Below are 65,361 nucleotides of genomic sequence, written 5' to 3'. Positions count from 1 at the left end.
CTTAGCTCAATCTCCCTGCTCAGAACCTTATCTCGAACAAAATGGATATCTATCTCAATGTGCTTAGTTCTTGCATGTAAGACAAGATTAGAAGCCAATGCAATTGCACTCAAGTTGTCCACCCAAATCACTGGACTCCTTTTCTTCTTAATCTTCAATTCACTAAGCATAGAAGACAACCAACTCACTTCAGCAGCTGCTTGAGCTAAGCTCCTATACTCAGTTTTTGTGCTGGATCTAGCAACCACAGTTTGCTTTTTAACACACCATGAGACAAGGTTCCTTCCATGATAGGCACACACTCCTGTGGTGGATCTCCTGTCGTCTAGGTCTGCTGCCCAATCCGAGTCAGAGAACGCACAAACCTCACCAGTAGACTTTCTAATTTGAATTCCATAATCTAAAGTCCCTGAAAGATATCTTAAGATCCTCTTCACAGCCCTCCAATGTGTGTCTAATGGTTCAGCCATGTACTGACTCACCTTGTTCACAACAAAATTGATATCTGGTCTGGTAATAGAAGCATATTGCAGAGCTCCTACAATGCTTCTGCAGAGTTTTGCATCAGAAACTGGTTCTCCAGAGTTTTTGCTCAATTCCATGATAGGCACACACTCCTGTGGTGGATCTCCTGTCGTCTAGGTCTGCTGCCCAATCCGAGTCAGAGAACGCACAAACCTCACCAGTAGACTTTCTAATTTGAATTCCATAATCTAAAGTCCCTGAAAGATATCTTAAGATCCTCTTCACAGCCCTCCAATGTGTGTCTAATGGTTCAGCCATGTACTGACTCACCTTGTTGACAACAAAATTGATATCTGGTCTGGTAATAGAAGCATATTGCAGAGCTCCTACAATGCTTCTGCAGAGTTTTGCATCAGAAACTGGTTCTCCAGAGTTTTTGCTCAATTCCGAGTTGGAGATCATTGGAGTTGGACAACCCTTAGCTCCTGTCATGTTAGCTTTCTTTAAAAGATCTTTGATGTAGTTGGATTGGCAAAGATGTAGACCTCCATCAGTAGTCTTAAAAACTTCAACTCCCAAGAACAGACTCACCTCCCCAAGATCTTTTAATGAAAAACAAGAGTTAAGCTGAGATATCACCCTCTGAATGGAGTCTTGAGAAGTCCCTGTGATGAGCATATCATCTACATATATAAGCAAGTAGATAACATCCCCACATCTCTGTCTGATGAACATGGAAGCATCAGATTTGCTCTGGGAGAACCCAAGCTTGATCAAGACAGAATGAACAGTGAAGAACCATGCTCTAGAAGCTTGTTTTAGTCCATAGATTGTTTTGTTGAGTTTGCATACCAAGTGAGGACCCCCTTGTTCAAAACCAAATCAACTGGTTGTTTCATGTAGATGTCCTCCTTAAGCTCACCATTAAGGAAGGCATTATTTACATCAAGGTGAGTCACTGTCCATCCAAGAGACACAATAAGACTAAGGATAATTCTGATTGTAGTAGGCTTCACCACAGGGCTGAAAGTCTCATTAAAATCGAAACCAGGCTGTTGAGAGAAGCCTTGAGCCACTAATCTCGCTTTGTATCTAGCAATAACACCAAACAAGTGAAGCTTAATCTTGAAAACCCAAGTGCAGCCTATAAGATTCTTGCATGGAGGAAGTGTTGTTAATATCCAAGTTTTATTGTTAAGAAGTGCATTAAATTCACTCAACATAGCAGATTTCCAGCAGGGAATAAGTAAGGCTTCTAGAGCTGATTTAGGAAGACGAGATGACACAGAAAGAGTGAAGACTCTGGGCTTAAAGATCCCAGATTTTGATCTGGTTGTCATTGAGTGAGTTGCCTGAGTGACTGCTAGAATGATAGGAGGGACATCATGAGGTGAGGAATCAGGCTGATAGAATCTGTACCAGATGGGTGATCTGGTGCAATATTTTCTCTATGAGGAAAAACAATAGGTGCAAGGATTGAAGGCAAGGAAGAATGATCACATGATGATGGTGGTGGAGCAACAGTGGCACTAGGAGATGGAGAATTTTGAAATGGAAAAACAATTTCATCAAAGATGACATCTTTAGTCACCATGACCTTCCCTTCAGGCAGAAGAACTTTGTATCCTTTGTGAGAGGAGCTATATCCTAGGAAAATCCCTTTAACAGACCTAAATTGAAGTTTGTGGTTGTTATAGGGTCTAGTATAAGGAAAACATAAACAGCCAAAAATTTTGAGTGCTGAGTAGTCAGGTTCGGAGTGAAAAAGAGCCTCATATGGGGAAATGTTATTGATGATTTCGGATGGCATAAATATTAATGAGATAAACAACTGTGACAAAGGAATCATCCCAGAATCTCTGTGGAAGATAAGACTGAGCTAACAAGGCTAGACCAGTTTCCACAATGTGTCTATGTTTTCTCTCAGCCAACCATTTTGCTGTGGTGTGTATGGACATGATACTCTATGAACTACCCCACTCTCTTTCAGAAAAGGAACTAATCCCTGATACTCACCTCCCCAGTCTGATTGAAGTATCTTAATTCTTGATCCTAGGAGGTTTTCACTCATAAGCTTGAACTGTTTAAAAACAACAGTGAGATCATTTTTTTTGAGTAAGTAAATCCAGGCGAATCTAGAAAAGTGGTCAACAAACGAGACATAGTAAGAATATCCATTTCTAGATTTAACAGGAGAAGACCCCCAAAGATCACTATGAACAAGTTCCAGAGGTGCATTGTGTTGTGAGACAGAATGTGGATATGGTAATCTATGAGCTTTAGACACACAACAAGGATAGCAAAGAGAAAAGTTTCCATTGAATTATAAGGAATATTACACCTGTTGAGAGCAAGTTTAAAAACATCTAGAGTAGGATGTCCTAGTCTACTATGCCATAAAGACAAGACTGAACTAGAAACTTGACTGGAACTACTGCTGGATTGCTTGCTCAAGCTCAGGGAATGCACAGCTGGACTCTCTGGAGTGGAGGAAGAGAAGGGGACAGGGCCACGCTTGATTGGAGTATGATCTACTAGGAAATGATAAAGGCCTTTTTCCTTTGAGCACTATTTCACTGGTGCTCAGGTCCTTGACAAAACAGAAACTTGGATGAAATTCAAAAAAGACAGAATTGTCTTGAGCAAATTTGGAAACACTGAGTAGATTCGTAGTGATATTAGGTACATGCAAAAGATTTTTGAGATGAAGCTTTCTAGAGAATTTAGTTGAGTGAGATTTAAAAACACTTTCACCAATATTTGCAATATTAACAGCAGTTCCATTACCAAGCAAGAGATTCTTACCTCCTGTGTATTCAGTGCTTATGTTGAGATTGCTCAAGTCATTGGACACATGGTGTGTTGCCCCTGAGTCTGGATACCAGCTGGACGATGCATTTGATCCATAGCTGAACTCTGATGGAGTCCCAACAGAGAATGATGTTGAAGGAGACCTAGGCACTGACTGCACAAGATTAACTGAAGGATTGAAGAATCCTTGATTGTGTTGTTGTGGAGAACTTCCTCTGAACTGGATTTGAGGTGGTGTAAAGTTTTGCTCGAACCTATGCCAACATTTTGCTGCTGAATGGCCAGGTTTCTCACATAACTGACAGACAATCTTTTATTTTCTCGGCCAAAACCTCTGCCACCTCTTCCTCCTCTCTGAAATCCTCCTCCAAAACCTCTTCCATGTGCTGCTTCAAATCTGTTGTTGTTGAAATTTGGAGACTCCCTTTTCTGCCCAGACTGCTGCTGGACAAGATTCAATGATGGTTGTGTTCCATCTGAGCTAACAAAATTTGCTCTAGTTGACTCCATTCTTGACTCAAAGCTGAGCAGAAATGCACTAACGTCTCCAAGGCTCCAAGGATATGATCTGGAAGTCACTGCACATACAGCAGGATCATAATTGGCGGGCTCGGAAATGCGCGGATTAAGATTGGATCAAGTTATATGGAGGATAACTGAATCGGTTGGACCAGTTAGAAAATTGTCGTTGCCACTTAATCGAATCAATCCTCGAACCGAAACGCGCCAAAGATAATATTTATAACTCCCGATTTCGCACTACTTTAACATTAAAGCGGCAAGTTCGAGGTCGATCCCAAAGAGAAGTTGGTGTGTCGAGTGTGTGAGTAGTGAACAGAGGGGGTTGGCTGCTGCCACGCTTTAACTTGGGAGTTTTAACTATGGTTTTTATCTAGGCAGAATTCAAACTAGCTAGCTTGATCAACGGAAATTTAAACACTGGGTCAAGTAAATTACAGGTAATACAGAAAAGTAAATGCGCGATTTAAAAGAGAGAATAACTTCGATTAAACTAAGATACGATTACAGCGTGAAAATAAACTAAGCTAACACTTCGAAAATAAAGAAAGCAGTAAACTGAGAAGAATCTCAGCGGGATACTTAAGTTACGCCGACAGAAATGGTTATTCTGCTGCGCTCCCTTCGGTCGCCCTTTTAACTACGCTATCTAAGCTAAACTAGAGATCTGAACTAAACTAAGCTAAGAGAGCAGAACTAAGCTTAACTAAGCTAGAGAGCTGAACTAAGCTAAACTAAGCTAAACTAGGCGGAAAGTAAAGTCTCGGATACTTTCTTGTGGTGGCGCAGCCTCTATTTATAAGCTCGATTCGGCCTCCAGCTGGATAACGATCTTGACAGGGAATATTCACTCATGCTAAGGATGAGCGACTCATTGATTGCTACGTGCTCTTTCTTCTAGAATAACGACGCTTTTGGATAACAAATTTCTGATCGGTTCGTCCTGGCGTCTTCACAAGCTGGCATGTGTCCCCTTCTAGAACATCGTCCTGGGTAACAGAATGGTGCGCCACATCCAGCTCATTTCCTCACGTTTTCCTTCTAGAAACCAGCGGTCCCCACTTTAACTGCTTGACCTCGCCCCTTGATCAACTCCCCCGATTTTTGGCCTTTTTCGCCTTTTGTACGTGCTTGATCAGTTCGGCCTTGCTGCCTTGGACAAGTAGCATTTCTGCACATTTTAACACTTGTTTGTGCGATAAACCGATCAAGTAGTATATGTTTTACCCCCAAAACCGATGCATGAAATGAGCCTTATCAAACTGCTCACACTTAAAACATACTTGTCCTCAAGTATAAAGAGAAAGAAAAAGAAAGAGAAAAAGATAAGGCAAATTTCAGGCATGGTTTACTTATTTCACAAGCAAAAGAAAGAAGAACAAGAACTAAAAACACGTATTCACATGTATGCATTGGACCGGATAATTTTCCAATAATCATACCCGAGGTCGAGGTCATACCATTAACCAGTAGCTTATATTTTTGCTTTTTCGCTTCTGCTTGATCAAGGGGTCAGCTTGTCAAGATTGCTCAATTTAAAACCACTGTTGGATTCACTCAGTCACTCATTTCTCACCAGAGATGTTAGGACTGTTCACTTGGTGTTGCTACAAATTTAATACTTTGAATCGGACTGCACAAGATAGTTCCTTAAGGTCTTTGTTTAGGGTTGTAACAGGGCTCAGGGGTAGTAACTTGTTAGGGTAGGGTCCTAGGGGTTCTAAGTTTAAAAGAGAAAATCACATGAGTCAAAAAGCCAAAGATTTGACTAAACTTGCTGGATCAAATTTGGGGTGTTTATTTCTTCTTCCACTTGATGCTCCTTCTCGGTCAATGTTGACCCTTAGCCTTATAACTTTCGGCTTTATTTTATTTTTTTCCTGGGTCAGGTTGCAACTATTTCCTGCCCCTTTCTTTTCTTAAACCTTTTCTCAATTTTTTTTATATGATCAACCTGATTGTCTAACTTGATCGACCCGGCCACCTTTTAATTTTTTTTATTCTATTGCTATCCCCTTTTGTTCCCCTTGATAAATTTCATCTCCTTGACCCTCTTCCCTCATGTGATACGAAAATTTTTGGTTTTAAGGTTTCAAAGAATGGGTAAGAGTGTATGGGCTCAAAGTGGCTAACTAAGGGGTGCCTATAGTAATGAGGCGGGTTCGTGGAACGAAGGAAGAAAAACGGCTCAACTGGTTAAATCCTAATGCCTTTAGTCCTCACTACTTGTGCAATTTTCATCTCAATATTAAAAGTTAGCCTCTCGTAATTTTTCTTTTGTAAAGAGTAGTAGAAAGTGTTCTACTTTTGGCTTATAACTCACATATAGAGAGGCTTCACAGTAGGTTTAGAAATTGAGCCATTCCATCATACTTGCGTCATTCAAATTGATCAAGTTTTTGCAATCAAGTTTTACATGTGAGCATACTGAATCCTTTCTCTAACTCTTCCACGAAGTAATCAAGTCTTTCATTTATCCGATTTCATGCATATTTCCTATCTTATTGCTATCTAAAATTTGTTATTTTTGAAAAATTTTAGCATGTATGAATTTTCTGTAACTAACCCGTCCCCCCTCCCCACTGCATATGAGCTCGTCCTCGAGGGACTGGATGCAGTGGAAAGAAGGGTTAGGTACAGGCTATTTGCACAAAAACAAACAAGGGAAACTTCTCACACTTAGACCAAGCATTGGGCTAAGTGTGAGGCGGTGCCAATAATCAAAACATGCTAAGAAACACAAAACACTTAAGCAAAACTAAAAACAATTTTCCATAAACTTCTCACACTTAGTCTCGACTTAGAACTAAGTGTGAGAGTGGAGTCAAAACGCAATTTGCACAAAGAAATATAGTTGAGGGTGATATTGTTGCCTTCTGGATGGTTGGATCAGGGGATGTTGCACGCCTTCCTTATAGCCTCCATTTCACAGGCCTTCCTTATTGCCTCCATGGTACTTACGTTTATTGGAGCTCCTCCTCTTTGGAATTTTTATTCTTTTTCTCCTTGGGAGGGGAAGACTTATGCTGGCGGCGTTAGTGGACTTTCACACCTTGATTGGTATGGTGGTCCTTCTTTGGAGGAGGAAGAACACTTCCTTCCTCTGCTCTAATTTGGCTGCCTCCTACAGTCTTGCTTGCTTCTGCGGCTGGCATGGTCCCTCGGTCTACTTGTCTCTTCTCATCCACCTGCTGCCTTGAACCCTCAGCTTCAAGAAGAAGTTGGTTCGGAGTCTGGTGAAGCGTCCTTTTCGGGATGGAGTAAACCTCTATAGTCAAAGAAAGGTTACATTCTGTCTCCTTCCGTTGCCATAGGGGATTACTAGGAAGAGGCACCCCTTCGTGAAGGTGCATAAGGTCCTTGCCACTGGGTTGTGACTTGGTGTTCTGAGCAAGCATACCCTCCGTCGGTGGCGGCGTAGAGAAGTCCTTTGGTCGAGAAATTGTTTGGCGAACCTTGACGGCGATGTGTCTTTCCACGGGGTCAGCGCCGGCGGGGAAACTTCTGAGTAAGAAACCCACTCGCCTTATGTCAGTCGGGCTCATAACTGGGAGTGGGCCGATGACCCTAGGAGGTAATGAAGGGGTTCTGGTTGTTGGTGGGTTGGGCGGTAACAAGGATCTCTGATTATCACTGTTGATGCCGGCTCCTGAAGAAAACGAGGAGGTACTGGAAACTTCGAGTTGATTGTCCTTCATCTCTTCTGATTATGTTTGCAGGTGATTTGCATTGGAGAGAATTAGATAAGGATAGCAAAGAGGTAGCTGATGGAAAGTGAGATCCGAAAGATCCCTTTTATGCTTGAGCTCCGACTGTTGAGATTCCTTCCTATCGAAGTCTCTGCGACCTTTCGCATACCGATGCGCCTTTTTAGAATGCCAGGTGGCAAAGCTTTCCCGACACGCTTCGTTCCTCTCTCTTCAGGGTGTCCTTTCATTTCAACAGTCGGCACCGCCTGATACTCCTCTAATCACTGCACACTTCTTATTATCTCCTGTTTTTAATCAACTCAATCCTTGCACCACTAATTGAACTCAACTTGCACTGATCAAGTGGGCCATGACATCTCACATAATCCTACTTGATGAGTTTCTTGCTTTTACTTCCGACTTTTGATTTAAATAAAACTAAACCTACTAAAGACTATTTACACTAACAAGGGGTTGACCGAGTTTTCTTGGAATGTCACTTGATCAGATTAAGAAATTTAGACATTATCGATTGATCAAGCAGACTATCCATGAATACTCGATTACTCCTTTTACCTGTTTTCTAGCGCGAGCTAGGTGTTGGTAGTGGCATGTAGTCCACTACAAACGTCTCCCTTTTGTCCTTTCCGGGTAACCCTTCTTCATTCAATCCGTTGCTCCTTGCGAGCCTTGCCTTCTTGGATTCAAGTCGTTCCCAGCTATTCTGTCTTCCTTGATCAGTCATCCCTTTTTGGTAGACCCGCTATTTCTCAGACTTGGACTTGATCAAATACAAGTGCTTTTCAGGGATTCTGTCTGAAAGGCCTCCATTTCTTTCTTCCTGCAGAGCTCGGCGCTGGTGATTCGCCTCTGTATTTTCACATTTGTTCCTATCAACTGCCTCCCACTCAAATTCCTGTAGGAAGAGTAACCATCTGATCAATTGCGGGTTTGACTTCTCCCTTGACGGTAGGTACTTGATGGCCGCACGGTTAGTATACACCAGCACCTTCAAACCAAGAAGGTGTTGTCTGAACTTCTCAAATGCAAAAACTACTGCCAGCATTTCTTTTTTGGTCGCATCATAGTTTCTTTGCACCTGACCCAATGTTTTTGACGCGTAGAGGACCACATGACTCTTCCCTCGGATTCTCTGACTCAGTACTGCTCTGATTGCATAGACACCAGCTTCACACATCACTTCAAAAGAGTGATTCCAGTCAGGACCCCGTATCATAGAATAACTCCTGAATCAATCTCTTAGAAACGGGAACGCAGTCTCGCAGACATCAGGGTATTTAATGTTGCTCCGGGGTGACTTCGTCAGGACCTGTGCTCTTTCGGCAAAATCCTTTATGAGTCTTCTATGGGCTCCAGCGCGTCTTAACGATGCTCTGACCTCCTCTTGGTCAATGGGGTATGGAAGTTTTGCCGTGACTGCTCGAAGGTCCGACCAAGTTGAACTTCGCTTCTTAGGCATCAGCTGGGAGTGATGTTGGGGGAGTAGTTGCCTTGTAAGTGAGAGATCCCTTTTCAGCATTCCTTTTAGTGGGGCGGTTCGGTCTGGAGGTTTTTTGACCCTTCACGATTGGGTACCCTCTCCTGCCTCGGTGGGTCGCGATGGCTGGCAAAATTCCATAATTGCGCCCCCAACGGCTTGATCATCCCTTGCTCCAGTCATTGTCGCTTCAAGCCAATCTTCTGCCTCTCTCCTGATCAGTTTACTCTTAGTGGAGACAGATGGTGGCTCCTTGAAGGACTCCTCCATCGGATGCTTCTGTCTCCGAGGGCCAATGGCGTCTACAGTTTGTATGCTTTCTCCGTCCTGCAACCGTTTTGCAGCTTTATTAATTTCGACTGTAAGCCGCTCTCCTTTAAACTCCAAATTAATTGTTCCCTGGCGAACGTCAATGACCGTGTTGGCGGTGGATAAGAAAGGTCTCCCCAAGAGGATTCCAATAGACTCCTCCACTCCTGGTTCCGTCATCTTTATAACAAAGAAATCCGCGGGATACATGAATCTGTTTACCTTGACGACCTCATCTTCCAGAACTCCATCGGGGTAAATGCAAGATCCGTCTGCTAACTGTATTTCCATATTAGTTTCGACGAGATTGGCATTCCCCAGCTTCTTGAATATAGAGTATGGCATAATATTGATGGAGGCCCCTAGGTCGCGCATTGCGTGCTCTATTTGGACGTTTCTGACGGAGATTGGGAGCGTAAATACCCCTGGGTCAGTTCTCTTGGGGGGAAGATCACCAGGTAGGACCATATGGTCACTTCTTCTGCTTCGATCCTCCTTCTCTTTTCAGCAACCTGTTTTCGGATGTCAGATTCTTCCTCCGCTGTGACTTGATCAGAGGTGACGAATTTAGAGTTTGCATTATGACTGATCCTGGGTGTCGGAAAACTTGTAGTTGAGCTTTGATAAACTCCTTCTAATTTCAGGGACACTGTGTTGACATTTTCCCGCCCTGCTGGTGGTTGCACTATAACCGGAATCTTTCCTTCATTACCTCTCAGCTCGCCAGCGATATGGCGACTTGAGATAGCTGCTTGGTAAGCATCTCTAATGCAGCCCTCTGTTCCCTCTGGGTTTCATGTATTTCACGCACCGCATCATTAGGCTGATGTGGAATCGTCATATCCCCTGTATTTTCATTTTGCTGCCTGTTATTTCTCTGATTAAATCGGCCTCCTCCATAACCTTGCTGATAGAAACCGGACGATCCATACTGCTCTGGTTGGCTCTGGAACTGGTGGTTTTGTTGGTTCCCTTGGAAGTACTGTGGAACATAACTCACCATTTGGTTGCTTGACTGCCTTCTCTAGTTGCTATACTGGGGGATTTGGTGTTGGTATCCTCCCCAGTCTCATTCCTTTTGTTGGCTTGACCAATTGGATTGTCCTCCGCTTGACCAGTTCCCTTGAGGGGCACTTGACCAACCTGCCTGACCCCCTTGCACTCTATTTCCTCCAGTGTTTGGTCTATCCATGATTCGGGACGGCCAGTTGGACTGCCCGTTAGAGGAGTGCGTCTGCTGTGGAGGGGGTAGTTGTGGTTGGTTCTGATTTTGATCGGTCCATCTGAAGTTTGGGTGATCCCTCCATGGAGCATCTCTCTGCTTCCCCTGGATCCAGTTGCCATTTGCATTCCAGTGGCCTGCGGCATTCACTTGCTCAACCTCAGGGGGAAACTCGCAGTAGTAGTAATGATGTTCCTCTGGCGGCGGTGGTTGCGGCACATACTGCGTTTCTTTGGGTGCAGTTGGTGGTGGTGGTCTGGCTTTCTCCACTGCCTCCAGCAGCCTTTTCTCCATTTGCTCAAATCGAGCTTCTAGCTTTTCATCATTGGCGCCTCTGCTGCGTGCACTGCCCCTCGTCTGTACTGCCCTCGGGTTGTCTCATATGACCGCTTGGCCTCGATCAGCCTCTCCAGAATATTCGTAGCTTGGCTAAAAGGGGTTTTTGAGAAATCCCCTTGAGCTGCGAGGTTGAGGTCGTTCTTACTGTCCACCGTGAGTCCGCCGTAAAAGATCGAGTAGATCTCCTTTTCTCCCAGCTTGTGGTTGGGGCATGCTTGAAGCAGCCCTTGAAATCTGTCCCAGTACTGGCCGAGGGGCTCGTTGTACTCTTGTCTGGCCTCTGTAATCTCCCTTTTCAGGGCACTTGTCTTTGATGCTGGGAAGAAACGGTCGAGGAATATCATGCGGAATTCCGCCCAAGTCTTGATGGATCCCTCTGGTAGCCTTGACAGCCGTACTCCTGCGTCCCCTTTCAAAACGAAGGGGATAGCCTTGAGCCTGTAATCTTCAGACGTGGATCCAGCCGTTATGGGCTGAATATCGCAGTATCGGCAGAACTCCTCCAGAAAGGCGTACGGACATTCCTTCGAGAGACCGTAGAAGTGGGTCAAGATGGCCAACACTCCTGATTTGATAGCGATGGTCCGCATCCCAGGAGTGGCGGCAATGGCATGTGTGGGCTCCTTCTCATCATGAGCGTGCAAAGAGCCGATTCCCGAGTCGTCGATGACAACGGCCATCTCTGCTTCTGTTTGCTTTGGTGGTGGTGGTAGTGGGTTTTGCTCAGCTGCTGCTGCTGCCTCTAAAGCTGCTCTGTAACGAGTGGTAACTACGCCGGCTTCCTGGACTCTCCAACGATTGTTAGTTCTTCTATATATCAAAGGATGATTCTAGTAATCGCCTTGGTGGTACTTTCTCATCAACAGCAGGAAAAATAAATAAGAAAAGAAAGAAATAAACTATTTACTCCTACACACTACACACAAACATAAAGTAACACCATGCTTCCTCGGCAACAGCGCCATTTTGGCGGGCTCGAAAACGCGCGGATTAAGATTGGATCAAGTTATATGGAGGATAACTGAATCGGTTGGACCAGTTAGCAAATTGTCATTGCCACTTAATCGAATCAATCCTCGAACCGAAACACGCCAAAGATAATATTTATAACTCCCGATTTCGCACTACTTTAACAGTAAAGCGGCAAGTTCGGGGTCGATCCCACAGAGAAGTTGGTGTGTCGAGTGTGTGAGTAGTGAACAGGGGGGTTGGCTGCTGCCACGCTTTAACTTGGGAGTTTTAACTACGGTTTTTATCTAGGCATAATTTAAACTAGCTAGCTTGATCAACGGAAATTTAAACACTGGGTCAAGTAAATTGCAGGTAATAACAGAAAAGTAAATGCGCGATTTAAAAGAGAGAATAACTTCGATTAAACTAAGATACGATTACAGCGTGAAAATAAACTAAGCTAACACTTCGAAAATAAAGAAAGCGGTAAACTGAGAAGAATCTCAGCAGGAAACTTAAGTTACGCCGACAGAAATGGTTATTCTGCAGCGCTCCCTTCGGTCGCCCTTTTAACTACACTATCTAAGCTAAACTAGAGATCTGAACTAAACTAAGCTAAGAGAGCAGAACTAAGATAAACTAAGCTAGAGAGCTGAACTAAGCTAAACTAAGCTAAACTAGGCGGAAAGTAAAGTCTCGGATACTTTCTTGTGGTGGCGCAGCCTCTATTTATAAGCTCGATTCGGCCTCCAGCTGGATAACGATCTTGACAGGGAATATTCACTCATACAGAGGATGAACGACTCATTGATTGCTATGTGCTCTTTCTTCTAGAATAACGACGCTTTTGGATAACAAATTTCTGATCGGTTCGTCCTGGCGTCTTCACAAGCTGGAATGTGTCCCCTTCTAGAACGTCGTCCTGGGTAACAGAATGGTGCGCCACATCCAGCTCATTTCCTCACGTTTTCCTTCTAGAAACCAGCGGTCCCCACTTTAACTGCTTGACCTCGCCCCTTGATCAACTCCCCCCGATTTTTTGCCTTTTTCGCCTTTTGTACGTGCTTGATCAGTTCGGCCTTGCTGCCTTGGACAAGTAGCATTTTTGTACATTTTAACACTTGTTTGCGCGATAAACCGATCAAGTAGTATATGTTTTACCCCCAAAACCGATGCATGAAATGAGCCTTATCAATAATCCTGCCCAAGTCCTCCAAGAATGTGGAGCACTTGTTCGGCTTCCGAGATTCTACAGCCCACTGAACCAAGCTGTAATAATGGAGTGCTCATTTCAGTTGGAAGAAGAAGAGAAGAAGAAGGAAGCTCGGCTTTGAGCTCGGCTTTGAGTTCGGCTTTGAGCCGAGAAGACAGTTGGTCTTGAGCCGAGAAGCAAAGGAGTTCGGTTTGTGTACCGAGAAAGGAGTTCGGTTTGTGAACCGAGAAGGGAGCTCGGTTGTGAGCCGAAGAGAGTGCTCGGTTGTGAGCCGAAAAGAAAGTTCGGTCTTGAGTCAAGAATAGAGTTCGTCTTGAGCCGAAAAAGAAGAAGCAACAGTTCGGTCTTGAACCGAGGAGGAAGTTCGGCCTAGAGAAACTAGCCGTTGGTGCAGCAGTTAGTTAGCCGAGATGTAGCAGTTATTCTTCTTGCTTTCTTGATTCTTCTTGTAGTTAGTTAGTAGCAGTTGCTACTTGATTGTAGAGCTTTAAATAGCTCAAAACCATGTACGTAGTTAGTAGTGAAAATCAATAAAGAGTTTTCAAGTTTTCTCTCCAAGATTACCATCTTCGATACTCTAAGTGTGAGTGTGTGTTCTTCTGCATTGTGAGTTATCATACAACTGTGAGTGTGTGTGTGATTCACCTGAGTGTGTGAAAGTCTTGTGCGTATTGAATCCCAACAAGTGGCGCCGTCTGTGGGAAGGGGATATTGAAGCTGATTTGCAGAGGATCAAACGGTTTCAGAGATGGCAGCAAGGCTTGATGCAGAAAAGTTCACAGGCAAGAATGATTATAGCCTGTGGAAGATGAAGATGAAGGCGGTCTTGATTCAACAAGGCTTGGCCGCAGTTCTTGCAAATACAGAAGAGAAAGGAAAGGCTCCAATGCTTGATGATAAAGCTCAGGCAAAGATGGAGGAGATGCAGCTCAAGGCACATTCTGCAGTGATTCTGTGCCTTGGAGATAAGGTCTTGAGGGAAGTTCAAGAAGCCAAGACTGCGGTGGAGATCTTGAACAGGTTAGATGAAGTTTACCTGGCAAAATCTTTGGCTAACCGGCTGTATCTCAAGAAGAGGCTCTATGCCTATAGTTTTTCTGGTGAAAAATCTATCATAGAGCAGTTGGAGGAGTTCAATAAGATCATTGATGATCTGGGCTCTGTGGATGTTAAAATTTCAGATGAAGACAAGGCCATTCTTACATTGAATGCCTTGCCTAGCTCGTATGACCAGTTGAGTGATGCAATTATCTATGGCAGAGATAAGCCTATCACCTATGCAGAAGTCTACTCGGCCTTGATGGCTAAGGAACTCCAGAAGACTACCAGCAGAAGCTCTGCAAGCTCCAATGTTCAAGCAGCAGAGGCCTTGAATGTGAAGAAGTTCAAAAAGCAGAACTTCAAGAAAAAGTTTGAGGGCTCTAAACCCTCAAGTTCTGATGCTCAGAAGGAAACCAGAGTGATGAATCTGCGAATTTTTGATGTTAGTGAATGCAGGAAAAACGCAGATCACGACACAGAGAATTTACGTGGTTCGATTTACTGAGGTAAATCTACGTCCACGGGAAGAAAAGAAGGCAGAGTTGTATTGCTTGATCTGTTTTCTACAGCTAACAATACAGACTTGCTATTTGCTATTTTCTCTCTAGAGAGCTTAACAGAAGTTAACAGAAGAAAATTATCTATCTGACCTAGGTTCTATTTATACATTGAACCAAGATCGTGGCATGCAGCATTTATTAGGTAGTGGATGTCGTGGAGGTCGTGGCGACCTTGCATGGGTCCACTATCCTGCATGAGTTAATGACTGCTTGACACCACTAAATAGATCGTCGGTGTAGCGGAGGTGGAAACCTTGCATGAGTCCACTATTTCCTAGTTCGGTCGAATACTGAGACCGGACTGCTGAATTATTGCCGAGCAGCTTTTGCCGATCTGAGAGTAGAGCTTGATGCCGACCTGAGAGCAGAGTTTGATTGGTTGGCTTTTACCGAGCTGTAGGATGGGGCCGAACTCTTTGGTTGTGCCGAACTGAACTCTGATACTCTTTAGTCATGCCGAACTGATACTCTTTCTTGGGCTTTAGACTGATGGGCTTTGCTGCTGTTGGGCTTGTTTAGTACATACTCCATCACTACCCCCCCCGAAAAGTGAAGTGAATCACTTCGGCATTCTGGATAAAGGTACGGGGTAAGTTGATGTTTGTCCTCGGTCTGATGAAGTGAACGCTTCTTTGACCGGACTTGGCTTTGGTCTGATGAAATAAACATCTTTGACCGGACTCGTCTTTGGGCTGATGAAATAAACATCTTTGACCGGACTCGTCTTTGGTCCTAATTTGGCGAGTTTTATCGCTCGGATCGGACTTTCCGTTGTCCTAATTTGGGGATCGGACTTTCCCTTGTCCTAATTCGGCGAGTTTTATCGCGTGGATCGGACTTTCCCTTGTCCTAATTCAGGCAAGTTTTATCGCGAGAATCGGACTTTCGTTGCAGTTCGTTTCAGACGAAGTGCTTGATTTTTAAGCCGAATTGTGGTCTTGTATCCTCTTTAGAAGCTTGGACTTCACAATCGTTGGCTTGTTGCAGCTCGTTTCAGACGAACTGCTTGTTTAAGCTGAATTGTGGTCTTGTATCTTCTGTAGAAGCTTTGACTCACAATCGTTGGCTTGTTGCAGCTCGTTTCAGACGAACTGCTTGTTTAAGCTGAATTGTGGTCTTGTATCTTCTGTAGAAGCTTTGACTCACAATCGTGTGCTTGTATATGTTCTAAGAAGGGGATCAGCCTTCGAAGAACAAGATACCTCAGTAACATTTGTAAGAGACGACACGCACATAGACAGACAAAACGCATATAGACAAATAAAAAGCACATAGAGACAGAGACCAAGCAAACCAAATAAAGCACATTGACCGAACAGGACTCAAGACTGACTGACCGGACTGTCTCTTACAAATGGAACTTTTTGAGGTTGGAAATGTGCCATGTTCGGGGTACCTGTTCTCCTGACATGTGAGCCAATTTGTAAGACCCTTTGCCGAGGACTTCTGACACCCGATACGGACCTTCCCATGTGGGTTCGAGTTTGCCCAGCTTTTCTGCTCGGCTTACTTCGTTGTTTCTCAAGATGAGATCTCCCACTTGAAATTGCAGCTTCTTCACCCTTTGGTTGTAATACCGGGCTACTTGCTCCTTGTACTTGGCTGCTTTTATGCATGCCAATTCTCTTCTTTCTTCGGCAAGATCTAGCTCGGCTCTCAGTCCGTCGTCATTCATTTCTGAGGAGAAATTTAGAGTTCGGGGACTGGGTACGCCGATCTCCACCGGAATCACGGCTTCAGTGCCGTATACCAGACTGTACGGAGTTTCACCGTTGGAGGTTGTGGGTGTAGTTCGGTAGGACCATAGGACTTGAGGGAGATTTTCTACCCATTGTCCTTTGGCTTGTTCTAACCGAGCTTTTAACCCTTTCACCAGGATACGATTTGTTACCTCCGTTTGTCCGTTTGCTTGTGGATGAGAGACCGAAGTGAACCGCTGTTGAATATTCAGCTCTTGGCACCAATTCTTGAACATCTTGTCGGTGAACTGAGTCCCGTTATCCGAGATGAGGATGTGGGGTATGCCAAATCGGCACACTATGTTCTTCCAGACGAAATCCAATGCCTTCGAGCTCGTTATCGTAGCTAATGGTTCAGCTTCCACCCACTTCGTAAAGTAGTCCACGGCAACGATTAGGAATTTCATTTGCCGAGGAGCTTGAGGAAGTGGTCCCACTATGTCTATGCCCCATTGCATGAAAGGCCAAGGGCTCTGCATAGTGGATAGATCGGTTTGCGGCATCCTTGGGATATTTGCATGGATTTGGCACTTCGGGCAGGTCTTGACGAGCTGCACTGCTTCTTGTACCAAGGTTGGCCAATAATATCCCCATCTTAGAACTTTTTTAGCTAAAGCTCTAGCTCCGATGTGGCTGCCGCACGATCCTTCATGAACTTCTCTGAGGATGTAGTCCGTCTCTTCTGGTCCTACGCACCGCAATAACGGCTGGAGGTAAGACTTTCTAAAGAGGACTCCTTCATGAAGTTCGTACCGAAGTGCTTGGCACGTGATCTTCCGAGCTTCTCTCTTATCCTCGGGCAATTGTCCTTGATCCAGATACTGCAAGATCGGCGTCATCCAGTTCGGCGAGCTGGATACTGAATGTACCTCGGCTTCATCAATGCTTCGATGCATTAATTCTTCCGCCTTTGAGCTCGGATCTGAGGCCAACTTACTTAAGGTATCTGCTCGGCTATTTTCCGCTCTGGGAACGCGGATTATCCGAAAATAGGAGAAACTTCGGCTGATGCTTTGCGCTTTGTCCAAATACTTCTTCATTCTCTCGTCACGAGCTTCACTTGTACCCAACATGTGATTTACTATGACTTGTGAATCACAATGGACTTTGAGAGATTTGACGAGCAGACTTTGCGCTAACTGGAGTCCGGCCAGGAGGGCTTCGTACTCGGCTTCATTATTAGTAGTGGGGAATAGGAACCGAAGTGAGTAGGTTACCTCGTGTCCGTCGGGAGCGACGAGTAAAATACCAGCTCCACTTCCCATCTTGTTTGAAGCTCCATCTACGAATCCGCTCCAGCAGTCTGGCGGCTCTACTTCGGATTCCAAGGGCTGTGCTAGTTCGGCATTGGCAGACTTTTTCTGTTCGGCAATGACAGGGATTGCTTGATCGAACTTGGCTTCTGTAAGAAAATCTGCCAAGGCTTGTCCCTTGATGGCTTTCCGAGGTAGGTACTCGATTGAGTGTTCTCCCAGCTCTATGGCCCATTTGGCGATTCTGCCTGATGCTTCTGGCTTGGTCAAAACTTGCCGAAGAGGCAGATCGGTTAAGACGCATACCTTGTGAGCATAGAAGTATGGCCGCAGTCTCCTTGCTGCATTTACTAACGCCAGAGCAATTTTTTCCAGAGGTTGATACCTTGTTTCTGGACCTCTTAATGCTCGGCTTGTAAAGTAGATGGGAAACTGCTTTAGGCCTTCTTCTCGTACAAGCACCACGCTGATGGTTTGATCTGATGCCGCTAAGTATAAGAATATTACTTCGGCTTCGGTTGGAGCAGAGAGAATAGGAAGCTCGGCTAGATAACTTTTGAGCTCGTCAAAGGCCTTTTTCTGCTCGGCTCCCCACTCGAACTTTGGTGCCTTTTTCAACACCTTGAAGAACGGCAGTTGCTTTTCGGCTGCTTGGGAAAGGAATCGATTCAGTGCGGCTAGACATCCGGTTAGCCTTTGCACGTCATGTATGGACTTCGGCATTGCCATGTTCTGAACGACTTGAACTTTTGAAGGGTTTGCCTTGAGTCCGTCCTTTGAAACCCAACAACCCAGAAACTTTCCCGAATCTACCAAAAAGGTACACTTTTGGGGATTAAGTTTGAGGTTGGCTTTCTTGAGCACGTTGAGAGTGGACTTGAGGTTGTGCTCGTACTCCGAAGTGCTTTTGCTTTTGACGACTATATCGTCAACATACACTTCGACCTCCTTTCCAATCAGGTGCCGAAAAAGCTTGTCTACCATCCTTTGATAAGTGGCTCCGGCATTCTTTAAACCGAATGGCATCTTTTTATAAGCGAAAATGCCGAAATCGGTAATGAAAGCTATTTTCGGAGCGTCACTCTCATCCATCAATACTTGGTGATATCCTTTGTATAAATCAAGAAAACAGAAAATTTCGAAGCCGATCAAAGCTTCTACTTTTTTATCTATATTCGGAAGGGGATAGCAATCTTTAGGACAGTGCTTGTTTAGATCGGTAAAATCTATGCACATCCGCCATCCTCCTTCTTTTTTCTTGATCATCACAGGATTGGCCACCCAGGAAGGATATTTCACCTCGAATAGTACATCCGCTTTTAGTAATTGGCGGACTTCGTCATGGATGACTTGGCTTCTTTCTGCCGCAAAGAGTCTTTGCTTCTGTTTTACTGGCCGGATTGAAGGATCAATATTTAACCGATGAGTGATTACCTCGGGGGGCACTCCGGTCATGTCCAACGGAGACCATGCAAAGACATCTTTGTACTCCTTGAGGAGCTGAATGGTCTTTTCCCGGAGTAGAGGCGTTCCTGCGAAGCCGATCTTGACCGTTCTGGATGGATCATCTTCGTATAACTGAACGGTCATTGAGTTCGGCTCTGAAGTGACTTCGGTCATCTCGCTTGCCTTTGACTCCGGTTGCTGTGATTGCTACGCTTGATGGTGCCGAACTGATTGCTCGGCACTTTTAAGCGCAATCTGCAGACATTCTTTTGCTCTCTTTTGATCACCTCGGATGACCGCTATCCCGCCTTTAGTGGGGATCTTGATGGTGAGGTGATAAGTAGAGCAAACGGCCCGAACTGTGTTGAGCCAGTCTCTCCCCAGGATGATGTTGTACGGGGACCGAGCTTTCACCACAAAGAACTCGATCATCGTATTGGAGCTTGTAGGCGCTTTTCCCACCGTGATCGGAAGGCTGATAATACCTTCAGGGCGGGTGTCCTCCTGGGCGAAACTTTTCAGAGGAAGTGGAGCCGGACTGAGCCGAGCTGGATCCACTTCCATTTTATCGAAACATTCTTTAAAAAGAATGCTGACTGACGCTCCTGTATCCACAAATACTCTGTGGATCAGTTTGTTTGCCACTCCGGCGTGAATGACAATAGCGTCTTGGTGAGGAGAGATGGCTGGGACGGGATCGGCATCTGAAAATGTAATCACTTCGTCTTTCTTCAGCCTTTTATGTGTTGGCTCCTCTTGATTGGAACCTCTGCGTTCTGCTTTTAGGGACGACTTAGTCTTCCCGGCAGGGAGAGCATCAATAGTCTGGATTACTCCATCATATTGCGGCTCGTCGTCGTCTTCGGAATCCTCATGCTTTTTCGGATCCTGAGGATTGCAGTTCGCACCTCTCTGCCTTTTGTTCTTTTTCGGCTGCTTGCTTTGGTATTTTTTTAACGTTCCTGTTTTCACAAGAACATCAATACCTGCAGCCAAATCTCGGCACTCCTCGGTATCGTGACCGTGGGTTTGATGGAAGGAGCAATATTGATCTTGAGGTCGCCGTGCGGCTGATTTCGTCATCCGCTTTGGTCTTTCGAACATATCGGAATGTAGTTCGAAAATTTCCGCTCTTGACTTGTTCAGCGGTACGAACTGAGCGGGCGGCTTCTCGGGATTGAGACGGGGTCCCAATCTGTCTTGCACCGGAGCCTTTTGAATTCTTTCAAATGGAGTCCGGCGAGGATGCCCCCGATCGCTATGATCGGGCTTCCTTCTGTCTTCTCGGGACGATGAGCTGTCTAACGACCGTTTGCGACGGTCTGCCTCATCGGCCCGGGAGTACTGGTCCGCAATGTCCCACATTTCCTGAGCTGTCTGCGGACCGCACTCAACGAGCTTCCTGTAGAGAGCTCCGGGCAGGATTCCATTTTGGAATGCCGAGATGATAAGCAGATCGTTGAGATCGTCTACTTGCAGGCATTCCTTGTGGAATCTTGTCATAAAGTCGCTGATTTTTTCGTCGCGACCTTGACGAATGGAAAGCAGCTGAGCCGAAGTGATCCGGGCTTCCGCTTTCTGAAAGAACCTCCGGTGGAAAGCATCCATTAGATCTCGGTAGGATCTAATGCTGCCTTGAGGAAGGCTGTCGAACCACCTTCTGGCGTTCCCAATGAGCAGCTCGGGGAACAGCTTGCACATATGGACCTCATTGAGACCCTGGTTCGCCATATTATATTGATAGCGTCCCAAGAAGTCATGAGGATCCTCTAGCCCGTCATAAGTCATTGACGGTGTCCGGTAGTTCCGCGGCAAAGGAGTTCGGATGATGTCGTCTGAGAACGGAGTCTTTAATGCTCCGTACATGGCGAACCCGACATCTCTTCGGTACGGAGGAGATGAAGTTCTCCTGTGGTTCCGGTACCGAGGAGGAACAGGAACATGTCGGGGTTGAGGATTCTTTCTCCTGGAAGACACGTCACTACTGCGGTAGTGACTTTCATGTCTGGATGAGGAGGGAGAATCCGCCGTTGTCTTCTCCGGCTGTTGGCTCTTCTGCAGGAAGGTTAAGAACTCCTCCTGCTTCTCGGCCAAGAACAGCTTGACAGCTTCATTTAAATCGGGCTGCTGGGAAGACTCGGTGCGATGACTCCTGGAGTGGCTTGTTCCTCCTTCGTGAGAACCGGAGGTAGATGTCTCCCGAGGCCGTTTTTCAGACCTGCGAGCTGGACTAGCTTCCTCACGGTGATCACGAACGGTATTACGGGTGGTATGTGATCTGGTATGCATTTTTTTGGGGTGGAAAAAGGGTCAAAAATTCGCTTTATCACAAATTTGGTTCTCTGTTTCCCACAGACGGCGCCAGTGATGAATCTGCGAATTTTTGATGTTAGTGAATGCAGGAAAAACGCAGATCACGACACAGAGAATTTACGTGGTTCGATTTACTGAGGTAAATCTACGTCCACGGGAAGAAAAGAAGGCAGAGTTGTATTGCTTGATCTGTTTTCTACAGCTAACAATACAGACTTGCTATTTGCTATTTTCTCTCTAGAGAGCTTAACAGAAGTTAACAGAAGAAAATTATCTATCTGACCTAGGTTCTATTTATACATTGAACCAAGATCGTGGCATGCAGCATTTATTAGGTAGTGGATGTCGTGGAGGTCGTGGCGACCTTGCATGGGTCCACTATCCTGCATGAGTTAATGACTGCTTGACACCACTAAATAGATCGTCGGTGTAGCGGAGGTGGAAACCTTGCATGAGTCCACTATTTCCTAGTTCGGTCGAATACTGAGACCGGACTGCTGAATTATTGCCGAGCAGCTTTTGCCGATCTGAGAGTAGAGCTTGATGCCGACCTGAGAGCAGAGTTTGATTGGTTGGCTTTTACCGAGCTGTAGGATGGGGCCGAACTCTTTGGTTGTGCCGAACTGAACTCTGATACTCTTTAGTCATGCCGAACTGATACTCTTTCTTGGGCTTTAGACTGATGGGCTTTGCTGCTGTTGGGCTTGTTTAGTACATACTCCATCACAGAGCATGTTTTTGGTGCAAGAAACCAGGGCACTTGAAGAAGGACTGCCATGCCTGGAAGAGAAAACTAGCCTCTGAGGGCCACAACACTTCTGATTGTGTAGAGAGTACTGATCCCCCTGCTCAACTCATGAATGTAAGTGATAATGGGATCAGTCACAGGTGGATAATGGACTCAGGGTGCAGCTTCCATATGTGCCCCAACAAATCTTGGTTTCATGATCTTCAGGAAGCATCAGGGACTGTAGTTCTTGGAAATAACCATGTGTGTCAGATCAAAGGGATAGGGAAAGTGAAGCTAAGTTTGCAAGATGGCTCTATAAAGATCCTAACTGGGGTGAGGTATATTCCGGAAGTGAAAAGAAATCTCATCTCATTGGGAATGCTGGAGGAGAAAGGGTTCACCATATTGATGAGTCAGGGAAAGATGCTTGTGAAATCTGGGAATGCAGTGATGATGGAGGCTGACAGAGAGCACATTCTCTATTATCTGAAGGCTAAGGCTGTTGATGGAGAAAGCAATGCAGTGTCAGATGATTCCATAATGCTATGGCACAAGAGATTGGGCCATCCAGCAGAAGGAAGCTTGAAAGAACTCATCAAGAAGGGCCTGATCTCTGGAGATTTCAACAAGATGGACCCCTGTGAGCAGTGTATACTTGGAAAAGCAAAGAAGGCACCCTATCCTACAGGTATTCACTCTTCTACAGCCCCATTAGACTACATACACAGTGATCTCTGGGGCCCTTCACCTGTAAGCTCAATTGGTGGTGGGAAATACTACCTTGCTATTATTGATGACTACACTAGGAAACTGTGGGTGTATATACTAAAAGAAAAATCAGAGACATTCACAAAATTCAAGATATGGTGTAAAGAGGTGGAGCTAGAGAAGGGAAGGAGTGTTAAATGCCTAAGAACTGACAATGGCTTGGAATTCCTGTCTACTGAGTTTGATCTGTTTTGCAAAGAGAAGGGTATGAAGAGGCACCGCACTGTTCCTGGTAACCCCCAGCAAAATGGTGTTGTGGAGAGGATGAATAGGACTATCCTAGAGAGAGTAAGGTGCTTGTTACTCAGTTCTGGTCTGAGCAACAGATTTTGGGGAGAGGCTGTGTATACAGCAGCCTATCTCATAAATAAGTGTCCATCTACTGCCCTTAAGTCTGAGACTCCTGATTACATGTGGTATGGAGCCCATAGTGACTACTCAAAATACAAGGTGTTTGGGTGTGCAGCCTATGCTCATGCTAGGCAAAGTAAGCTTGAGGCTAGGGCTCTAAAATGCATATTGCTGGGGTATCAGAGGGGTGTTAAGGGGTATAGGCTCTGGTGCATTGAGCCTGGTAGGCAGAAGGTGGTGGTGAGTAGGGATGTTGTGTTCTTGGAGGATCAGATGCCATACTTAAAAAGGAAGCTGGACTCCAATGAAGTTGAGAGTGATTTTCTCAAGGTGGAGCCAGTGGGACTTTGCCAAGGAGCAGGTGGAGCCTCTGACTCAGAAAGTGAGTCTGAACCAGAGGATGATGGTGCTCTAGCTCGAGGTAGAAAAATTGATGAGCCTACAGCAGATTCTGCCAGAGAGTACCAGATAGCAAGAGATAGAGGCAGAAGAAATACAAGACCACCTGAAAGGTTTTCTGATGTGGTCTACTATGCACTTTGTGCTGCTGAGGGCATTGATATTGCAGATCCTCTCACATATAAAGAAGCCATGAAGAGTAAAGACAGAGAAAGGTGGATTGAAGCCATGAATGAGGAAATGGAATCTTTACTCAAGAACAAAACATGGATTTTGGTGGATAAATCCAGACTGACTACAGATGGAAAAGAAAGGAGGCTGATCAGTTGTAAGTGGTTGTTTAAGAAAAAGATTGAGACCACTGATAAAGATAGAATCAGATTCAAGGCAAGGCTGGTGGCTAGGGGCTTCACACAGCAAGAAGGAATTGATTTCAATGAAGTATTTGCTCCAGTTGTTAAGCACACTTCGATTAGGATCTTGTTGGCAGTTGTGAACCAGCTAGACTGGGAGCTACAACAGCTTGATGTGAAGACAGCCTTCCTCAATGGGGATCTAGAGGAGACTATCTTTATGGAACAGCCAGAGGGCTATGTGAAGACTGGAGAAGAAGGCAAGGTGTGCCTGCTACAGAAAAGTCTTTATGGACTTAAGCAAAGTCCTAGACAGTGGAATAAGAAGTTTGATGCACAGATGAAGAAGATTGGCTTCTCCAAATCAGAATATGATGATTGTATTTACATCAAGAAGGCAGGCAGGACTCCCATTGCCTACCTATTACTCTATGTGGATGATATGCTACTTGCAGGCCCTTCTATGACAGAAATTCAGAAAGTTAAACAAGATCTGAAGTCGAGCTTTGAAATGAAGGATCTAGGAGAGTCAAGGAAGATCCTAGGCATACATATTCAGAGAGATAGAGGCTGCAAGAAGCTGTGGATGCTGCAAACTGATTATATTGACAAAGTTATGCAGAGATTCAGAATGGAGAATGCTAAACCTGCCTCAACACCCTTGTCCCAGAGTTTCAGATTATCAAAGGAACAAGCTCCTAAAACTAAGCAAGAGACTGATGAGATGGAGGCTATCCCTTATGCTAGTGTTGTTGGGAGTATCATGTACACTATGATTTGTACAAGACCAGATCTTGCTCATGCTATCTCAGTGACTAGCAGATACATGGCAGACCCGGGGAAGGAGCATTGGAATGCTCTTAAATGGATATTGAGGTACATGAAGTCAACTAAGGACTGGGGGATTGTGTTCAATGGCTGGGAAGGTAGATCTGAGGAGGTTGTGCAGGGGTATTGTGATGCAGACTATGCTGCAAATCTGGACACCAGAAAGTCTCAAACAGGTTATTTGTTCACCATGTTTGGAACTGTGATCAGTTGGAAATCAGGTCTGCAGAGTGTAGTTGCTCTCTCAACTACAGAATCAGAGTATATAGCTCTCACTGCAGCTGTACAGGAGAGCTTTTGGATCCAGGGAGTAATTTCTGATTTTGGTTTTGACCAAGAAACAATGGTGATTCATTGTGACAGCAGCTCAGCTATATGCTTGGCTAAACATCCGGGTTTCCATGAAAGGAGCAAGCATATAGACATAAAGTTGCACTTTATTAGAGATGAGATTGAAAGGGGAAGGGTGAAGGTGGTTAAGATTAACACCTTGCACAATCCGGCAGATATGCTAACTAAATCTCTAAGTAGAGACAAGTTTGATCATTGCAAGAAGTTGATCAATGTTTGTGCGAGAACTGAGATGAGCCCTCAGGTGGAGAATTGTAATAATGGAGTGCTCATTTCAGTTGGAAGAAGAAGAGAAGAAGAAGGAAGCTCGGCTTTGAGCTCGGCTTTGAGTTCGGCTTTGAGCCGAGAAGACAGTTGGTCTTGAGCCGAGAAGCAAAGGAGTTCGGTTTGTGTACCGAGAAAGGAGTTCGGTTTGTGAACCGAGAAGGGAGCTCGGTTGTGAGCCGAAGAGAGTGCTCGGTTGTGAGCCGAAAAGAAAGTTCGGTCTTGAGTCAAGAATAGAGTTCGTCTTGAGCCGAAAAAGAAGAAGCAACAGTTCGGTCTTGAACCGAGGAGGAAGTTCGGCCTAGAGAAACTAGCCGTTGGTGCAGCAGTTAGTTAGCCGAGATGTAGCAGTTATTCTTCTTGCTTTCTTGATTCTTCTTGTAGTTAGTTAGTAGCAGTTGCTACTTGATTGTAGAGCTTTAAATAGCTCAAAACCATGTACGTAGTTAGTAGTGAAAATCAATAAAGAGTTTTCAAGTTTTCTCTCCAAGATTACCATCTTCGATACTCTAAGTGTGAGTGTGTGTTCTTCTGCATTGTGAGTTATCATACAACTGTGAGTGTGTGTGTGATTCACCTGAGTGTGTGAAAGTCTTGTGCGTATTGAATCCCAACACAAGCAAATCAAAATATGTTCTCATCTTGCCTAGATAGTCAGTCATTGACATTCCATCTTTCTTCAAATTCTGCTTTCGTTGTCAATATTGCATCACCTTAGCCGTGGAGCGGCTTGCAAAGTTTATCTCTAGAGCAAACCATATGTCTCTAGCAGATCTTAGACCTACTACCAAGGTTAGAGCATTTTCGGATAAGGAAGACAAGAGCCATCCAACCACTCTCCTATCTTGTCTTTGCCAACTTATGTAAGCTGGATTTGAAACCATAGACTCTCCATCTCGGTTTGGAATCGATTATGGAGGGGGATCAGTGTCCCCTGTGATAAATCCTTCAAGGCCGTACCCATACACCGCAACATCAATTTGTTGCTGCCACATAAGAAAATATCCATCAGTTAGTTTAACCGAGATGGGGGGCAACTGAGAGAAGATTGGTGGCAGTGTTGCCACCGGAATAGTTTCATTGGCTTCTGCCATTTTTGAGTAGTAAAGGAAAAAGAACAAAAGGATCAAGAGCCTGGATCAGTGAGATCCTGCTTTGATACCATGAAAGAAAGGTGCGGAAGCTATGGAGACACACAGACTAGAGATATATTTGGAGAGAGAGAGCTCAAATTGGCATTTTTCATTGCTTCAAATGTAACCAGATGCAATACATATGTACTACATTCCAACGACCTAAAACATTGTACTAATCTACTTTAACAAACTCTGCAAGTCATGTTTCCTCTTTAAACCGCGCAACACCACGTCGCGCCAAGTACACATGTGGTCCTCCATCTTAGCTGGCTTGTCGGCGGTTTCAACACGTGCGAGGTTGATCATTGGGTCCTTTTGTGCCGCATACTCTTTCCTCTTCTTTATCTCATTCTCAGCTTCAGCTCTCGTGGAGTTCATGGTTGTTCTGGTTTGCGCACAATGTATTGTAGCTTGATCAGCTTGACGGTCCAGTGACTTGAAATCACGGATCGCGGCTTGTTGATCAACTCGGCAGGTGGCGGCTTGATCAACTCGGTTAGCAGCGACTTGATCAACTTTGTTATCTTTTTCAACTTGATCAACTTGGCATGCAACGGCTTGACCCATAGCTTGATCAACTTGGCATGCAGCGGCTTGACCAATAGCTTGATCAACTTGGCATGCAGCGGCTTGATCAACTTTGTTATCTCTTCCAAACTGTGAGTGTGTGTATATAATGTGTGACTAGTATGTGCGCGCATGCATATGCAATGTGTGTATATAAATGTGAGTGCGCGCTTGTGTGTTGTCTAAATGTATGTAGTGTGTGTATTGTTTGAATGTAGGGGCGCTATGTGTGTATGCAATATGTATATGTGCGTGTTCGCAATGTGTGAAAGCATCTAATTTAAAACTATTTGAATTTCCAAATAGTTAGTACTTCACATATGGAATTACGTTGTAGAAATGAAAATTTTGGATCTTAATTTTATTCTAAAGTTAAATATATAAAGTTTCAAGCCCTCAATTTTGTGGTGCAAATGAAACCTAAGTACTATAGAAGTTGTGATGCAATCATTCATAAATCTATAGTAGTACTAGTATATGGGACTACGGTAGAACTAATCTGCATCGAGAAACTAAAAAAAAAGAGATAAAACTCATGGTTATCACTTATCAGCGGTTTTGTAGCAAAATTGGAAAACTACATTAAATCCTTATGACGGTGAATAAAATAGTGTTAAAAGTGTACTATTTCTCTCTGATTTTCTTAGTTACTGCGAAGACTGCGCCGGCGACGGCAAGGACGATCCCAGAAATGATGATCGTCTTCTTAAAGTTGTGCAGCGCATCCTCAGTCTCCTGCTCTTTTCTTTCAGCCAATTGTTTTTGCTCTTGCTCTTGCTGCACATCATTCATCATTCATATATATTCTTACCTTAAAATTACGAATAAATATAATAGTGGTCACCTACCTTATTTTGGTCGACGGCGGAGGAAACCGAATCCACCTCAAATTCCTTGTTGCTGCCCGGATGCAACTCTTTCTCTAAGTCGGCCGCCGGAAATGGTTCCCTCGAACTTGTCATTCTCATTAATTTCTTGCTTTCAATTCAATACAGATCATGTATGGCTTCTTTTCAACTAACAAATGTAACCAAATCCACCCCACCAATTGTGGATCGCACACTCTTTTCCATTCTTTATTTTCCGTTCAACTTCCCTACAAAATAGTTATTTGTGTAACTAACCATAACTTTCTATCATGACATTCTAGTACACCAACATTTTTCCATTTTTATATATGGCCGGCTATTGGTTCTAAATATGACAAACTGTAGCCGGAATTTAGTAAATTTGATCGCAAAAATCATGAACTTATATAGCTTTCCACTATTTGAGATATGGATTTTAAAATTGGAGTAATAGACAAATTTGCTATATCACTTTCTCTTATTTTTTACAATATTATAATTTTCAATTAAATCAATAAACTAAAACAGTTTATAGATTCTAATTATGATATTAGAGATTATTCTTAGAGTAAATAATTAGCTTTGAGTATTTAAAGATAAAAATATTATAGAAAATAAAATAAAATAAAATAAAATATTAAACAAAAATAGGGGTTGCTGTGATTTCTAAGAGCATCTCCAATAGAGATAGGCCAGCCATAGCTTAGCCACAAACTCCACCTGCCACATCATCAGCACTAAAAACTCCTTCTGTCACATCATCAGGACAAGCAACTGGACAACCAATAGGTCAGTGATAGCCTAGCCACAATAAATAAAATTATAAAAAATAAATAATTAACAATCACACAAAATACGGAATTAAATTTACAACACAGATACGGGAAAATTCAATAATAATATTAAAATTAAAAAAAATACAAATTTTAAAAAAAACTCCTCCTCCACACACGAGCCCCCCCCCCCCCCCCCCCCCCCCCGCCTTCGCCGCTATCCGGGACCCCCAAATCTGCGGCATCTCAGCCCCCCAACTGTGTCGCGGCGGCATTCAAATCGGCCCGCATACTCACGAGCATTGAGTGAAGAAAACTCTTCTCCTCGGGGTTAGTTGCCGCCTTCCAGTAAGCTAGGATCTTGTACATCTGAGCCCGCGTTTGTTGAAGCGCGAAGAAGGCGAGCTCGGCTATCGACCTGCCAACAGAGGGGGATGCCGACTGGACCTCCTGGGACCCCTGGCGAGTCCGTTGCGCCTGCCTTTGACCAATCGGGCGAGGTCGTCGGAACCGCCGCTCGCTGCTTCTTCGGCCAACCAGCATCGACACCTGCCCGAAACTTCTCGGAGTCCATCAGCACCTCATAGCAGTTCCAGTAGGTGAACTCCTTATAAAGCCAGGGCACGGGGAAGGCTTTCTCCGCTATCCTCCTGCAGTCCTCGTCAGTTTGGCCACTAGTCTGCATGCGGAGGGCGTTGGTGTACAAGCCCGAAAATCAGGAGACTGCAGCCCAAATTCGGTCCCAGCCCTTCCAGCACTCCTCCCCGCTACGTGGCCTCCCCTCCGGGCAAAATGCCTTGTAGGCTGCTGCTATTTTAGCCCACAAGTTGACGATCCTCTAATTGTTCGAGGCGAGGGGATCATCGCAAACACTCACCCACGCCTTGGACAGCACGACGTTCTCTGCATCCGTCCACTTCCTCCGTGCCGGGCTCTCGTCATCAACCGGCTGCGACGACTCGCCGACCACCCTCTTGCCCTTGCCCTTCTTCTTCTTTGGCGCGCCCCGACCCCGCCATACTCCCCCCGTTTGAACGGGAGTGTCCGCATCCCTGAGATCTATCCCCAACTCCTCTAAGGAAAAAGTATCACACCCAGTGAACTGCGTCTCCGATGGGGTCGATGTGTGCGAAGAAGCAGTAAAAAAATCAAAATTGGGGCGATAGACGTTGTCCCCCCTGGCTTCCCCTGCATCCCCGGCTGCCACCCCGGCATCATCTGCATCCCGGGTGCCCAACCCGGCATCATCTGCATCCCGGGTATCCCCTGCCTGCCCGGCATCGCCGGTCCGCCCTGCATCCCTTGCCATCCCGGCATACTACCCCCGGATGCCATCTCGGGCATCATCTGTTGCCAAGGGTACATGTTGTAGTACCCGGCCATCGGACCTCATCCACTTCCCACGGGTACCGTGGGAGTTTGAGACTCGCTCGTCACTAGAGTAGACTCGTTGTTGTGCTCCATTTCGCGTTGTTGCTCTTGTACAAAAATTAAGATAGAGAGAAAACTCGTTTAAACAAGTGATGCGAATGAAAATGACGTGCAAATCGCGTATATATAATGTTTCGAAAATTAAATAAAAAAAATAAAAAATCGGCTGGCCGATCGGGAGCCTGCAATGGCGGCCAGCCGATCGGCGAGCGCATCGGCCAACGCCCGGGAATCGGCGTGCGCTCGCCGTTTTTCTCGCCGATTTGGCGGTTGCCTGGTGCAATGGTTCGACGAGCGGACCGGCCCGCGCCGAGAATCAGCTAGCCGGTCCGCTCGCCGCCACTGTGGATGCTCTAATGCAGAGGATTCCTCCTCCAGGCAATGAGTAGGCAGAGCTTGCTGCTATGTTTCAAGACTCCGCAACCCACTGAAACCTCTTCCTCCGCCGCGAGCGGGGCCAAATGGAACACGCAGCTGCGACAGCTCTCTAAGAATGGGCAATACAAACATGCCCTGCTTCTCTACCGCCAAATGCTCCGCTCCGGCGCCACTCCCAACACCTTCACCTTCCCCTTCATCCTCAAGTCCTTTGCTGCGCTCTCCATCCATCTCACCGGAAAACAGCTCCACTGCCACGTCGTCAAATCCGGCTGCCTTCTTGAACCCTTCGTCCAAACGGCTCTCATTTCCATGAACAGTAAGTTCCGCTTGTTTCATGATGCGCGCAAGGTGTTCGACGAAATTGCTGACTCAGCCAGACTAACTGTCTGCTACAATTCTTTAATGTCTGGATTCATTCAGAAAAGTCTCTCACATGCTTTGCTTCTCCTCCTCGAGATGAGGGCTAAATGCGTTCCGTTGAACACAGTCACCATCTTGGGGCTTGTCCCCGGTTGCACGATTCCACTGCACTTGAATCTCGGGAGCTCATTGCAATGCTTGGTTATGAAATTAGGTTTCATCTCACATCACGATGTTGCGAATTGCTTCTTGTCTATGTACTCGCGTTGTGAGTCGATCGAGTCTTCAAGGAGGCTGTTTGATAAAATTCCTGAGAGGAGTTTGATCACTTGAAACGCCATGATATCCGGTTACTCACAGAATGGACTTTGTGCCGAGGTATTGGATCTTTTCCGTGATATGCAGTGCTCTGGAGTTCACCCCGATGAGGTGACTCTTGTTGGCGTACTATCGTCCTGTGCCAACCTTGGCGAGCAGAGAATCGGCCTTGAGGTGGAAGAGATGATAAAAGTTAGTGGTTTCGAATCCAATCCGTTTCTGAGGAATTCGTTGATCAGCATGTATGCTAGGTGCGGTAATCTGGTGAGGGCGCGTGCAAATTTTGATGCCATGGCTGAGAAGACTCTGGTGTCGTGGACAGCCATCATAGGTGGCTATGGAATGCATGGACACGGAGAGGTTGCTGTGGAGCTATTTGATCAGATGATCAAGGAAGGCATTCGGCCAGATAAGACCGTCTTTGTCTGCGTTCTGACCGCGTGCAGTCATGCAGGGCTGACGGAGAAGGGATTGGGTTATTTCTACTCGATGCAGGACGTTTACAGATTGATTCTTCTTTCAGTGCACTACTAATGCGTGGTGGATCTTTTGGGTCGAGCAGGTTGGTTGGGAGAAGCGCTAAATACACTAGCTAGTCGATGCCACTGCAGCCAGATGGTCCCGTTTGGGGTGCCCTACTAGGTGCTTGCAAGATTCATAAGAATGTTGAGTTGGCGGAGTTGGCCTTCAACAAGGTTGTTGAGCTTGAGCCTACGAATATCGGTTACTACGTTTTGCAATCGAATATTTACTCGGAAGCGGGTGACTTGGAAGGTGTGGCGAGGGTTCGAGTGATGATGAGAGAAAGAGGGCTGAAGAAGGATCCTGGTTATAGCTATGTTGAGTACAAAGGGGAGAATCATCTGTTTGTGGCTGGTGACAAACGTCATCCGCAGTCAAAAGAGATCTACGGCACGTTGAAGAGGTTGGAGAATCTAGCAAAGCAAGGCGGTGAAGGGGAGAATTCGGGTGTGCATAGCGAGAGGCTAGCGATAGCGTTTGCACTTTTGAACATGAGTTCAACAAAGGAAATTCTTGTTATTAAGAACTTGAGGATATGTGGAGATTGTCACAGGTTTGTAAAAGCAGTTAGCAAATTTGTAGATTGTCGGTTTATAATTAGAGATGCGACGCTGTTCCACCATTTCGATGGTGGCTCTTGCTCTTGTAAAGACTACTGGTGAAGTTATGCTATTCACAACATGGATACACTTTGATTTGGTTATAAAATGACATTTAACTGAATAATAGTCCATATATAAATTACATTACAAATTTGAAATCCATCCCGAAGAGTGTGGAAAAGGCAAGCAGTGAAGGATATTAGTAGAATAAGATGTATGGAAGTAGGGTTCATCGCCATGCTTCCCTCGGCCCTGTGCATGAATTTGCACGCCTAAACACGTTCGCTTGTTTGTTTCTGTCACCTGCACTTGCGGCCTGGTAAATCTCTGATTGACTAGTGTTTCTCTTTGCTCCTTTCTTCAAACTTCTTGGCTGCAATCTCGGTTGGTTTCTTCCGCCTTCAACTTCAACGCTGCTGCTGCTGTTGCTTAGCATATCACCAAAATGGCCTTTTCCTTTTCCATCTTCCTCCTCCCGTATTTCACTTTCGCCTTTGTTCTTGTGATGCATCACCGAACCACATTCCACCACAGAGTCCTCCTTCCTCTGTCTCAGGGTTTTGACAATCAGAGTCTTGAGGAAGTTGATGACTTGGACGGCGTACATCAACGCTGTCATAGGATCAGACATCTGCAACAGTTAAAGCAGCCTCATTAGTAGAGTGAGTAATTCTTATTGTTTGTTTTCAGTTTTCAGCATTAAGTTACCTGAGTCATATTTGGAGCAAAAACCATTGCGATGTTTCGTGCATTCATCTTGTTGAGATGCTCTAACTCAGCAACGTCGCTCATCAGATTGATCACCCAATCCAGCAACGCTGCTTCTGTAGGCGGAAGGAGGCTAACAAGGTGAGCGCACACTTCCTCCGACTGCGCCTGCATCACCTGCTCCGCCTCCACACAATCCAGCACCCCTTTCGGAAGCTCTCTGAACCAAGCCTATACACACAATACAAATACAATCAATTAACTTTCATCACTTCACATCTTATCTTCACTTTTTACCATTCTAAACAAAACTACCTTGATGAGACCTGCTAAACAGTGAACGTCGATGTCATCTGGGATCAATCCATTGTTTAGCTGTTCCCTCACATACTCTTCCTGTCCATTTTCTGGATTGATTCGGAAGATTCCTTCAGACTCGAGGCCTCTCTGTGTGTAGAGGCGCCGTTGCATCATGAGTAGGATGGTAGGCACACAGTTGCCTTTTCCATCGGAAGATAGCTGCATCGACTCTGTTGAAACTCCAAACACTCGAGTACTACCAACATCAAGTTCAAGATGATAGTCAGGAATGAAGAACAACTTCACTGACTGATCTATTTTGGAAAAAATGGAGTATCACCTTTCATATGCAATCAAGGCCATATGACTAGCTTTTTCAAAGAAAGCAATATTTCATGAAAAAGAAATGAAATGCAAAAACAATTTGAACAAAAGTTCAAGACTTTTTGGTACTAGTATAACTTGCTTTCCTCATACAATTTGATAAGTCTACATTCAAAAGAATTTAGCCGTTATGCTACTAAATATGTCTACACCCAAAACTGAGAATAAAATTAAAACAAGAATTCCTCCAAGAAACACAACAGGGAGCTGACCTGGCACTAGGAGGCCTTCTAGGAAGCTGAGGTTCAAACTCAACAGGGAGGCCAAGAAAGCCATTAAACCTATCAAAGGTGACATGAGCAACATGCCTAACATTGGTAGGGCCACCAATCTCCATTATCGCATGTTCTTGAATTCCACTCCTGCTTCTGCACCCAGCCAATGATTTCCTAAAAACACTCAAGAAAACAGCTAAAACAGGCAGCTCATCATCCCCTTCTTCTCCTATTTCACAACCCCTGCTGTAAAAATCAGCATTGACAACATTCTGTTGTGAGGTGGAGGGCAGCTGTTGAGATGGGGAATGTACTATCTCTGTCATATTTCCTCCTTTAAAACGGTTATGAAGCTTGTGTGTGTTTCAAGATTTTGATGGGGGGTTTTTGATGGAGGGAAAAATATTCAATAGGGAATTGTTTGGTGGATTAATTAGTGTCCTATTTTTGTGTAAAAATTGCAGGTTAATGATTATGAGGTTAGTGGTTGATGGTGTTAGAACAAGACAAGAATTTTGAGAGAGAGAAATTCTACTGTTTTGTTGAGTAGAAGTAAAGTTTCTGTGGAATGGTGGGACTTGTTCATCATCATTTATAACATTTCCTCATGCTTTATTTACACTTTATTTTTCATGCAATAACCTGTATATTTTTGTGATATTAAAGGCGGTGATTGGGTTCTATTATAGGTCTATAATTAACCAAAGATATATGGAGCCATCAACAAGCACCAAAAAGAAAGCAATGGGGAAATAGATATAAAAATGAAATTTGAAACCTAAACCCCAGTAAGTATTGGCACTCCAGTATATCAAACGAGTGTAATTAATGAGCTCTCCTTTTGAAGTTAAATTCATTTATTACACCATTGGCATTTGGTCTCACTTTTTAAAGGTAAATTAAAAGATATATGATTAACTGTTTAAAATAAATTCTAATATCAACAAAATTTAAAATGACAGGGTATCTTAGTTGGATCCACTTTGTTCAAATGAATTATTGCAAGTTAACCTAATATTTGTCTTAACTAAGTCAGTGGCTTCTCCTACATTCAACAATTAAGGATCTTCTCCATATTATTCAAATATGGTTTTATTTATAAAGCGATCTAACTACTTCCACTTGCTTATAATCATGGCACTGGATCAAGATAGAGTTGGCAAATCAAGATGCAAAATCCAAAATAAACAATTAAAGTCGGCACGTTCTTATCAAATGGTATAGCATTTGATTCCTGAAGTTAACTGCGTATTTTGATATGATAATAAAGGGTTTCACAAAACTGATAATATAACATGTGAGGCGGGAATATTGATTAATTATTCGAACAATCTCATGATAAACCTTGTTAAGCACTGGTGAAAGCATTCTATAACTAGGCGTGATGTTACTAATATAACGTTCCTTTATTTTCGATTGACCGATTTGTAAAGTTTTAGTATGCCTCAACCTAGTCACTTAATGTACCATATTACATCATATATATATAACCATAATCATATATATATATATATATATATGGGAGCGTTATTCTCCTTTTCACATCTTAGATCCTTTTTCCTTCTTAATATTACGCGTTAGATCTAACGCATCAACGGATCAGATTGATTCTATAAAACTGGTTCCGTGTTGCATTATAGAAGGTGGTTGTATGCATTACAGGGTTATTATTGACATTTGACGGAAAAGTAACTGCCACATTTTGGTATCTGCGAATAATGCACCACATGGTCACGAGTAATGCATATAATTGACTATATAATGCACAATATGTGAACTGCAATGCATACGAATAAGATGTACCATGTTATGATGTTTGGACACACGTTTCTTGTTTCCCCTAAGGGTTTAATAAGCTTAGGGGCTAGGGTATAGTACGTAGACACGTATGTAATCTTCACATGGTAACGAGTAATGGATATAATTGACTATATAATGCACAATTTGTGAACTGCAATGCATACGAACAAGATGTGCTGTGTTATGATGTTTGACACACGTTTCTTGTTTCCCCTAAGGGTTTAATAAGCTTATGGGCTAGGGTATAGTATGTACGCATTAATAACAAATTATAAAACGATACGAATAATTCACCAAATTGTCACGAGTAATGGATGTTATTAACTATATAATGCACAATATGTGAACTGCAATGCATACGAATAAGATGTACCATGTTATGATGTTTGACACACGTTTCTTGTTTCCCCTAAGGGTTTAATAAGCTTAGGGGCTAGGGTATAGTACGCAGACATTACTAAATGCACGTATGTAATCTTCAATCCGTTGATTAACCCATATACACAATACCTCTAATAATGCATAATATACTGAGATAATGACAATTAACAGCTACATAATGCACTACCTAAACCAAATAATGCACATACGTATACTCCAATAACAACAATTTGTTAGTAATGTCTACATACTATACCCTAGCCCCTAAGCTTATTAAACCCTTAGGGGAAACAAGAAACGTGTGTCAAACATCATAACATGGTACATCTTATTCGCATGCATTGCAGTTCACATATTGTGCATTATATAGTTAATAACATCCATTACTCGTGACAATTTGGTGAATTATTCGTATCGTTTTATAATTTGTTATTAATGCGTACGTACTATACCCTAGCCCCTAAGCTTATTAAACCCTTAGGGGAAACAAGAAACGTGTGTCAAACATCATAACACAGCACATCTTGTTCGTATGCATTGCAGTTCACAAATTGTGCATTATATAGTCAATTATATCCATTACTCGTTACCATGTGAAGATTACATACGTGTCTACGTACTATACCCTAGCCCCTAAGCTTATTAAACCCTTAGGGGAAACAAGAAACGTGTGTCAAACATCATAACACAGCACATCTTGTTCGTATGCATTGCAGTTCACATATTGTGCATTATATAGGCAATTATATGCATTACTCGTGACCATGTGGTGCATTATTCGTAGCGGTTTCCAGCCATTATTAGATTACTATTGTACCCTCATAATGCACAAAATAGGACAAATAATGCAACACGGGATTAATTACCCAATATTGATCTTGACCGTCCATTTCTCTAATCTAATGACTGATATTAAGAAGGAAAAAGGAGGAAATATATGAAAAGGAAATGAATACATCCCTATATATATATATATATATATATATATATATATATATAATTTTATTTTGCAGGTTAGTGACGCCTTGATATTGGGAGGGAGCAGCACAACGGTGAAACAAAGATGTATTGCTTGGAAAATCCTTGTCCTGCCATGAGCATTCGCACATATTTGGTTCGTTCTACAAAGAATGCTCAACACCAATGATACGCTTCAAATATTAATAATTTTGGAACCAAATATGACTAGTGTATTTTATACTACAAAAAAGAGTTGGTGCATGCAATCTTCTGCTGTAGAGTCTCAAATAACTTTTTAATATTACTGTTGTGAGCGTTGGAACATCTTCTTTTGCATACTCAACTCAAACAACCAACAACATGCTTTATCTCTTGGACGGGTATTCCTTTTTCGCAAGTTTAACTTAGATCTCTAATTCACGTATTGCTTGGTCAATTTAGACAAAAGTCAACATTTCAAGGAATTGAGAGTCTGAGAAAAGAAGACTTATTTGATAGCTTCGTTCACAATAGACTTAAAGCTTTTACCGAAACTCCCATTTCCCAACAGATCCCATGATAGATGACTAGAGCATTATCAGAAGTTGGATTGAAGATTAACTTAAGTTCTTTGCTAAATCTCTTCTTTTGTTTCTTTTGCTAATCTTTGTTTTCTCGTGGTATGTGGTTATGCCAAATGCTTTTGCTGCTATAGCCTTTGCACTAGCCACTTGTTGTCTTGAGCTTTTGTTATTATATATATAAAAAAAATTAATTATCGGATCTCACCAAATTTGAAAAACCTTCTAACTAAATTTTTGTTATTATATCAAAGAGTAAAAGTCCTTTTTGGTCCTAAACATATGACGATTTTTTGATTTTGGTCCAAAACATTATCTTTTGAATTATTCGGTCATTCACATTTAAAATCGGATCACATTTAGTCTGAAATGGACGGAACTGTTAAAATTTAACATCGCCTCCGACCGCGCCGCCCTCCTCGCCCTCCGCACCGCCGTGGGCGGGCGCGTCCTCCTCTGGAACCTCTCCAGCCCCACCCCTGCGCCTGACCCGACGTCAACTGCTCCCCCGACAACTCCTCCGTCGTCGAGCTCCACTTCCCTGGAATGGGCCTCTCCGGCGAGCTCCCCCCCCATATCCTTCTCCAACATGACCAATCTGCAGACTCTCAGCCTCCGCTACAACGCCCTCTCCGGCCCCCTCCCGCCCGACCTCTTCACCTTCCTCCGCAATCTCTACCTGCAGAACAATTTCTTCACCGGCGAGCTTCCCCAAACCCTCTTCTCCCTCACCTCGCTGGTGCATGCAATCTTCTGCTGTAGAGTCTCAAATAACTTTTTAATATTACTGTTGTGAGTGTTGGAACATCTTCTTTTGCATACTCAACTCAAACAACCAACAACATGCTTTATCTCTTGGACGGGTATTCCTTTTTCGCAAGTTTAACTTAGATCTCTAATTCACGTATTGCTTGGTCAATTTAGACAAAAGTCAACATTTCAAGGAATTGAGAGTCTGAGAAAAGAAGACTTATTTGATAGCTTCGTTCACAATAGACTTAAAGCTTTTACCGAAACTCCCATTTCCCAACAGATCCCATGATAGATGACTAGAGCATTATCAGAAGTTGGATTGAAGATTAACTTAAGTTCTTTGCTAAATCTCTTCTTTTGTTTCTTTTGCTAATCTTTGTTTTCTCGTGGTATGTGGTTATGCCAAATGCTTTTGCTGCTATAGCCTTTGCACTAGCCACTTGTTGTCTTGAGCTTTTGTTATTATATATATAAAAAAAAATTAATTATCGGATCTCACCAAATTTGAAAAACCTTCTAACTAAATTTTTGTTATTATATCAAAGAGTAAAAGTCCTTTTTGGTCCTAAACATATGACGATTTTTTGATTTTGGTCCAAAACATTATCTTTTGAATTATTCGGTCATTCACATTTAAAATCGGATCACATTTAGTCTGAAATGGACGGAACTGTTAAAATTTAACATCGCCTCCGACCGCGCCGCCCTCCTCGCCCTCCGCACCGCCGTGGGCGGGCGCGTCCTCCTCTGGAACCTCTCCAGCCCCACCCCTGCGCCTGACCCGACGTCAACTGCTCCCCCGACAACTCCTCCGTCGTCGAGCTCCACTTCCCTGGAATGGGCCTCTCCGGCGAGCTCCCCCCCATATCCTTCTCCAACATGACCAATCTGCAGACTCTCAGCCTCCGCTACAACGCCCTCTCCGGCCCCCTCCCGCCCGACCTCTTCACCTTCCTCCGCAATCTCTACCTGTAGCACAATTTCTTCACCGGCGAGCTTCCCCAAACCCTCTTCTCCCTCACCTCGCTGGTGCATGCAATCTTCTGCTGTAGAGTCTCAAATAACTTTTTAATATTACTGTTGTGAGTGTTGGAACATCTTCTTTTGCATACTCAACTCAAACAACCAACAACATGCTTTATCTCTTGGACGGGTATTCCTTTTTCGCAAGTTTAACTTAGATCTCTAATTCACGTATTGCTTGGTCAATTTAGACAAAAGTCAACATTTCAAGGAATTGAGAGTCTGAGAAAAGAAGACTTATTTGATAGCTTCGTTCACAATAGACTTAAAGCTTTTACCGAAACTCCCATTTCCCAACAGATCCCATGATAGATGACTAGAGCATTATCAGAAGTTGGATTGAAGATTAACTTAAGTTCTTTGCTAAATCTCTTCTTTTGTTTCTTTTGCTAATCTTTGTTTTCTCGTGGTATGTGGTTATGCCAAATGCTTTTGCTGCTATAGCCTTTGCACTAGCCACTTGTTGTCTTGAGCTTTTGTTATTATATATATAAAAAAAATTTATTATCGGATCTCACCAAATTTGAAAAACCTTCTAACTAAATTTTTGTTATTATATCAAAGAGTAAAAGTCCTTTTTGGTCCTAAACATATGACGATTTTTTGATTTTGGTCCAAAACATTATCTTTTGAATTATTCGGTCATTCACATTTAAAATCGGATCACATTTAGTCCGAAATGGACAGAACTGTTAAAATTTAACATCGCCTCCGACCGCGCCGCCCTCCTCGCCCTCCGCACCGCCGTGGGTGGCCGCGTCCTCCTCTGGAACCTCTCCAGCCCCACCCCTGCGCCTGACCCGACGTCAACTGCTCCCCCGACAACTCCTCCGTCGTCGAGCTCCACTTCCCTGGAATGGGCCTCTCCGGCGAGCTCCCCTCCATATCCTTCTCCAACATGACCAATCTGCAGACTCTCAGCCTCCGCTACAACGCCCTCTCCGGCCCCCTCCCGCCCGACCTCTTCACCTTCCTCCGCAATCTCTACCTGCAGCACAATTTCTTCACCGGCGAGCTTCCCCAAACCCTCTTCTCCCTCACCTCGCTGGTGCATGCAATCTTCTTCTGTAGAGTCTCAAATAACTTTTTAATATTACTGTTGTGAGCGTTGGAACATCTTCTTTTGCATACTCAACTCAAACAACCAACACATGCTTTATCTCTTGGACGGGTATTCCTTTTTCGCAAGTTTAACTTAGATCTCTAATTCACGTATTGCTTGGTCAATTTAGACAAAAGTCAACATTTCAAGGAATTGAGAGTCTGAGAAAAGAAGACTTATTTGATAGCTTCGTTCACAATAGACTTAAAGCTTTTACCGAAACTCCCATTTCCCAACAGATCCCATGATAGATGACTAGAGCATTATCAGAAGTTGGATTGAAGATTAACTTAAGTTCTTTTCTAAATCTCTTCTTTTGTTCTTTTGCTAATCTTTGTTTTCTCGTGGTATGTGGTTATGCCAAATGCTTTTGCTGCTATAGCCTTTGCACTAGCCACTTGTTGTCTTGAGCTTTTGTTATTATATATATAAAAAAAATTAATTATCGGATCTCACCAAATTTGAAAAACCTTCTAACTAAATTTTTGTTATTATATCAAAGAGTAAAAGTCCTTTTTGGTCCTAAACATATGACGATTTTTTGATTTTGGTCCAAAACATTATCTTTTGAATTATTCGGTCATTCACATTTAAAATCGGATCACATTTAGTCTGAAATGGACGGAACTGTTAAAATTTAACATCGCCTCCGACCGCGCCGCCCTCCTCGCCCTCCGCACCGCCGTGGGCGGGCGCGTCCTCCTCTGGAACCTCTCCAGCCCCACCCCTGCGCCTGGCCCGACGTCAACTGCTCCCCCGACAACTCCTCCGTCGTCGAGCTCCACTTCCCTGGAATGGGCCTCTCCGGCGAGCTCCCCCCCATATCCTTCTCCAACATGACCAATCTGCAGACTCTCAGCCTCCGCTACAACGCCCTCTCCGGCCCCCTCCCGCCCGACCTCTTTACCTTCCTCCGCAATCTCTACCTGCAGCACAATTTCTTCACCGGCGAGCTTCTCCAAACCCTCTTCTCCCTCACCTCGCTGGTGCATGCAATCTTCTGCTGTAGAGTCTCAAATAACTTTTTAATATTACTGTTGTGAGTGTTGGAACATCTTCTTTTGCATACTCAACTCAAACAACCAACAACATGCTTTATCTCTTGGACGGGTATTCCTTTTTCGCAAGTTTAACTTAGATCTCTAATTCACGTATTGCTTGGTCAATTTAGACAAAAGTCAACATTTCAAGGAATTGAGAGTCTGAGAAAAGAAGACTTATTTGATAGCTTCGTTCACAATAGACTTAAAGCTTTTACCGAAACTCCCATTTCCCAACAGATCCCATGATAGATGACTAGAGCATTATCAGAAGTTGGATTGAAGATTAACTTAAGTTCTTTGCTAAATCTCTTCTTTTGTTTCTTTTGCTAATCTTTATTTTCCCGTGGTATGTGGTTATGCCAAATGCTTTTGCTGCTATAGCCTTTGCACTAGCCACTTGTTGTCTTGAGCTTTTGTTATTATATATATAAAAAAAATTAATTATCGGATCTCACCAAATTTGAAAAACCTTCTAACTAAATTTTTGTTATTATATCAAAGAGTAAAAGTCCTTTTTGGTCCTAAACATATGACGATTTTTTGATTTTGGTCCAAAACATTATCTTTTGAATTATTCGGTCATTCACATTTAAAATCGGATCACATTTAGTCCGAAATGGACGGAATTGTTAAAATTTAACATCGCATCCGACCGCGCCGCCCTCCTCGCCCTCCGCACCGCCATAGGCGGCCGCGTCCTCCTCTGGAACCTCTCCAGCCCCACCCCTGCGCCTGACCCGACGTCAACTGCTCCCCCGACAACTCCTCCGTCGTCGAGCTCCACTTCCCTGGAATGGGCCTCTCCGGCGAGCTCCCCCCCATATCCTTCTCCAACATGACCAATCTGCAGACTCTCAGCCTCCGCTACAACGCCCTCTCCGGCCCCCTCCCGCCCGACCTCTTCACCTCCCTCCGCAATCTCTACCTGCAGCACAATTTCTTCACCGGCGAGCTTCCCCAAACCCTCTTCTCCCTCACCTCGCTGGTGCATGCAATCTTCTGCTGTAGAGTCTCAAATAACTTTTTAATATTACTGTTGTGAGCGTTGGAACATCTTCTTTTGCATACTCAACTCAAACAACCAACAACATGCTTTATCTCTTGGACGGGTATTCCTTTTTCGCAAGTTTAACTTAGATCTCTAATTCACGTATTGCTTGGTCAATTTAGACAAAAGTCAACATTTCAAGGAATTGAGAGTCTGAGAAAAGAAGACTTATTTGATAGCTTCATTCATAATAGACTTAAAGCTTTTATCGAAACTCCCATTTCCCAACAGATCCCATGATAGATGACTAGAGCATTATTAGAAGTTAGATTGAAGATTAACTTAAGTTCTTTGCTAAATCTCTTCTTTTGTTTCTTTTGCTAATCTTTGTTTTCTCGTGGTTTGTGGTTATGCCAAATGCTTTTGCTGCTATAGCCTTTGCCCTAGCCACTTGTTGTCTTGAGCTTTTGTTATTTTATATATATATATATATAGGGTAGTGATCTATGGCAAACACCTCTTAACCAAATAACTAGAGAACAAATAATAGCCACAAGATCAAAAAAATCAAGGGCTAGTATTAATTTTCGAATTTAATGAGATAATAGTTCCCTCAATCACAAATTTACTCCACAATAACAAGGCGGGGGTATAATTGTCATTGCAGCCAAATCCTGCGTCGCCACCATCGTCAAACAGCTCAAACCTTCCCCGACCTCCACAAACTAGCTCACCGCCTCCACCACCAAATCTGCCCCCGCGATATGCACCGTCACCGGCGACGATTCAATCCCCTGCCCGCTCGAAACTTGTAGCATAAACCAAAAGTCCCCTGCGGATCGATGGCCTTCTCCCCGTCGATCGCCTCCGCCAGCGCCGAAACCACCCCCTCATAGATCTCTTGCGGCACGAACGTCAGCGTCGTCCCCGAATCGATGATGATGTTCCCCTCCTCTACCGATCCCCCAAATTGAGCTTTCGAGGATGAGGCAATATCAGTCCTCTTCTCTCTGACGCTGCTAGTGACCGATCCGACACTGCCCTCTGATGCCATGTTAAACTATATTGGGAAGAAGAAATTGAATTGGATTGCATTGTATTACATCATTTGGAGTACCGAATACCTTAGTATATAGGTGGAGTTGGGGACTCTAAACAAAAATTAATCTTAGAACAATAACACTTTGGGACTAAACATTATCAATGCTAGGCTTTGGTACTCTAATATCTCTTTAACCACAATTATGCATTTTTTGGAAATGCTAAACACAATTGAGCAGAATCAATGGAATTAGAACAAAATGATAAACAAATAAGCAAGAATGAAGATTGGAAGAAAGCCCTAGTTTCATTAATTTGTGATTTGTAATTATAACTTATCTATATGGGTACATAAAATAAGAAAATTGTGCTTAATTTGTGATTTATGACTTGTCTATATTAATCGAGTACAATCAATAAGAAATTTGTGTTTTGTGTTGGTATTAACATTAATGATTTTACTTCACTCTTGTTTACAAAACACATCACTCTTAGCATGATTTTACTTCACTCTTGTTTACAAAACGCAGCACTCTTAGCAAGATTTTACTTCACTCTTGTTTACAAAACACATCACTCTTATTATGATTTTACTTCACTCTTGTTTACAAAACACATCACTCTTAGCATGATTTTACTTCACTCTTGTTTACAAAACGCATCACTCTTAGCAAGATTTTACTTCACTCTTGTTCACAAAACAAGAGTGAAGTAAGATCAGAATAAGAGTGATGTGTTTTGTGAACAAGAGTGAAGTAAGATCAGAATAAGAGTGATGTGTTTTGTGAACAAGAGTGAAGTAAGATCAGAATAAGAGTGATGTGTTTTGTGAACAAGAGTGAAGTAAAATCAGAGTAAGAGTGATGTGTTTTGTGAACAAGAGTGAAGTAGGATCAAAATAAGAGTGAAGTAGGATCAAAATAAGAGTGAAGTAGGATCAAAATAAGAGTGACGTGTTTTGTAAACAAGAGTGAAGTAAAATCAGAATAAGAGTGACGTGTTTTGTGAACAAGAGTGAAGTAAGATCAAAATAAGAGTGATGTGTTTTGTGAACAAGAGTGAAGTAAAATCAAAATAAGAGTGAGGTGTTTTGTGAACAAGAGTGAAGTAAAAACAGAATAAGAGTGATGTATTTTGAGAACAAGAGTGAAGTAAAATCAGAATAAGAGTGATGTGTTTTGTAAACAAGAGTGAAGTAAATCATGCTAAGAGTGATGTGTTTTGTAACCTCATTTAATTTGTTACACTTTCTAAGAGCCATCAATATACAAGCTGTCATGATTATAACATAATCTACAGATTAATCATTGGTACAATTGAATCTGGCCTCGAAAGTCATGAAAAATAAGGACTAATTTTTCTCCTACTACTATTTTTATTTTATTAATATTGCTTGTTAATGATTACGTACTTATAATTTAAAGGAACATTCCCAATTAACCACAGACACCGCCTTCTCGTCCCCTCCATCACCAAAGCATGCGCCCATTCCCAATCTCCCCGCATTCTCGGCCGCCATCTCCACTGCAACGCCGTCAAACTCGGCTTCACTTCAGATTTCACCGTATCGAACTCGCTGCTATCCATGTACGCCAAATTGTCCGACACGGGCAGAGCTGACCGCCGGAATCCCCACTCCTCGCTTCGGCCACCTGACGCAGTTGGAGGACGAGGCGGCGTACGTTGATGCTTCCTAGATAAGGCGCCCCATGGAGGGCTGATCGCGTTGTGCCGACGTTGATCCCGGTGAGTCCGACGTAGAGGTACAGCCACCGACGGACTATGCATACAGCGCCAGAGCCGAAGAAGTCGACGAGATCACCACAGACGGCGGCGGTGCAGCCGCCGGAGCCGTCTGAGAAGGCGTCGGAGTGGGCGGCGGTGGGTCACAACCGAGCCCGACAGTCACTTGGCATATTCACATTCATGTATTGAGTTCCCAAAATGCCCTTGGACAAGTTTTTTTCATAAAAATCTGAAAGTTTGTTTAAGCCATAGGATTAATTTGGAGTATTAAGATGTGTGGCTGAGATTTGTTCTCTAGTTATACACTTAAGATTAGTTATATCTTGATCATTACCCTATATATATATATATATATATATATAGATATAGGGATGTATTCATTTCCTTTTTGTATCTTTTGTTCTTTGTTTTTTTTTAATATCAGCCCCACGATTTTGTCATCCGACGGTTAGATTGGCGCCACGTGTCATTTAATAATGCAGATTTTCAGTTGAATAATGCACACCGACTAATAATGCACCATTATAGTGTAATAATGCAGATCATCTGGGCCATTGATGAATGAGATCTAACGGCCCATATTAAGGAGAATAAAGGATCTAAGGGATGAATAGGAGAATAACGCTTATATATATATATATATATATATATATATATATATATATAAATTTGCTTAATTATGACCTTCCGTGTTTTTGGTTAATTATTGACCATTAGATCATCTAATCCTAGGGCCAAGATTTGAGCTGCATTTCTGGATTTAAATGCATTTTTATTTTGATCATCTCCATATATATATATATATATATATATATATAGGGAGATGATCAAAATAAGTATGTGTTTAAATCCAGAAATGCAGACCAAATCTCAGCCCTAGGATTAGATGATCTAATGGTCAATAATTAACCAAAAACACGGAAGGTCATAATTAAGCAATTTTAGGTCATATTATAATATTTGGATTTAATGTCATACTAAGATCGTTTTAGGTCATGCTTTGTTAGCATGACCTACAAATTACCTAATTATGACCTAAAAGTGCCCTAATTATGATATTGTTCTGCGTTTCTGTATTTAAATCCAGTTTTGCATAGATCAAAACCCTATATATATATATATATATATATAAAATTAATTATCGCATCTCACCAAAGTTGAAAAACCTTCTAACTAAATTTTTGTTATTATATCAAAAAAATAATTATCACATCTCACCAAATTTGAAAAACCTTCTAACTATTTTTATTAAGAAATGATAATGTCCAAAAAATTGGTATCGTACATTTGTCCAAAAATATTAAAATTTTACACATTAAGTTCCGACAAAAATTAAATATCAACCACGTTTTTACCAAATTAATTAACAAAATACGGAGTAGCATTTTAACATTTTAACCTAATTAAGCTAAAATTTTGGGAAGCGGCAAATGACACTGTTTATTTTATTTTTTGCGTTAAAAATGTGTTTTTCTAAATATTAACTTAATGAGGTTGAAATAATTAGTATTTAGCTCACTAGTATTAACACCCGAGCTATGCACGGGACATAAGAGTTTCAAATAATGAATATAAAATATAATAAATATATAGAAAATAAGAATTGAAAGAAATATGGAGATTTAAAAAAACAAAAATGTACTTATCTTGTCTCACTCAAAATGAAGAATTTACTACTCCCAGTGAATGAAACATTTATGCAATTTTACTTTATAATCTAAGTGAAGTAAAAACAATAAAATTAATGACAAAAATAAGATGTGTGACAAATGATAAAAGAATATGAATTAATTAGAATAAGATATACAAATAAAGAAAATATGTGTGAGTAAAGATGTTTATTGAAAGTGCTATGCAAGTCATTAATCCAAATAAAAGGTAAATTAATATATAAATTTAATAGCTTAATTTATAAAAAAATTAATTTGAAAAAAATATATGGAATATTAAACATATCCACATTAAATATATGAATAATTTAAATCATATAAATTTAAAACTTTTTTGAGAAGTCAAGTTAGAAAATTTGTATTATCCAATAATCATATTTTAGTTGACTGTTTATTTCTTTCTTTTAATTTCAGGCCATAGCATAACTTGATATACATTTCCAAAGACTAAATGAATTTTTTATATTGGAAAGAATAAAGTGCTTACTTCCCGCCACATATACGTATAAAAAGTAAATTACTACTATCACTTAAAATAAAGATAATATTTTATGCATCTTTTTGTTTTGAATAATATGAGAATTTACACTACTCTTTATATTAAAAAGTATTGCAATAAATGATTAAATCTCAATTTTAACCTAAATAAATGGAAGGAAAACTAAACTCTCTAGCACAATTCCAATTTAACTCAAATATAAGGCTAATTAATATATAAATTTAATAACTTAATTATAAAAAAAATTAATGGTAGTGCACTATTTAAATGTGTTTTAACACTTCTTCAAGAAGTTAGCATTTTATTGGACTATTATTTGTCCAATTGTTTTTGCCTTAAAAAATTATTTTTGAATAGAAGACACCGCATCTTTCCATTTTCTCTCCAAAAAGGGCATTAAGGACTTTTCATCAAACTTGCACTTTAGATTAGTATAGATTAGTCCAGTCAAAACACGATTGTTAATGGTGGAACCGTTAAATATAGATCAAAACACAATGTCTAACACTAAAGTTATCATTTATATGTAGAATCGAAAAAAATTTTAACCATATAAATTAAACCGATTTTAGACTCGAGTCTTTTTGGTTGAGTGCAATAAAAATTATCGTAGTAGTATGTAATAGAGATTCGACTAAATTTATCGTACCACGAAATAAAGGGAGACATATAGGTATAGTCTGTATATATATGTCTTGGTGATGTTATCAATGTCTTAGCTTGAGAAATAAATGTTATCATTATGAAAATTCAAAATACTATAAGCTATAGCCGTAGAATAGAAGATGAAATTTGATTTGTGCTTACCTGTGATACACACATTTCATCAAAAAAATGATACTACTTCGTACGTAATTAAATGAGGCAGTTGATCAACATGATTGGGGTAGCTTATAATGGACCAAAATTATTTCAACTATCTGTCTATCTCAGTATGAAAATAAAAAAGAAATACGAACAAGGAGAGCATATCATACGAGATGAAGAATGAGATTCTTTCACTCTCATTGTTCTATCCGCAACGGTCTGCACTAATAAAGCAAGAAAACAAAAAGGCAAAAGCCACAATTTATTTTAAACTTTATGGCACAAAAGGAGAAGTAGTTATATTCCAAGATAAGTGACGTTCCTTGTTTTTTTTATACAAAATAAAATAAAATAAAAAATTAATAATAATAATAATAATAATAATAATAATAATAATAAAGTTACCACTTTGTGAAACTAAGAAAAATACTTCCATGTTCTTGGACGCTCCCTTCATTCGAATTACAATAATATCGCGAATCATACAAAAAAGGGAATTCCAACCGCGAAAGCAGATAATCATTCTTTACAAGTCACAGCATTTTTATAGAAAGACTCCAACATTCACCGGCATAGAAATCAGAAACAATAGGTAAGCTATAATGTTGAAATCACTACAGCTGCAGTATCCCATATTAGATTGGATGCACTACAGCTGCAGTATCCCATATTAGATTGGATGCATACACAAACTGTTGGAAATATTGTAGCCTTTACACGGGAAAACTCTTGCTATTACAAAAGAACAAAACTGGAAGGTAAATATAATAATAAAAATTACAACGAAAGTAAAGAGATGCAAACTATAGTATTCTTCAAGTCGAGTCGAGGTATCCCTCTCTCCGCAAGATGAAATACGCCCCGGCTAGTGCTCATGGATTGGCGTAATGTCCCCAAAGATGAAACGACTTTCCTCCTATCGAGTTGAAGCACCTCAAACTCGTAGGCTCCGGCGAACTTGAATTGGAGGCGAGAACCGAGCTAGACAATGCTCCTAGAATGCCCACTAGAATGCTTAAGTGATGTAGAGAGAAGAATTGTTTTTGTTGTGTCTTCTTCTCCTCAAAACAAGCCTATTTATAGGCTAGGAAACACAAGTGAAAGGTCTTGTAATTAGGGCACCTCATAAAGGTTACACCATGTGAAAAGCCAAAGGCCTAGCCTTTTGAAATTATCACATGTGTTTTCCTACAATCCCCCACATTGGTTAGAGCGCTGCAAGCTCAAACCAACACTAGACATGTATGCATGTATGTAGACTCTTTTGCTCAGTTCTCAGGAAACGATACTGTATTTGGAGAGGTAACTTGTGGTTTTGAACCTTCCATAGTCAACACTATCGGACATACCGGCGGACTAGTGGACGCGATGCCTTGAACTATTCCTCCTTGGTGTATGCCTAGTCAATAGCATTAACACAATATTGTCTCAACTCCATCAGTTCTCACGTTTGTGTCCGTTTCGGCCGTGGAACACCTCTTTGGAATTCATAAGTGACCCACACACACGAAGCGGCCTCACTTCTCACTTACATAGGTGATTCTTTCATGAGTATCCTGCCATACTGTATCTCCTTGAGATTTCAAGAATCATTAAAAGTCAAAAGACTTAACCTCTTACCACGTGCAGGTTACAACACTCAATGCTTTCTAAAGAATGGGCGGAAGATTAAAATCTTCTGAGTGTTACAGCTAGATTTGTATAGCTTCGTTTTCCCATTGAACCAATCCCATGGGATCTCCAATCGTATGGTTGGGTTACCACTATACTCATCTTTTAAAATGTGGTTTTCAGTCTCATTCCTTTTAGCAATATATGCATTTGATCACGGTTTAAACCTTTTGTTAACGGATCCGCTAAGTTATCCACTGACCTTACATAGTCAACTGTGATAACACCACTTGTGATCAATTGTCTGACGGTATTATGTCGCCGACGAATATGTCGAGACTTACCATTGTATAAGCCAATGTGTGCTCTACCTATAGCTGCTTGGCTATCACAGTGTATCACTACTGTCGGCACTGGCTTCTTCCAACATGGAATATCTTCTAGGAAGTTTCTAAGCCACTCGGCTTCTTCCCCTGCTTTATCCAAAGCGATAAACTCAGATTCCATGGTGGAACGAGCAATACACATCTGTTTCGTTGATTTCCACGAGACAGCACCACCCCCCACAGTGAACACATACCCACTTGTAGAAAATGAGTCTTTTGAATCAGATATCCAATTTGGATCACAGTACCCTTCAAGTACTTGGGGATATCTTGTGTAATGCAACCCAAAGTTAAGAGTATACTTCAAGTATCTCAAAACTCTACACAGAGCTTTCCAATGTTCCTTACTTGGGTTGCTCGTAAATCGGCTCAACTTGTTTACAGGACAATCAAGATCAGGTCGAGTACAGTTTGTGATAAACATCAAACTTCCTATGACCTTTGCATACTCTTCTTGAGCAACAGAATCACCCATATTCTTGCTCAGATGAACATTGAGCTCCAAAGGAGTCTTTGCTGGCTTACAATCAGACGAGTTGAATTTCTTAAGCATTTTCTCAACATAATGAGATTGCGTTAAGGCAATTCCCTCATTAGTCCTCAATATTTTGATTCCAAGAATCACATCAGCTAGACCCATATCTTTCATATCGAAATTTCTTTTCAACATGTTTTTTGTCTCGTTAATAATGGCACTATTGCTGCCCATTATCAACATATCATCAACATACAGACACACAATAACAAAACCGTTATCTGTGTTCTTAATGTAAACACACTTATCGCACTCATTGATAGTGAATCCATTTGCCAACATCACGTTGTCAAATTTCAAATGCCATTGTAATGGTGCTTGCTTCAACCCATATAATGACTTTACCAGTTTGCATACTTTACGCTCTTGCCCAGGCACAACAAACCCTTCGGGTTGTTCCATATATATTTCTTCTTCCAGATCACCATTCAGAAATGCAGTTTTCACATCCATTTGGTGAATCTCAAGATTGTGCAAAGCAGCAATCGCTAGAAGCACCCAAATGGAAGTGATTCTCGTAACAGGTGAATAGGTATCAAAAAAGTCATACCCTTCTTTCTGCTTAAAGCCTTGGACAACTAGGCGAGCTTTGTACTTATCTATAGTACCATCGGGCTTATATTTCCTTTTCAGAATCCACTTGCACCCTAAAGGCTTACAGCCTTCAGGCAAGTCTACTAACACCCAAGTGTTATTTCTCATGATGGATTCAATTTCACTGTTGATAGCTTCTTGCCACCACGCCGCGTCTGGGCCAGACAGAGCTTCCGCCAATGACTTTGGTTCGTCATCCAACATAAAAGTTATGAAGTCAGGACCAAATGTTTTAGCAACTTTAACTCTTTTACCACGTCTTGGTTCAACATCGTCAGGACTTGACCTCATCCTTTTTGGAAGATTAGAATTAGTGGATTCATCCGTCATTCTTTCACTAGAACGATCCTCTTGCCTCTTGCAAGGGTATACATTCTCAAAGAATATAGCATTCCTTGACTCAATCGTTGTTCCTTCAGCCACGCCAGACACAGCTGACCTATGGACTAGGAAACGATAGGCACTACTATTAAGTGCATGGCCAATAAAGATGCAATCGACTGTTTTAGGGCCTATTGCAACTTGTTTCGGAAGTGGCACTTCTACCTTCGCTAAACACTCCCACACTTTGAGGTATGAATATGAAGGTTTCTTCCCTTTCCACAACTCATAAGGAGTCACATCCCTATTTTTTAGTGGAATTTTATTCAGGATATGATTCGCTGTTAACACAGTCTCCCTCCACATGTTCTGGGGTAATCCTGAATTAATCAACAAGGCATTCATCATCTCTTTTAGTGTTCGATTTTTGCGTTCAGCAACTCCATTTGACTGGGGAGAATATGGAGCCGTTGTTTGGTGAATTATACCACTTGCATGACATAATTCTGCAAACGGGGCTACATACTCACCGCCTCTATCACTTCGAACACACTTAATTCGACAATTAAGTTGATTTCCGGCTTCATTTTTGAAGTCTTTAAACGCTTCAATTGCCTCATCTTTACTTCTTAATAAGTAAAGGTAACAATACCTTATGCAATCATCTATAAATTTGATGAAGTACTTTTTACCACCTCTAGTTTGCACAAATTTTAAATCACATACGTCTGTATGGATTAACTCTAGAGGTTTTGTGCTCCGTTCTACCGAGCGAAACGGTAGCTTGGTCATTTTTGCTTCAACACAGACTTCACATTTTTCTTGTGAGTTAAACTTATCTACTTTTAGTAAATTAAGATTTACTAATCTTTTTATGGCATTTAGATTTACATGTCCCAATCTTTTATGCCATAAATCAGAGCACTCAAGCAAATAGGAGGATGCATCATCTTCCTTATTTCTTAATCCTTTTCCACGGTGAATGACCGTAACATTCAGCTCAAAAAGCCCATTCACTAGGTGACCTTCACCTATGAACTTTTCATACTTGGTCAATATAACCTTTTCACACTCAAATTCTAGTGAAAATCCATGATTTACTAGAAGTGAGCCTGACACCAAATTATTTCGGATGTCTGGGACATGCAGCACATCCTTGATGGTAAGAACCTTTCCGGATCCTAATTTTAGGAACACATTACCCACACCAACCACCTCGGAAGAGGCTTGGTTTCTCATACGTACTTTTCTACCTCCAACAGATTTGTAAGTAGAAAAAACGCTTCTCTCGGAGCACACATGACATGTGGCATCCGTATCAACAAACCATTCATTTGGATTATTACCATGGTCCACGTCGGAGACTACTGCGATCACCTCGTGATCTTTGTTGTTTATAACAACACGTTCAAATAATTTGTACAGTATTGTTTCCAACAATAAGTACACAATTATATTGAACCAAATGTGCATTGGTATATTCATCAACCCATGCATCCCAATTACTACTACCAAATCTAAATTGATCTTGCTTGTCAAATGACAAACGATAAACATCATTCTCAAGAGAATAGATCTCAAGGAATTAACCACTCCATAGCGCATCGACATTGCGACCGTTCGTTGCTTTATTCCAGCTTTGAATTTCATGTTTCCTCTGGCATCGGTCGACATGAATTCAACAAGAGTACAATATTTCGTCTTGCGAATGTTGGAAATATTGTAGCCTTTACACGGGAAAACTCTTGCTATTACAAAAGAACAAAACTGGAAGGTAAATATAATAATAAAAATTACAACGAAAGTAAAGAGATGCAAACTATAGTATTCTTCAAGTCGAGTCGAGGTATCCCTCTCTCCGCAAGATGAAATACGCCCCGGCTAGTGCTCACGGATTGACGTAATGTCCCCAACGATGAAACGACTTTCCTCCTATCGAGTTGAAGCACCTCAAACTCGTAGGCTCCGGCGAACTTGAATTGGAGGCGAGAACCGAGCTAGACAATGCTCTTAGAATGCCCACTAGAATGCTTAAGTGATGTAGAGAGAAGATTTGTTTTTGTTGTGTCTTCTTCTCCTCAAAACAAGCCTATTTATAGGCTAGGAAACACAAGTGAAAGGTCTTGTAATTAGGGCACCTCATAAAGGTTACACCATGTGAAAAGCCAAAGGCCTAGCCTTTTGAAATTATCTCATGTGTTTTCCTACACAAACAATGTACAGTTTATTGTGCTCTACTAACCGGCTCAAGAGCTTCCACAGTAACCACGCTGTTACCCCTAATTACCTACAACAGAAGCAAGCAACAACATTTGATTGACCATCATGATGTTGTGAAGCATACAAAAATTCTCAACCACCACACGTTCGTAAAGGACTCACCACCATGCCTATGTCACTTTTCTCATTTCCATTCACCTCGACAGTATTGTCCACCACCAGGTTCATGAACTGATCGAAACCACGCAGTGTTCCAACCACCATGCAGTTGGCATTAAGCTTTACTGGAAAGTACAGTATCAGACAATTTGAGTGTAGATATATATATATATATATATATATATATATATATATATATATATATATATATATAGACTATAGAGAAGGAGAAAACAAACTACAGAAACATCCAATGATATCAAGGCAAATTCTATTAAGGAATTAACATGAGGGGATGATTCTAATCTAGATCAAGTTTGCCTAAAGCGGCTGTGGTGCAATAGTTTTCATCAGTCAGCATAAAGCAACAGATTTATTAACATTATTAAAGACTTAAGATTCATAAACCCAGAAATAATGCTTAGATATCTTGTCAATACCATGTTAGACATACATACTGTATATAACAGTTTCAGATGCATTATATGGCTAGCTTAACAAAGCTGTTAATTTAATGCAGATGTGTTTCCATAGTATTTTCTGTGTGTAAATTTCAATTAGAAGGTATGGATAGTGCGACAGCTTTAACGCATGCTGTAGTGTACACCAATACCCTGCAGGGTGCTAAGGTTGATAACTCTAATTTATAGGCTACAAGAACTACAAAGACCACCATTCTTTCTTAAGAAGCACAGATTTTAAAGATTAAAGGGTTTTTGTAACCCATGGCCAATATACTTATGGTTGCAGTGCAGCCTATCCTTACCTAACAATTGCACTCAAAGCATAACATGTGGTTAAGAAAACAAATGATTCCCGTGTCATAAGTGTTGGTAAATAGAATTCCAAATTATTTAATTACTTCAACACTATAGAATATCAGATAGGATAATACATGTCCCTAAACAGGAGAAAAAAAAAAGATCAGTACAACAGTACTATAGGTCGTGGCTTGAACTTGTAACCACCATGTTTAAACAACTAACATAGGCAGGTTATAACAACACTCACAGCATCAAACAACGTAGAACCAATTAGTAATAAGCTGCATTTTTATTTCCATTTTACTTTTTCAAGAAACAAAAATATTGCTCGTCTGACTTGGATTCAAGCTTGATTGTAGAACTAAATGACAATATAAACAGAGCATAAATTACTATAACCAAGGACCTCAGCAGAAATATACATATACATGTGAAAAAACAAAAATATACACAAAAGAACTGAATAACTAAAGCATCATTATTTTCGGATAGGGACAAGGGCAAAAATGAGTGGAGGATTTCTATTAAGCAATTAACATGAAGGGAGGATTCTAGATCGAGTTTTCCTAAAGTAGCAGTGGTGCAATAGTTTTCCCCAGTCAGCGTAAAGCAACTGATTTATTATTAAAAAAATTGAGAGTCATTGAATTCATAAACCAAGAAATACTGCTTCGATATGTAGTCAATACCATATTAAACACACATATACAACAGTTTCAGATGCGCTTAAATGGCTAGCTTAACAAAATTGTTAAAACAAAATTAAAATATAATCTAAATGTGTTTCCATGACATTGTTTGTGTGTAAATTTTAATTAGAAGGCATGGATAGTGTCAACAACTCTTATCGAATGCTGATGGAAATTTTCAAATTCATACACCAATATTCTGCAGGGTGCTAAGGCTGATAACTCTAATTTTAGAGGCTAAAAGAACTACTACAAAGACTGCCATACTTTCTTAAGAAGCATCGATTTTAATTAACTGCATTTTATTTCCATTTTAATTTTTTGAAGAAACAAAAATATAGCTAGGCTGACTTAGATTCAAGCAAGATCATAGATCTAAATGACAATATAAACAGAGCATAGATTACTGATAACCAAGCACCTCAGCAGAAATATACCTATACATGTGAAAGAACAAAATAAACGCAAAAGAATTGAGCAACTAAAGCATCATTATTAAGTAGCAGCTGCCGTTTAGCGTAATACACTTAAATACATCATCAATTACTGTTCACAAGAAATAATGAACAGGAAAAATGATAACTCACTCTGAAGCTTCTTGTCCATGTACCTACCGATATGAGAACAAAAAAAAGGCTAAGATCAGTTGGTTTCATTCTCGCAAAAAGCGACGATTTACTGATAAAGTAATGAAAGGCTTGCTTCTTGAGATCCGGTGGCTGTCCAGATCTGCTCATGGCTGATTCCTAGAGAGAGGATTTCCAGTCAGGGTTTAACTTTCATCAAAAACCCTAGAATTTAGGAGCAACATTCACAGGAAAAAATGGGCTGTTACAAAATATTAGGCCCAATAGCCATTTCGTGATGGACATTTGAGTAACAACTTTTTATACCGTTTTGAGCGGGATGGATCACCTCATATAAGGATCTCAATTGGGCTAAACCGCTCGGGTTCGTGCCTATCCACTCGGGTTGTCGGACTATTTGGGTGCAGGTTATTCAGATTGTGAATTTTTCGGATTACAAATTTTCTGTCCTAACCCTAAATCTTTGGGTTTCGAGCTAACCCACTGGCTATTCAAGTCAAAAGTGATCTTATGTGTTACTTTCTATCAAATCCAATATTCAAATTATAAAAAAACATATTATCGTAGATAGTAAAGTATTATCACAATGATCAAGAGAAAGAAAAAAATAGCAATTGAAAATTAAAATAAAATACACAAACATATCGTGAATCTGACTACAATTAAATGGAAATCATGCATTTCAAAGGAGTTGAATGACATTCTTAATTGTATACCCAAAAAGTAAATTCTAACTTTCAATTTGAGAGAGAAGACATAATTACCATACATACTTCATATCAACGCTGCGTTTAATATTGATATTACCATATATACATGATATAAGTATATAACCTAAAATTTTAATTATATTTTTATTTAAATGCTCAACCCATGGGCTAACCCACAACCCACCGGGCCAGCCCGCATAACCCGTCGACCCGAACGGGTCAGCACGTGTAGCTAGAGATGCCCAAGGTTTTCGGTTCCGGCGGTTAACCGCGGAACTGTAACCGCCGGTTCTGGTTCCGAACCGGAACCGTGACTTTTTTCTTGAACCGGAACCGCCATATTTTGAACCGCGGGCCAGTTTCAAATTTTACGAACCGAAACCGTGCCGGAACCGCCGGTTCTGGACTGTTCCAAACCGGAACAGTGAAGAACCTTCAGAAAATTGTGAAATCTAGCCGGAACCGCGAAAAACCGCCTGAAACCGGCGGTTCGGGACCGTGAAAAACCGTAAAAAACTACAAAAAACCACCGGAAAACCGGCGGTTCGGAACTGGAACTGTGAAATAGCCTCATGGTCCGGTTCCGGTTCCACATTTCTCGAAACCGGAACCGCCGGTTTACGAACCGTGGGCATGTCTACGTGTAGCCCTATTATGCATTTGGTTTGCAATTTTCCGTCCCTAATCCTATAATTTTACCAGGTTATTCGGATCGACCCGCGGGTTATTCGGATCGACCTGCGGATTTCGGGCTAGATTGACATCCCTAACCTCATACATTATATACTACATTTCATGATACACTATTAAAAATTTGACAAGTGTATCCCATTTTATGGTAAAAAAATTATTTCTAAATTATTTCTTTCACTTTCTCACTACTATATCTAATCAAAATAGTTTTGTTAGTTCATGTACTTTAATTTTGCTTATTATATTTAATCAAAGAAGTTGCGTAACTTTTGTTAAAAAAAATTAATAAGTCAAATTTTATTTACTTCAAAATATTTATATAAAAGAGGGAACATCTTTTTAGGTCCATGAACTTTGTCAAAGTATCATTTTAGGTCCGTGAACTTTGAAAATATCATTTTAGGTCCGTCAACTACAAGTCAATATCATTTGAGGTATTTTAAACTTTTTCCTGACGAAAATACTCTTAAGGCCTTCAAAGGGCAATTTGGACAATTCTTTCGCCACTCATCTTGCGTCAAAGGCCTAGAGTCCAACAATTTTTTTTACTACTATTTGATTCAATTACCATCCAAATTGAATTTAAATATAATTAAAATTTGCCTTAAAAAATATGTGTTAATTTTTCAATTATTAGATGACCAATTATTTAGGGATAGTGAATTGGGACTTGATACTTTATTTTATTTTTTTCAATCTAAACTGCATTTTAAGAACTTACTATAGGTGATTTGTGAATTATATTTAGTTTATTTATTTTGGAATTAGATAGCTATATTAATTTGGATTGTCATTTGGACTATTATTTATATGAATTTCAGAATGGAGATCAATTACCATCCAAATTGAATTTAAAAATAAAAATTGGCCGTCAAGAAGAGTGGAGAAAGAATTGTCCAGGTTGCCCTTTGAAGGCCTTAAAGGCGTTTTCGTCCAAAAAAATTTCAAAATACCTTAAATGATATTAACTTGTAGTTGATGAACCTAAAATGATATTTTCAAAGTTCACGGACCTAAAATGATACTTTAGCAAAGTTTGTGGACCTAAAAAGATGTTCCCTCTATATAAAAATATTAATTTTTTATGTATTCCAAAAAATATAAACATTTCTTTTTATTTCTTTTCTAATTTTATTAAGATTATTTAATTTTTAATATCTCTAAACGATGTCGATCTATATAAAAATGCGATTAACTAGAATTTCACCAAATTTCATGTTTTATATACTCCCTCCATTTTTTAAAACTAACAACTATTTCCATTTTTTGTCATTCCTTAAAAATAGAAACTTTATAATCTTTCTATTTTAGGACATTGACCCCACAATCCACTAACTCTACTTTCACTTCATTTTCTCTTTCTCTCTCTTACTTTACTGATTTTTCTTTTCCTCTCTCTTACTTTTCCAATTCTTCCCACTTACTTTACCAACTGTACATTAAAACTCGTGTCGTTTCAAATGTTTCTATTTTTTGAAAACGGATGGAGTAGCTATTATCCAAATACAAAATGATATACAAAATATAGTACTCCATAAAAATAATTCCAAAATTTTAATTAATTAAAAAAGGTTTAACATAATTAGTTGATTCTATTATAATGAGACCGAATTGTAAAAATATATAGTCAACTATGTCAACTTTTTTTAACTTATTAAAATTTTGCAATTATTTTTATAGAATATATATATATTAAAATTTTATATTATTTTTTATTGAGATAATAGCTATATAAAACATAAAATTTGGTCAAGCTTTAGTTTATTACAGTTTTATATAAGTGCGGCGTTCTTTTAGCGATATTAAAAACTAAATCACCATAATAAAATTTTAGAAAAAAGAAATACAATTTTATATAAGTGCGAATTTTATATAAGTGCGACGTTCTTTTAGCGATATTAAAAACTAAATCACCATAATAAAGTTTTTGAAAAAAGAAATAAAAAGGAAAATCTTTGGCATTTTTATATTTTTAGAATACATAAAAGTTACACTTTTTATATAAATTTTTTTAAAAAGTAAAATTTGACCTATGATAATTTTTTAATAAGAGTTAACAAAATTATGTTGATTAAATATGATAGTTAAAAAAGTGATGGAAATAACTTTTAGAAATAACTTTTTTAACTATAAAATAGGATCCATTTGTCAATTATTTAATGTCAACTATTTAATGGTGTATTATAAAATGTATTATGAAACGTGATCCATACCGTTTTTCAAGTCATATATTTGGGGGTTGTTTCTTCTGACATTAGATGGTTTTTCATCTCCCAATTCACTATTCTAGCTTCTTATCAATTATATTCTTCCAAAAAATTACTTGAACTGATAATCTTCATATTACTATTATTTAGGTTATGATTTATTTTTTACATCTTTTATCATTTGATTTATTTTTATAGTTATTAGAGCATCTGCAGCGGTGCTCTTATGCAAGAGCACCCGCCGTACCGACGGCTCGCGGCGACGTGCTCGTTGCCTAGAGCACCGCCGTGCCGAAGAGCACACTGACGTGGCGCATCCCCACTGGCCAATGGAAATTCGTTGGAATTTCTATTTTTTTAAAAAAAATTGAAAATAATCCCAAAAATTTAAAAATAAATATTTTCGGATTCCAAAAAAGATAGCCGATTTATTACCGTTTTTTCAATTTTTTTTTAAAAATTTATCCCAAAATCATCTATAAATACACACATTCATCATCCATTTTTACATCAAATTATCTCTCACTCATACTTCTCTCATATTTTTGAATTGCTCTAACTTACCTCTTCCTCTCTCACTCAAACACTCTCCAAATTAAAAAAATGTAGCTCTAACTCACATTGAGCTACAAGAAGACATTTGGGCAAAATCCGGCCACGAGTATTGGATTTTTTAATTTTATGAATTTAATTATGTAATTTTTTATTTTTAGGATTTTAATTATGTAATTTTTAATTTTTTAGTAATTTGTAATATTATGTCGGGTATTTTTAATGCATTTTAATATTGTGGAAATGTTTTTAGTAATTGAAGTATTTAAATAGAATAATAGAATTGTCACGCCCACATTTTCTAAAGATAAAAAATACGGTTGATCGCGACTAGGGGAAGGTTAAAGAAGCGGGGAAGAAATTGAGAAACAATTGTATACTTGGGAATAACTCGAAATAACATGAATAGCTCAAATAAAATCATAGTATCTCAACAATCAACAACTCAAAAAGAATATTATCTCCGCAATGCAAGAACTCAAAAGAAAGACAAATACTCAGCAGAAGCATTCGAGAGAATGAATATGCCACGTGTGAAGACATGACACATTCTGAACATCTAACTATGAAATTTCTTCAACGACCTTGCTCAACTCCCACCGCGCTCATCACAGCTCAACATGCACATAGGGAAAACACATGCAGGGCTGAGTACTTGGTGTACCCAGTGAACACATGCCAAAATAATTTTCATAAAATATTGTGTCAGCATTTAAAAGTGAACTCGGGGGCAAAAGACCAAGTCACCAAAACATTTTCTCGTTTAAAAGTAAGGCTGCAGCCCATTTTCTCTCTCCTCATACCATATATGAACCTCGTATGTGAAACGGGAACGTGGCCACATTCTCGATCATCGGACCGACCAACTCGAAAGATAGCACGATTCCCTCTGTGTACACTAGCTTGAATATGGACTCACTCCCTAGTAGGGACTCACTCTCCACTAGGCGATCAGATAGGCACATCCTCTATAACAAAATATGGCATAACACAACATATTTGGATTTTAAGCACATAACTTATACTTGAAAAATATTGCGTAAATTTTAAAGTAAGTCTATACAATAATGTAGGATAGAAAGCCCACCTCGTTCTCTTAAAATTCTTAACTTGAAAATTCTCACTCCGCCTTTAACTCGCTTGCGAAAGAAAACCCTTTTCAAAAAAAAATGCAACTCATCAAAATTCGAGAAAACATCTAATTAAATTAGAATGCAAGCATCCTATGTGAGTGCTCGTCTAGTTCTCTTTCTCATTCTAAAGGAAATTTCTAAATTCTCTTATATTAAACCTGGGTCAGCATCCACACGAAAACTACTTAATTCAGTGGCATAAACTGATTTAGTTAATCCATAAAACAAGAATTTCACCCATCAATGAAGATACCCCACTCTGCCGACCCAAACTCAAAATTAAAAAGATGGCCCAGAGTAGTAACCACATCTCAAAATATTTAAGGCCCAATACTTAAAATAATGGTCCAAACCTATACTAAACTCTCGTCACTATCATCACCTACCAAACCATAAGTAAAAAGATGAAAAGTACATTAGGGTGTCCACTATGGAACCGCCGCGCCTATAGCCCCGGCGGGAGCAAGGACGGGGCACCTTATAGTGGAGAGCACGTCCGCCCCGAGGCTGACGAAATTTCCAGGGCGGACGATCAATCGGCGTCTTCGGGGCGAGGACGCGCCGGTCCGGGGTAGACGCGGCGAATAGGCGCGCCTGCTATAGTGGGGCGGTGCCCGGCGCGCCGGAGGACGGTGAAATTAATTTTTTAATTCAATTTAATTCACCTATAAATACACCCTATTCCATTCATTATTTTCACACCATTCCAACTCTTCATCACTCAAACTTTCTCTCACTAGAATTTGTGGTCTGAAATGGACAATTTGTGGAAAGACGCGTGGAATTCTCTGATTCAACAAGTGCAACACCAGGCCGCCCAGGAGGATGCGGAGGAGGCGGAGGCTGCGATCCCTCGTGCGATTACTCATTGGCGGACCATCCAATGAGACCACGTCGGTGCGTACCAGCGTCTAATGGCTGATTACTTTGTGGATAACCCCCGTTATCCACCCGAGATTTTTTGCCAGCGATTCAGAATATCGCAACGGATCTTCAATCATATAGCGACGAATTTGGTGGAGCATTACCGGTGCTTCACCCTCCGGCGTGATTGCGCAGGCAGGATCGGGCTGTCTACGCATCAGAAGTGCACCGCTGCAATCCGGCAGCTTGCCTACGCCGGTCCAGCCGATATGTTCGATGAATACCTACAGATGGGTGAGACGACTAGCCTAACGGTGCTTAAACAGTTTTGTAAAGGGATCCGGGAAATTTTCGGTGGGGAGTTCCTACGAAAGCCCACCCCTGATGAGTGTCAGAGACTGCTGGATATGCACGGTTCGATCCACGGGTTCCCAGGAATGTTAGGAAGCATCGATTGCATGCATTGGGAGTGGAGGAACTGCCCCGTGGCCTGGAAAGGCCAGTTCACAACTGGATTCAAAAGCAAACATCCATCGATGATTCTAGAAGCCGTTGCTGACTACTGTTTGCGGCTCGGGCATGCGTATTTCGGTGTGGCAGGTTCGAACAATGACATTAATGTTCTTCAGTCATCGCCGCTCTTCAACGATGAGTGCCGATGGGAGGGTCCAGAAATCAGCTTCGTAGCCAACGATACGCAGTATAGTAGGGGATATTATTTGGCTGATGGGATATATCCGCGGCGGCCCGTATTCGTCAAGACAATTCGCCAACCGGTTGGACCGAAGAAACAATATTTTGCGCGCAAACAAGAGGGTGCTAGGAAGGATGTTGAGCGGGCTTTTGGTGTCCTCCAATCGCGGTGGGCCATTATACGGTGCCCGACACGAGTTTGGCACGAAGATGATGTCGCGAATATTATGTTAGCATGTATCATATTGCATAATATGATAATAGAAGACGAAGGATTTGCGGCAGAGCGCTAGGCACCGGAAGAGGGCGCAAGTACAAGTCACGGTGTTGCATCCGCCCCGATCCAGATGGGCGTACCACGGAGCAATGAATATTTGATCCAATGTTTTACTGATATGCGTAGGACCACAACACATACCACACTCCAGGCCGATTTGATTGAAGAAGTTTGGGCACGTAGGGGAGGCGGTGCAGTGTGAACACCTTTGTGATTTGCACTAGATTAAATTTTCGTTGTATAATTTTTCCTGTACTTTAATACGACGAAAATTTAGTGTTTAATTTTAATTTCTTCACGTATTACCGTTTTCTTCTAATTACGTATACTCTAATAAATTTAATTATAATTGAAGTAACATAAAAAATGAAAAAAAAAGATTAGGGCTATTGGAAGTGTCCACCATAGTGGCTGAAACAAATTTTTGGAGCTGTGGACAATAATTTTGGGTCTGTGGACAAAAACTGGGGCGGGGCTATTGGGGTGTCCGCTTTAGGGTGTCCACTATAAGGCGGACACCCCAATAGCCCCGCCCCAGTTTTTGTCCATAGCCTCAAAATTTTGTTTACGCCACTATGGTGGACACTTCTAATAGCCCCCAAATTTTATAATCAATTTTTATTATAAAATAATTTTTGTTTCAATCAAGTATTATTAAAATCATCGCAATGTAAATAATTAGAAAACGAGGTAATTGGACCCGAATATTCGTTGTATTCCAAAAGGGTAAAATTATACAACGAATATTTAAAATAAAATATAACTAAAAACTCCGCCACTTTTCTACTCGGTGTCGGAGTCGGCTTCCTCGTCTTCTTCTTCTTCTTCTCCTTCTCTTCCTCCTCCTCCTCACTCGCTCGCTGTTGTCGGCCGCGGTTTCCCTAGGAGCATCATCAACCAACCCCAACCGACTCTCAATCTGAGTGATGAGCCTCTTGTAGACGTTCCTGACGTACGGGTCAGATTCCGCTGCGTATTTTCTGCATACGTCTTGCAGTTGTTGCATCAACTGCACATCTATGTTATCTCTCAAGACCTCGTGGGGAGCTTGCACCATGTGCTGTGGGATTGGGGCGGGCAGGGGGATGCGAGATCCAGACGCGGCCGACGTTTGGTGGGAGGCACTTCTAGCCCCTCTGGCGCTGCGGATAGAGGTTGTTGTCCCAGGAGCCGTCTTCGCCTAGTGTGTGTAGCGGCTGTAGTCCCCGGCAAGGTTGTGCCTTGTACGCTTCGGCCCAGGAGTTGTGTTGACCTCTCGCGCCACGATGGACTTGAATTTCGGACAATCCGCGAGGACCAGATACTCCTCCCACAGGGTAAACTTCGGCCAGCCCTCCTTGTTGTATTGGCCCATCGACAGGGTCTTCACGTCTGTTTCGCTGCGGCCATTCTCAGCGTGTAGAAGGTTGTTCTGGTATATGGACGGGAACCGCTTGGTAGCCCGCAGAATCCTGCTATACTTTTTTCGGAGCTGTTCTGGGTCGCGCTTATCGGCGCCGTCAGGTTTGAACTCTTCGCACGCCATCATGACGCGCCTCCAAAAGCTCCTCCCGGGCTGATCGGTGCCCACCACGGGGTCCGATGTGATGGCATCCCACGCCCTCGCCACGGCAATGCTCTCCTGTTTGGTGTAGAGCTTGCCCCGGTTCACGCCACCGGTACCGCCGACGTTGGAGCCCTCGCCACCGCCACTGCCGACGTTGGATCCCTCGCCACCTCCAACTCCTCCGCCCCTACCGTCCCGTTCTGTCGACGTATCCGGGACGCCGGAACTGAGGAGACCCATCATAGTATCCAGCGCGTCTTGATCTGCTTCGGTGAAAGGAGATTGGCTGGATTGGAAAGGGGACTCCGAACGCGGCTGGTTAAGCGCGTCGAGGTTGGGTCTATAATCTCCAAATGCGGAGCAACTCAGATTCCGCTGAATAGGTGCAGGCGTTGGAGAAGACCTCCACGACTGAGATGGAGGTAGGTTTGGGCTAGATGCCCACGGCGGGGGAGATTGACTCCACATCCACGGCTGAGCCGGAGACCCG

At 41.6% G+C, this 65,361-nt stretch overlaps 2 protein-coding genes and 1 pseudogene across 6 annotated transcripts; 1 reads left to right on the top strand and 2 right to left on the bottom strand.

Moving 5' to 3' along the window:
- Positions 1-30,548: 30,548 nt before the first annotated feature.
- On the top strand, positions 30,549-32,410 carry LOC121747732 (annotated as a pseudogene).
- A 33-nt stretch (positions 32,411-32,443) lies between these two features.
- Positions 32,444-34,498, bottom strand: LOC121747742 (rho GTPase-activating protein 5-like). Its single transcript, XM_042141843.1, has 4 exons — positions 33,955-34,498; positions 33,374-33,614; positions 33,059-33,289; positions 32,444-32,981 (listed from the first exon to the last, which is right to left on the bottom strand). The coding sequence occupies exons 1-4, from the start codon at positions 34,281-34,283 to the stop codon at positions 32,580-32,582; spliced, it is 1,203 nt and encodes a 400-aa protein (XP_041997777.1). The 5' UTR covers positions 34,284-34,498; the 3' UTR covers positions 32,444-32,579.
- A 14,732-nt stretch (positions 34,499-49,230) lies between these two features.
- LOC121747704 (probable small nuclear ribonucleoprotein G) lies at positions 49,231-56,452 on the bottom strand. Of its 5 annotated transcripts, none has more exons than XM_042141799.1 (4): positions 56,197-56,452; positions 54,160-54,276; positions 54,020-54,064; positions 49,231-49,414 (listed from the first exon to the last, which is right to left on the bottom strand). In XM_042141799.1, exons 1-4 carry the CDS (start codon positions 56,344-56,346, stop codon positions 49,346-49,348), a joined length of 381 nt encoding a protein of 126 aa, XP_041997733.1. In that variant the 5' UTR covers positions 56,347-56,452; the 3' UTR covers positions 49,231-49,345. The 5 variants fall into 5 exon arrangements, with proteins under 5 accessions (XP_041997733.1, XP_041997729.1, XP_041997742.1 ...); XM_042141795.1 differs by lacking the exon at positions 49,231-49,414 and adding an exon at positions 53,682-53,877; XM_042141808.1 differs by lacking the exon at positions 49,231-49,414 and adding an exon at positions 53,682-53,877 and having other exon boundaries at positions 56,224-56,452.
- Between the last annotated feature and the right edge of the window lie 8,909 nt (positions 56,453-65,361).

This window comes from Salvia splendens, chromosome 1, assembly GCF_004379255.2.
Source record: "Salvia splendens isolate huo1 chromosome 1, SspV2, whole genome shotgun sequence".
NCBI classification, from domain to species: Eukaryota; Viridiplantae; Streptophyta; class Magnoliopsida; order Lamiales; family Lamiaceae; genus Salvia; species Salvia splendens.
The sequence above is the reverse complement of the archived record's forward strand: the minus strand, read 5'-3'. Positions and strand labels throughout refer to the sequence as shown.

Excerpts from the sequence above, each read along its gene's own strand:
- LOC121747704 (XM_042141799.1), bottom strand. The coding sequence starts at position 56,346 with ATGAGCAGATCTGGACAGCCACCGGATCTCAAGAAGCAAGCCTTTCAT. Across the intron at positions 54,277-56,196 it reads CATGGACAAGAAGCTTCAGA|CTTAATGCCAACTGCATGGT; the intron begins GTGAGTTATCAT and ends TTTCCAGTAAAG. Across the intron at positions 54,065-54,159 it reads AAAGTGACATAGGCATGGTG|GTAATTAGGGGTAACAGCGT; the intron begins GTGAGTCCTTTA and ends CTTCTGTTGTAG.
- LOC121747742 (XM_042141843.1), bottom strand. The coding sequence starts at position 34,283 with ATGACAGAGATAGTACATTCCCCATCTCAACAGCTGCCCTCCACCTCA. Across the intron at positions 33,290-33,373 it reads GTTTAGCAGGTCTCATCAAG|GCTTGGTTCAGAGAGCTTCC; the intron begins GTAGTTTTGTTT and ends TTGTGTGTATAG. Across the intron at positions 32,982-33,058 it reads TTGCTCCAAATATGACTCAG|ATGTCTGATCCTATGACAGC; the intron begins GTAACTTAATGC and ends TAACTGTTGCAG.